Here is a 72,089-nt window from a genome sequence, read left to right as displayed (position 1 = left end):
TATAAAAAACACCTTTATCTAATCCAGGGATGTTTCTCCAACACCTTCCATAATTTATCTGGATAAAAGACAAAAAATCCAGAGTAATTGTTCAGTTTGGTTTGGGACCTTTTTTGTTTGTTTGTTGTTTTGGTTTTGGTGGTTGTTGTTGTTCTTACCTCCAAACCTATACTACCCAAATTGCATTTGATTTCTCTTCACTTTTCTAATACTCAACATACTTCAGACTTATTCTCTTTCCCTGATACCATTTAGAATCATAGAATGGTTTGGATTGGAAAGGACTTTAAAGATAATTTAATCTTTATACTCCTTAGATCTGTACCATATAACCCTTGTGATTCAAACTCTTTCCACAAATTCACTTCCCTGAACTTTCCCATTTCACATATCAGGAAAGTGCTTCTACCTTATCTGTGGCTGAAACATTGTATGTTGTCTCTCCCAGTCTTTTCACAGTGTGTGCCTGCAAGAGCAGAGGCCAACAGGCAAAAATAATCTTGCAATTTTAAGATATTGTCCCACTGATCTCCCTCTTCCCCTGTTTGTATTTGGGCCTGTGTCAGCTTTGAGCCCACACCAGCTGGATGTGGAAGCTGAGCAGAAAGGAACCAGCTCCTGTCTCAACTTTAACTACAGCAGGATGCCAATATAACTCTTTAGGATGCTCTGGCTGTCATTAAACTGAATTAAACAAGTCCACGGTACATTTCTGACTCTCAGTCATAGGCACTGCTAAACTGCTAACACATTCCCTGCTGTGATTTTGACTTCTGCTAATTCAGACGAATGAAATTGTTTCCTACTCTTCAAATCTGCAGGCACATGCAACCAACAGTAACCACCTAATTTGACTTTCCCAAATATGTAGCCTGTGGGATTTCTCCCAGAGGAATGCATCTTGTCAGAAGATGTTTCATTTGAATCTTTGCACTGCCTGAATGGCACTGTAGTTCAAAATAATGGATAAAATAAAAGTTAATGTGAAGGCATGAGAGGTTTGGGATTTTTCCATGTTATATATATCAGCAAGTTTTGTTCTGGACAAAATATATGACTCTGTGTCTTAGATTCCACTTTCCTTGAAAAAAGATACAAAATTCATCTGGTTTAAAATACTCATATCCTTCCCATATTCCTGCTATTTATGTACAGAGTAGGAAACACATGTGAGCAAAGTCCTGTAAGAAATAAACAACAAAACAGAGAAAGAGTTTCAGTGTGGAGAATGGGGAAAAGGGGGAAAGTTTGACTCCCTGATGTTCACTTTGGTCAGTGGTAAAATGGCTGCACATTTCAATTAGATAGCTGCTGCACCAGCTCCTGTGCACAAAAGCTGTAGAGCCAAAGAAGTTTGTGCTGACCTAAATTCCCCCTGTGCTGTCACCAGCTCCCTGAGTTATTGACACAAGATGGTTCTTTGTGCTTTCCCTAATTTCTGCCTTCCCATCACTCCACTACTGGTAGTATGGCATTTGCTGCACAGATGTTTCTCCCAAGCCATTGCAAGGTTATTTTTCAAGTGACTTCTTCCAGCAGATGTTCCCCAGTCCCCAGGTGTGTGTGTTGTCCTCTCCACTGAGCCGAAACTCAGCGGTGCCCTCGACATATTGGAGCTGCAGGGTCCATGGCAAGGCACAGCACTGACAGCTCTGCTCCTGCCAGGCTGCTTGGTGACACTTCCCCTCAGCAACAGGCCTCCCTGCTCCCCTCCTGGCTGGTTACAAACCCACTACCTGGGCTGCACAAGGCAGCTTTCTGTGCTGCCTGAAATGAACTTGTATAATTGCTGCCGAGTGTGTGCCCAAAAAGAAGAATTAATTTCACCTATTATTCAGGCAGCCAGGTTCTATTTCCCTGTAGAACCAGAGAGGAAAGCCAGATGCAATAGCTAAAGGACATTTATAAACAATGTTTTGAATACAAGACCTTCTTCTTGCTGGTACCTGGGGAGACAGGGTGATGCAACCAGGTGCTGTAAGAAAGTTGGAAAAACCACTGAGCTCTTTCCCTCAGAGCCCATAATCCAAGTCCACCTTAGCAGATTACTAAATACAGGTATTTTTCCCTGTCTTCCTCAGCAATCCCTGTTTTCCTGTACAGTTCAGATGCTTTCCTAGTGTTCATGTCTTTCATCTCTTGGCATTAATTTAACTTTTTTTTTTTTTTTTAAACATTGCAGGGGTGCAGACTGGCTTGCAATGACAGCCCTGTTTGGTTCAGCTAATATCTGGGCTAGCTTTAGCCTCAGGCTATAGAACAACTCCTTGTGAGCCTTCTGTGAGATAAAATGATAAGTATAATCTTTAATTATTATTATTTTTAAATGGATACTATAACTTGAATTTGAAGAAACAGAACTCTGTATTTAATTAGAGAGAGAAGAAAACCTGAAAGGAAATTTCTTCCCTCCACCCCTCTCCATCATTTCTCCCATCTGAAATCAGTCTCTCATTCAGGTGGCCATGGCAGAAAAAAGATGCAGTCAAATCCTCAAGAAAACCCCTCTGTAGATAGAGAATCTTGGACCATATTAGGAACAGGACTATAGTCAGTGGATGCTAATGAGTTTTTTCTCAAGCTCTCTGCCTCAGATTGGCCATTTAATTTCTTCCCATCATGATGAAGGCACAGACCTCTCCTCATCCTTGGATCAACAAAATTCAGTGTTTTTGTTCCTCACTACTGAGCCACAGCAGAGGAGAAAGGAACTTGTGTGCTTACTGCCAGGCAAGCCTGCAGAAGTGCGACCAAGACAAATCTCCTGCCAGACATTTTGGCTGCATCTCTGCTCGTCAGCTAAGGAAGTGTCAGGATCAGCTCTCCATCCCTGAGGCCAGCTGGCACAATCCAGACATTTCCTTAGTATTAAACAACCTCCCCTCCAAAATAAAATAGCCAATTCCAACCTGCCTACCAGGGACAGTGCCTGGTGCATGCTGGCTCCTGAGCCATGCCTGGGAATTCTCTGGGACAGCACAGGCTACTGTGGACTGGCAACGTGCAACAGACATCTGACTAGTCCCAAAGTCTGTCACATTCCAGTGTTTACCTCTGTGCCACGGTGCTGGTTTGTTTATTGGCACTAAGCCCAGGCAGATATGCACAAATCCATGGCTGGACCTGATGACCTTAAAGCTTTTTTCCAACCTTAAGGATGTTGTGATGCTAAATACAGGCACACACAACACACACACATGTGTACATTCATCAGGGAGAAGCATGTGACATTTCCTAAGCAATTCCAGCCACAGCCTCTCCCCCTTCCCACCAGCTTGTGGAAGGCACACTACTTGAACATGGGGGAGCAGTTGCTTTTTACAGGCAAGATTTACATGTTGTTGACTACTTGATTTATTTTTTGATTCTTTTTTTTTCTCATTGTAATTCACAATATTGGTGCCCATCCTTTTTAAAATCTGTTCTACATCTTTATGAATCCTTGTATTAGCAGCTTTCCAGTACCTGAAGGTAACATACAGGAAGGATGGAGAGACAATATTTACAAGGCCCTGGTGTGACAGGAGGAGAAGAATGGCTTCAAAAAGACAGAGTAGGCTTAAATTGATTATTAGGAAGAAATTCTTCTCTGTGATGGTGGTGAGGACCTGGCATGGGCTGCCCAGAGAAGCTGTGGCTGCCCCATCCCTGCAAGTGTCCAAGGCCATGTTGGAGGAGGCTTGGAGCAACCTGGGATAGTGGAAGATGACCCTGCCCATGGCAGGGGGCTGGAACTGGGTGATTTTTAAGGTCCCTTCCAACCCAAACCATTCTATGCTTCCATGATTATGATATCTAGAGCTGAATGTTTGGAAGTTAAACCAGCAGGAACCAGGAGAGCCTGAACACCAGTGCTCCACCATGAACTATGACTTGACCTCCCTCAGGCACATGCAGGCAGGGAAAGGTATAACACCTGTATGGAAAAGTGCAGACAGCTGCAAACTCGCATTTTAGACTCTCCTTACATGAGCCAGCTGCTGCCTGCAATCTGATGGACACCAGCATGAGCTGAGCCTGCATTTCCATGGCAGCCTAAGCCAGCCTGGTTATATCTGTACCAAGGAAATCCACCATCAGCTGAGTACAGGCATCACTCTCTGCCCCTTTTCACCTCTACGAGACCTTAAAATTCATCTATGTCCAACTCTTCTGCCATGGGCAGGGATACCTTCCACTTGGCCAGGTTCCTCCAAGCCCTATCCAGCCTGGCCTTGAAGATTTCCAGGATGGTATAATTCTGGACTTGGATTAATTTAACCTTTCCTGTATGTGGGGTGGGGCCTGACTAGAAGAACTGAGCAGCCACAAAGATGCTGTGCAAAGTTGTGTTCACTGCATCAGCCAGTGACTTTTTAAAGAATAATACTTCCTTTGGACACCCTCTATCAGCCTAAAAAAATCACATATATTTTTATAGCTAGATAAGCACAGTTCTAGGTTTTGGCTAAACTGCCTTGCCCTTTAACAGGCTTTGTAATCACAGGCTTGACATTGCTTCAAGTGCTCAAGACCTTGAAGTGACTCTGTATATACAAACAGAGAGACAAAAAGAAAAAGTAGTTTAAAGAAATTCTTGCTCTGCTCTCACATACAAATGCATCCAAATATACATTAAAAAAAATGTTTGAAGTGTATTTATAAATGTAAATATATATCACAAGTGTTTAAGCACCAGGACTGAAATATTTCCTTAAGCAAACTGACTCCCACTAAAGAGATGCTTAACAAAATTATGGGAAAATGGACAACATTTGAAATGGAGAGTTTGGGTCTCTTGGTTTGTCATATTTGACTGTAAACAACATTAAAACACAGCCAAATAAAAAGATTCAGGTGTTCCAAGAAACTCTTGTGCTCACAGGAGAAGCAGCAGAAGAGAAGGGATAGAACAGATAGCTATTAGAAGCAAAATATGTTATCATTACTATTTTACCATTACTATTAGTAATAAATGCTACTACTTCCCACCGCTAATTTATACCAATCATATACAAGTAGAGAATTAAATCAGCGCAGCTCTATTTTTTAACCATTACAAAATAATGTCTTTGGTGTCTTCATGTTTCCCGTCCCCCAGCTGTTCTGGAAATAAATAAATAAATATTTTCATATATTCTTAGATTTTTAAGGCCAGAAGGGACCATTGCAATCATCTTTCCTAAAGACATTATAATTTTATTCTTATTCCTGGCCCATAAATTTTCTGAGTTAGACTGTACCTTTCAATCTGCAAATTGTTCTGATTTAAGCACTTCAAGCAATACACAGTCCCCTCTATTCCTGGCTGAGTTGATTTGATGGCTAGTTGTGATCATTGATATGCATTTTGTTGTTGTTTACAGTCTGAAATCACCTAGACTCCACTCCAGGGATTTTGGGAAGCATTTTTTTGCTAAATCACAGAGTCCTCAGCCCTCTATAAATAAGTCATGTCCATCTGCAAAATTTTTGGCCTTTTTTTTCTAGTGACGAAAATCACATTAATTTTGTCACTGTGTTTAATCAGGCTTTTAATTTTACAACTCTCTTTACAGCACTCTTTGGGCACTAAAGGAGTCAGTTTTATCCAGAGAGATTGTGGAGTCCCATCCCTGGAAATGTTCAAGGCCAGGTTAGACAGGGCTTGGAGCAACCTGGGACAGTGGAAGGGGTCTCTCCCCAAATCATTCTGTGATTCTATGTTCCAAAATACCTATAAATCCATGAAAACTCACCAGGCTGCCCATGGAAGTAGTGGAATAACCATTCCTGGAATTGTTCAGAAAAACCACATGTATGCGGCATTTTTTGTCAATCTTTGCTCATCATACACAGACCACAGAAAGAAAATTCCTGGATTGTTTAAAAAATTATTTTTGAAGGCTTATATAATGTGAGAAATAATCATTAATCATTAATCCCTTAATCTTCAGTTCTTTCTCATCCTTCCCCTAAAAGAGAGGGAAAGGAAAGAGTATATAGTAAACTTGAACTCAAGATTTGAAGATTTAATGAGGAAAATGTCTAGTTCTGTGGTTTTTTGAGACCCACTGAGAAGAATTTCACTTCGGAACGATGATTAACGCCAAATGACTGAAAAACCACATATAAGGTTTTGCAGAATGACAACTGTTGATACAAATTTCTACATATGCATAAAATCCAGATACGAGTATGAGTAGTGTGTGAAAACAGAAGGCATTAATTGCCACAGAAGGCATTAATCCTTTCTAACTTTACCAGTTAAAATTTTAGGAATTTCACTTGAGTCAGTCTTTTGGAGATGAGCTGAACTCTCTCACAGGGTTGTTTGCCCATCCTAAAATAAATTTTTTGAAGGGATAAGGTAAAAAAGTCTCTGGAGAAATATTACTTTTACCTTTTCAATAGCGGGATCCTAATTAGAGAGTCTAATTTAGCCTGAATGGATGAACTAACAGAAATTAACAGAAATCAATCTCATATCTAGCTCTGTACATTCAGTGGTGACTTAAATTTTTGTATTTAACCTCAGATCTGCAGACCTGTTCTGCTGCAGAACAGGCTGAAGTTGTCCACTCAATAGTATCAGTAGTATTAATAATAATTAGCATTATTATGTGTTATGTAACAATGATAATAATATTAACAGTTAAATATTAGGGATACCATCTCTTGAAAAGAACCAGCTTAATACCAGAAAAACTACAAGAACTATTCTACAGAAGGGAAACACAGTTGAAAAACAACTCAGTGCAGCTGAACAAAGAACACTTACAAGATTGAGGCTGGCCCCAGTGCAAATTATATGATAGCATCTTCTGATTACTGTGTGTCTGACACAGTTTTAGCCTAGGATACAATCTGTCATGCTGGATTGCCACTGTGTGTTCTACACCAGGGAAAAATGTATATCAGTAAAATTTGCCATCTGTGTCATTATGTGACTACATTAATTTCAATCTCAACATATTTGTTAGTTTTAATTCCCAGATATATATATATTTTTGTCACTAAAGCTGTTATTAATATTAGCTTTCATTGTATAAATCATACAAATTCTTTAGTGGCCTTCTTCAGATGTCAGAAAAATAATCTGAAATCTGTATTATTTGTAAACCTGGGGTCAGGGAGTGCAGTACTTTAACCTTTATGATTTCTTTTTTTTTTAAAGTCCATCCTTACAATTAAAACTGACACCAAAAGGTCAAAGATCACGGCACTTATGGTGGGTTAAAGCTTAGCTAATCACTCCCTCCTACTCTCCCTCTCATTATGTCATGCTTTCTGATGGGTTTCCACGCCAGAAACACCATTTGATTAACCTTCCCCATGCTCTAACACCTACCTGAGAAGAGACAGGGGTTGCTGCACCACCAGGAATGTGGAAAAGTCAGTGGAGGTTTAATCGGATTAATCTCTGTGCTCTGCACATGTACGGGTACCTCTGGTGACAGCTCAGTGAATGCTAATGTGCAACAAAGGGATCTGGCATTCAGCAGGGTCCCACACCTTAGCTGGGGGGGATGCACCTGGGGAAGCCTTGGTGTGCAAGAGTTACAGGCAGCTGATAACAGCCCTGCTCTGACATTGTCACAAATTGCTGGGCCTGGAGAGCACTTTTTGTTGAAACTCGTGCTCATTTGGTGGTTCAAAGGGATGGCTTTCAGCTACGAGCTCCTGCCAGGCATGAGCTCTGCACAGCACCTCCATTCCTGGGGAAAGAAGAGTCCTGCTGGGAGCTGGTCTGGAGGTGTTAACACAGTTTCTGTGGGAGGAAGAGTTGGTGCAGATCAGGAGGGATGCCCAATATGACAGAATCATTCAGGGAAAAGCCCATGCCCTACTGGTTCCCAAGGAGTAACACAGATGTGGCCACACTGGATGGAGAAGGCAATGCCACCCTGGATTCCAGTTGGCCCTTTGTCCCACACCCTCAGGCAGCAGGAAGAGCCCAGAACATATAAATAGGGTAGACCAATCTTCCTATAGACATGAGCCAGGGGGTAGGAAACTCTTGTAAGAGCAGCTGCCATGTCCCATGGGGTGACAAGGAATGCATTTTACCCTGCTATGGACCTCCTAATTCCAGATCTTTTTCTGCTTAAAGCTGACCCTTAATAAAGATGCATCTGTGCTGCTCTTCTTGACCTTTGTGAAATCCAGTGACTGCAATCCTCCACAGCATAGGTTTTCTGAAGTCCTCTTCTTTCCTGAGGGCATAGGACTCAACTCCAGATTAAGTCTGCCACTTCCCTGACTTGGCTGGTCTGCCTCTGACCCATCTAAATGGATTGACTGGTTTTACTTCAAAAAGTGCTGGCTTTATCTAAACACAGGGTCCAGTTTTATTCCAGCCACTGCAGACCTACTGAATAGCTTGATAAAAACAAAGCAGACTAATTCAAATGATCTGATTTCATTGTCCCAGATGTTTTATAGGTTTCAGCTTTCCAGATTCTGCTGAAGTCCATATTCCTGAGAGCTGAAAAGATTCCCTACATGGTTGTCTTCTACTGGCACCTCTAAAGAGTTAAAGTGAAGCGCACTCTTCAAATGCAGAGAGTGTGAGATTCATTCATCTCACTGTTGGAAATGGAAATAATACATATATTGAGCAATTATGGTCTTTATATGTGGTCAACACCTGAATGGCATTGGAGACCTGCTGACAGCCATAGGATGGGACAATGGAGACTTCATACTTCCGGACCAGGAACTGAAGGCCAGAAAAGGTTTCACTTCTGGAGCTGCCCATCTTCTTCCATGGTTATAGTCTAAAATTAATTACTTGGGGCAGTTGTCTAATTTTCCTTCTATTCCTTTACATTTTACACCTAAATAAAGAATTTTCCCTTTATATCAGTTCCAACAACTCAGAAATATTTTCACTGGTCACTACAGCGAAGGCAAAGTGCTCTATTTGAGCTTCCCAAACCATCCATTCTGAGGATCAATGACCCAGGCAGCAGCTGTAAAAAAAGTAAAAATATTATTTATTGTGGCACAGCTGTGTCTTTATGCTGTTGCATAAGTACTTTCTAGAAGATGAAAGATGAAAAAAGCAGGTACTGAAATCAGATTCCTTCTCCCTTTCTGGATCTCAGTCCATGTTCCTCTCTGAGACTCAATTAAACTTATTGGGTGCTTTAATAACAAGTTAAATGCAAGTTAACCAGTGCCAGGACAGATTTGCTGCCTTTTACCCACATAATTTATTAGCTTATTTTAACCTCCAAAAGAAGATGATCATATACATGTACCCACTGAAAAAAAGGCCCTTCACTGTGTTAATTCCCAAATTGAATGGTTTAGCAGAAGGTCAGTTGCATGTGCTAAAAACAGAACAGGCATAAACCTCCCATTTTAACAGGAACATCCAAGCTAATTTCCCCATGTTCACAGATTAGCACTTTTTTACTTCCCAGGGTAGATGTAGCTGTATATTCATTATCATATTATGATCCATTCATGTCTCCACAGCATCACTGCAAGTAATTCCCAGCTCATGCAGGTCCCAACCCCATCTAAGCATCCTTTCCTATTGTTATGGTGCTACTTCAGAGCAGGCTGTCATGTTCTGTAAGACATTCCAAATCCTCCAGCCTAGAAAAGACATCAAGCTCCTTTCAGCTCTGTGCCCCTGCTGCTTTCGTAGCTTTAGTGAACCTCTCATGGTTTCTGGTCTCATGTCCTTTGGGACTTTCTTAATCTTTTCTCTAGCAGTTCTCCATTTCCTGCCTCAGAGGTTTTTGTAATAACTTCCTACCTGAGAAGAAGTTTTGCTGTTGCTGTTGAACAAAAAATCCCCCCAACATGCTAAAATGTAAATGTGTGCTATCAGCTTAATGTAAGACATAGAATATCAACCATAAATTCATATGAAAATTTAGACTGGAAGTAGCTTCTGAATACTGCATGATACAATCAACCATCAACACATGCAGTCCAACTATTAGGCTGTTTTGGGTCATGCTCAGTTCTTGGGCCTCAGTGAGTTCTTTATCCACACTGCCTCTGATAGGTGTCCACTCTGGATTAGAAATGAAGGCATGTGAGGGATTTGCTCCATGACTGGAATTTATTGAAGAAGTTATGGAATTAGTAACACAGATCAACATTGAGACGGAAGGCAGCTCTTGCTGAGCAAAGAATTGCAACCATTCATGTTAGTCTTAGACATGAATTTGATTATATGTAAACTTCAAGCCTGTCTTACTGCACAGTGAATTGAGACTGGGCGCTCAATGGAAAAAAAAGTGGCAGTGGTGGGTAGAAGGTGCTGGCAGTAAAGTTCAGTACATGGGAGACAACACATTTCAGCACCTGCACTCCCAGGCTCGTATCTCCAATATCTCAAGGGTTTTGATCTTCAGACCATGACAGGAGGTGTCCATTTTCACTCCTCTCCCAAAAAAAAAAAGTGAACTTGAAAGCACCGGTTTTATAGGGTTAAACAGGGCTTGTATTTTGCTGGCTTATTTTTTTAATTAACCTTTTAACCTGTACATTAATTGCAAAAGGTGAAAGGGAGGGAGATTTCTCAAAACACAGGTTTGGATAGAAGCCCTGAACCAAAGCAGAGCAGTAGTAACAACTTGTGAGTTTACAGACATCCAGAAATTATGAGCACATTGCACTTTCGGAAAATATATCAGGTGAGGGATAGCTTTATCCCTCAGGTGAGTGTTCAGCTTCTTTAGTGACCCATAACTCAGGAGTGTGGCAGGCATTAGCTCTTTACAAAACATCTTCATCCTTCATGGCCGAGACAGAAGCCGTAGCATGCTGAGTATTTTACTTATTCAGCAGTGATTTGAGTAATTTTATTTTAAACACTGACTTGATGTGGTCAGTATAATGGATGAAGGAAAAACAAAAAAAAAGAAAAGTGAGGCAGTAGAAGTGTATCTAATTTTTTATTAAATATATCACTGTTGCAATCTGGCTTGTAGTGTAAGGGAAAATTACACACCATAAAGCAGTACAGAGAATGGATCTGATGCATAATACAGGAGTCTGCCTGCAGAAGAAGCCGTGTCACATAAAACTGTAAATATATCCATACAAATTCAGACACATTGGGAAAACAGAGGGATTTTTGCACTGTGTCTTGAATCAAGAGAAGGGAAATGCATTGGTGTGTCTTTTTTACCTGCCCTAATCTCTGTTTGCCAATATCAGAGGCCATCCCCTCATCTTTAGTATCATAGTCACTGAAACATTAGAACAGAAAAGAAGTGGTTTCTGTTGATGCACAGGAACACCTGAAACTGCTCCTATTCCCAGAAAACAAGTTGGTTGGTTTTTAGCATCTTAGGCTCCTTTCCTGACCTTTTTTGTTTTAGGTGCCAGAAAACCAACAGTGCTTCAAAGAAACCCCAGTAATAGTTTAAGTTCTGAGGGAAGGTAAGTAATTTTTTGGTTAACACATCAAACAGTCTTAGGAAGAAAATCTCTCTCTATGAAATATATAATAATGGATTATACTTGTTATAATATATTTATGATATAATAATTCTCAGGGTTTTCTGAATTGGATCTTTGAAGGGAAGTTTTGAATCAAAGCTTCTTAAAAAAACCTTAATAATATCAGTGAATAATGAAATTTGTCATACTTTTATTTTTTGGGATGATGCACATATGTAAAGAAAATCTATAAACTGAAAATATATTACCATAATTATTTTCTACTTAGAAGGCTCTTCAATTTAAATTTTTACATAAATAATGTTACAAGTTTAGAATTAACATAATTTTTCAGAAGTGAAATTGTAGTTTCTTTATTTATGTAAAACAGTTCAGTTTGTTCAACTCAATGTAAAAAGCACATTTCCATTTTATTTTCTTGATATATTATTTTCCTCAGACATTTTCCTTTATACATATATCATCAAACTCTAAAAAGCCACTGCTTGGCCAGCCCTAGTTTTGTGGCCAGCCCACATTTTTCTGACTTTAAACTTTACATTGTTCCCTCACTTTTCAATATTTTTCACTTATTGAATTATTTTAATTATTGAATTTAATCCTGAATGCTTAAAGATCCTGTGACTTCCATTACAGGACTGGGAAACATATATTTGGTATTTTAGGTACTTAAGTGGTCCTCATGCATAGATGCATTGTAGTTTATCTATCAAATTAAGGCCTGAAAGCTTGGTATCAGTAATTTACATGAGGGTTTCAGCAATTAACAAAAAAAATGCCTTTTTTTCCTGTGAAACTTTTTAAAAGCATTTTTACCTCTAAATGTACTCTCAAGAGTCATCTGTTTTGAGACAGAAAACAAACCAAAGCAAAGCAAAAACAACAAAACAAGCTTGTTTTGACAGTGGAAAACAACATTTTTTTTATTATTATTCAATGAGATGAATATTTTCCATAAACATTCTCTCTCTGAACAAAGAGACAACTTCCATTCAAAGCTGTTTAAAGGGAAATGTTCAGAGCAGTCTAAGCAGCCTTAGGTGACTGCCTTTCACTGATGGGTGAAGAGAATGCTTAAGAGATGTCACTTTCAGAAAGCTTTATAGGATCCTTGGGAATGGCAGTCGCTTGCTAAATATTAGGGTCTGGTGTTTAATATTATTTTATCTTTGCTTTCTTCCTTTCCTTTTCATGAGTCAGAGCCATACAGAAGGAATGTGCACATACATGTGAAATCTGCTCGATTCAGATCATGCTGGGACTGCACAGAAATTGAATATCTCAATTTATCTTTTAAGAGATAAACACGAGCTGGATAGATCAGTTATGACACTGTCATATCAACAATATTCGAGGGGCAGCAGAAGATAGGAGATCTTTAATTTTAAGTGATTAATTTTAATGGCATGCAGACTCACATTAATCTTCCTTGCGCTGCCTGTCTTCCCTGGCCTTAATCCCACAAGCACCAAAGTTCAGCTCTAGTTTACTCACAGAGGCAGGAGAGCTGGGACTGGGTGCAGAGAGCACAGACCTCTGCTCAGGAAAGTTTAGCACCTGAAGAAAAGTCCATCAGTCTTACCACTTTCAAGAAAATCAATCTTTTTTTTTTTTTTTTAGTTTTTTTTTTTTTTTTTTTTTTTTTCCCTGACACAATAAGGATCAAGGATTCCTGATTTATGTGATCTGCCCAACAGTGATTTTCTATCCTGGCAGAACAAAATTTTCAGGGATACAGATTTTTTCAGAATAATTCCCTGGTCATAATGTCAGTGTGTCATGGGTTCTTCAATGGTATCACTAATCATGGAGTTAATTTTCTTGCAGTGAAATTAACTGTATAACACTGTAAAAGAACAAGCCACAACAAGCCATATATAAACTGCAAATACAGAAAGAAGTATGATAGCAGACATTTTCTCACCAGTATCTAGGTGGATGCATTCTGTTAAACCCTATTAAAAGTCTAGTTTTCAAAACCTGAACTGAGAGCGTAAATGCACATTTTTTGCTCCTGTACTCTACTTTAGCACCAGTTTCTGCAACTGGCTTGTTTTACCAATGAACTATTTTGTCTGTCAGCTTATATTAGGTCAAATTAGTTCTCATTTCAATAACTGACAAAAATCATCTTTGACAACATCAGTGACCTCACATGTCCTGACAAGGGCACATAGTCAAAGTCTATAGAAAAAGAAGGAAAGTTTTATAAATTGTGTGCCAGAGGAATGTTAGTATTAGGAGAACACTTAGGTTCCTTGGATATGTGAAATCCTGAATGAGAGCTTTGTGTTTTTAGCTGTATTTCATATGTGGTTTGAAGATTTATAGATAGATAGCTGGGTAGACACACAGGCAGAAGTAGCAGGAAAGCAGACAAAGATGAGATAAACAGGAAAATAATTAATAAATTCATTAACTGGTGTTGCAAATGTCCTGCATGTCAACAATTGTAACTAGTTTAAATTTTTTTTCACCATTACTAATGCAGAATTCAGGTGCATTATTTTAATAAGAAAATCTGTATGTCAGTTTAGGCAGTTCCAAAGTCGATCCCATCATATGGTGGGATGAAACAGTCTAGAAGTTGTAAATGTATAGAGGTACTTTTCTCACTTGGGGAATTTATTATTGATATAATAGAAACCCTTTAAGTTGAGCACCTCAGTTGCTTTACTGAAGAAAAATTATGGGACAATTTTGGCAAGATGAAACCCACTCTGGTGCACATGCCCTTCTGGAGACTTCCAAAGAAGTTTGTGCCACATCTGTGGTGCAAAAGCCTTTGTACAGGACCCATGCAGGAGGGGTAGATGTCATTTCCAATAGAGTAAGTTGCTCAAGGAGGCAGAGGAATGCCTGTCATTTCTGTTCCTCCTGACTAGACCTGACATTCATCTGGTGGTGTCAGGGATGGTTTAAGGATTGTGAAATGCATCTTCTGTCCTCCCATCATTCAAACAAACTGAATGCCTGATAATCCCTTAACCAAGAAGCTGCTTCATAGCAAATGTGATAAAGTCCTCAAAATAGGAGGATTTTAAGACAAAGGCTTTTCTTATCTCTCACTATAAATCCACATATATGTCTTCTCTTTGGAAATAACACATATCTCAAAAATTTTTAACTGTCAACACTCAATTATTTACATTTTTTTTGCCTCCCATATCCCATCTCATTATTTCAGGGTATACGAAGAGTTTGCTCCTTCCATCACTAAGACATGGTAATCTCAGCCTGAAAGAATTGTTGTGTTCCATACAATACCTAACACATTAACATTAACAGATTTGCCTAAACCAAGATGGTATTATATCTAACAGAAGTTTCAGGATCTGGTATGTATCCATAAATGTTAGAAGTTATCTTCTATAACTGTTCTTTGAAATCTAGAAACTGAAAAATTTCAGATTCCAAATATAACCCAAAAAACACTGTCACATTCATTAAGAGTTACTTATTTTCAAATGGGAATGAATGGATCTACTTGCACAAATGTATGTAAATTTTATAGAAGTGTTTTATTATGCAGTGTATAATACAGAATGGAATGAAAATCCAGCATGGTTTCATTATGGAGAAGAGAGATTCACCTACTTTGTGCTTAAGATCAGGTTTGCATGGGTTGAGGTAGTAGTGCCTTTCTTATTTAATCATGTCACTGATTCCTGACACCTCAGACTTCTAATCTTGTGTGTCTGATTTCTAGTTCACATATAATTGTCATATATCCAAGAATGCAGCTTGACATTTCCCTGCTCATGGAGCCTGGATCTTTAATATTATGAGCTTGGATCTTAATACTAAGATAATATAAATATTCCAGAACTAATTGCAGAAATATTGTGTATTCTGCTCAATATTTAGCATAAATCCTATAAATCAGATCTCCTTTGATGGAGATCTGATTGCTCACCACCTTTGAACAAGCACCCAAGACAACCTTGCAAACTTCCATATCTCTGGAAGTGTTCAGGGGCAGGTTGCACAGGGCTCGGAGCAACCTGGGACAGTGGGAGGTATCCCTGCCCATGGCAGAGGTTTGGATTTCAAGGTCCTTTCCAGCCCAAACCACTTTGTTATTCCATAGTTTACCACCTTACACACTTATCATTGAATATGACTAGAAAAAACCTTGAATATGACTGTAAAAACCTTAGGAAAGAGTTTGCAATACACAAAGTTTCACATTCTTTTCAAGTGGTGCCTTAAATTTGCTGTGAGTTTACCTAGTTTTTTGGTTTTTATTATTTATTATTTGTATTCCTAAAATGCATGTGGCACCCAGAAAAATGTTGACATGTAAATTATTAATTAGGCTGAATCACTTATCAGATTTTGATACATTTGGAGATTCATTTCCTTTCCCCAATTAACCCATTAACCCCTCAACTACCATTTCATTAAGTAAACAGGAGGGCTGTGTAAATCAGTGAATATTTATTAACAGAGTTGTGCCAATTAGTAAGGAATATATTTTTCCAAGGCAAGGGCCAAACAGCCCTCCAGTCTTCTTTTGTATACCCATGTCTCCATTTCATTTGGATAGTGGAAGTAGCAGGTGTTGAAGGCTAAGTGCTGTATCCAATTTGAGGCCGTTCAAGTCTGCTGATTAGGTGATCAGATGAATTTTCTCCATGGAAGGCAGGATACCTTCATTTTGGTCAGTCTATAAACAGTACTTTTGGTAGTAATATCCTTGCTGAATTGCACATCAACAACTTCTATTTATCCCAAATGGGCACATTTTGAAATGATGATCTTCACAATAAAGGCATGTACACAAAATATTGCATAAAAGGGCTCAGTGCCTCTGACAAAGATCAAATAAAACTTGGTTGGTTGATCTGTCCATGCCTATAGGGTATTAGTGATTATAATATTGCGCTTTAATGGACTATGGACCCAATTTACATAACATTTACATGTCATCTACATACTCTTTATGGAATAAAAACCCAGTGATTCAGACAGAAAAAATATCTAAGACGTACAGATGCACTTTTCAAGCTGATTTTTTTTTCCTCTTCAGCTTGAAACTGAGAGTTTTGACTTTACCTACTCCCTCTGGAAGCCAAAGCAGAGCAGAAGGATCACTGCAGCCACACTCCCAGTACTCTCAGTGGGACAATGCCCATTAAGAGCCCATCAAACCCAACCAGCATTTCATTTGCACAGAAATGACTCTGAATAAAAGTGTGAATGCATTAAAATGTCCCCCTTTTTGAGAAATTTCTACTTTTCTGTGTTTCCTACCTGGAGAATCTTTAGCATGGTTGACTACAGAGATTTTTAAGTGTCTTCACAATAATCCTGTACTTCTGCTTTGCAGTTTGGGATAAAGGAATGGGGAGGACAGAATTGTGGCTCAACCACAATGCAGAATTTCTGTGTGGCACTGCCAATCACAGAGACCATTTAGGCCTTTCTGTTCAAGAAAGAAATGTTAAGAAACCCTTTATTAAATTCCTGGCAAGTCTTGTTCATTTACAGCTTTGGGAAGGAGTGACCAGATGTCCTAAAATGCTGAGATGTTCAGAAATATTCTAGTGATGCTGCCTTGGCCCTGGAGGCCTGAAATATGGGAGGAATCCACGGAAGTCACACAGAAGCTCTCCAAGGCCACTGAGTCTCCTCTGAGGTAAAAATAAAATGGGCATTTCAGGGCAGTATTTTATGTTTTAATCAACCTTTGTATCTATAACAGCTCTGATAATAATTAGAAAGGGGAAATGTCAGGGCCAAAGTAATACCACATGAACCAAGACACATCCTGTGCCCAGGATGAAGGTCCATTTGTTTATAAGCACAAAACCAAAATAATTTTAGAAGTCAGACAGGAACTGAGAATTTTGGGTCCTAGGTCTTCCTGATCTGTGTTTGGGACCAGTGCATTTTATGAAATATATGAAGAATTGCAGTTCTTCTACTGGAAAAGGAACAAGAAAAAACAAGAAAGAAGAAAGAAGAAAGAAGAAAGAAGAAAGAAGAAAGAAGAAAGAAGAAAGAAGAAGGAAGTAAAAAAAAAAAATTAAAATCATTTAGGACCAGTGGTGAGGACCTTCTGCTAGCCATGAACAGGAAGTTAAGGAAAAAAGTCAAAAGCAGACTTTTGTTTTGATATTCTCATGACAAATTAAACAAAGAAAGTTAAGCCAACACCTTGGATTTGAAGTCAGAGCCAACACTGCTTGAGATCCTTGGCCAGACATACTCTTCATAGCATTAGTTGGCACTGTTCCCAAAAGTTTGATTTGTGTTTTTGGCTTTGCCATTTCTCACAGAGAAACCTGGCAGAATCTATTGACTCAAGGTCACTAAAAGAGACGGTTTCAATTCATCTAGAACATCCAACCAAGGCCAGGTTAGGTGGGATACAGAGAAACCTGTCCTGGTGAAAGGAGTCCCTGCACATGGCAGGGGGGTGGAACTAGATGAAGTTTAAGGTTCCTTCCAACCCAAACCATTCTGTGATTCCATAATAGGGCTGGCTTTGTATAGCAGGACCTACAGACCTGTGCATGAACAAGCCATGAAAATCTTTGCATGAACACAAATCCTTCCAAGTGGAGCCTGCTGCAAGGGGCTGCATTTTCTGCATTGTGTTGTACGTGGTGATAGTTTATCTGCAGGCATAATGACCAAAACAAAAAAAGATATGGTCGAATAAGTAATAAGTCTGAAAGTAAGTGCATTAGAATTGTGACACTGAGCATTAAACTGTCAGTGGAAGGGTCAAATGAGCTGGGAGGTGCCATTTGGTAGAAGCTGTTTCAGCACAGATGAAAGACAGTTCTAACAGGGCAGAAGGATACTCCTGGATACAAAGATGACCTGAGACAGGGCATGATCTAAGAGATCAAATATCTTTAATTCAGGATGTTTTGATAACCACTGAAAAAGAAGAGCATAAGAAACTGAGCAGATGACTGTAAAAGTATGAAAACAAGGCAGAATAAGAGTTTCTTTGTTGGAAGACTGAGTTGGAAAACAAGTTTTCTGAAGGAAAGAACCATGGAAATAATAGGTAGAAAAACAGGTGGAAAAGAAAAAAAAAAAAAAGCAGAACAATTCTGTTGCACAAGAAGAGATTAAGAGACAGTGGCAAAAATCTTAAGAATAAATGGTGTGCAGCTGGTTGTGAGAGAACAGAAAAAAGGGAAGTCCTTTGGACAGAAGGAGGAACAGAAGAGACAGATTGTGGTTCACAGAGTTCATGGTAGCTCCACAAAGCCGTGTGTGGCTGTGGAATTTTGTTGGGGAAAATTACAAGACCTATTGTGTGGGTAGAGAGAACAAAAGGCTGGCTCTTCTGCCAGGAAATAGCACACAAGGGGTAAAAAATAAACAGTGCTAGTAGTTATCCATTCCCCTGTATTTCCTGGGTCCTGGATAGGGAAATGAGACCCGTGGATTAATCAGTGTGTGCTTTCTAGACTAGAGACATGTATGAGGTTGTGGGGAGGGATGGTTTGACCTCTTCTCCCAGGCAATTCATGATAGCACAAGGGGATATGGTCTAAAGATGGGCAAGCAGAGGTCCAGGTTGGATATCAGAAAAAAATTTCCTCGCTGGAAGAATGGTGAAGCATTGGAGCAGGCTGCCCAGGGAGGCATCACTATCCCTGGGAATGTACAAAAAATGAATAGAGAGATATGGTTTAGTGGGCACGGGGATAAATGGTCTTAAGGTTGGAATTGATGATCTTGAAGGCTGTTTCCCACCTTAGTGATTCTGTGTTTTCTGAGGAAAAAACTGCTGTCTAACTTTGGGCTCATAACTGTGCTCAGTAAACATAGCTCTGGTCATGCTTCCTCTAGTGACAAATATTCAAGTTCTGTCCCATTTTTAACAGTGGTGCCAATACTCTACTATTACTATTACTGTCCACTGGGGGTATTTTGACAACCCAACACAAGCTGCTGACTTTGAAAATCCGATTAGCATATTAATTTCAATCATTTGCACGCGAATAAACCTTTGTACTTTTTTAGAGGGAGAACATAAATTGTCCCCTGTATTGCATGCAGCATATCTACAACAATGTTCAACCACCACCACCACCATACTTGTTCTGCTTTACAAACCAGACCCTTGATATAGATTTCAAAGAGCTTTCATGTAAAATCCTTCTTGACCTTGTTGCATTGTCAACAGAAAACAGCCTTTATGTACAGTCTCTGGTGGCTTTCTTTCTGTTTCATATTTTTTTAAACATCAATATATAATGATATAAAAGGATTTTTGATAATATAATTTTTTGACTAGCAGCAAAATAGCTGCCACTTCACTCCACTGCATATTATTATTATGTGTTTATTATCTTGTCATATTTTTCTATCTTTTTTCCCTCTTTATGGAAAAGGTTGTTTCTAATGTCCTTTTAACTGGAAAACATTCTCAAGCCCTTTTTGCATTTGCTTAGCCTCCACTTATTAATTTTTCTGTTAGCAGGCAAGGAAGAGAGGAATAAAAAGGCTTCTGGTTGTTCCTAGAAAGAAAGTATGTGTGTTTTTAAGTCAGAGCAGGAGTGGAAAAAAGTGGGCTCTTGGGCTCCAATCCATTCTACTGTGAGTTAAGAACTTAATTTCACTCACTTTAGTTTGGATTAAGGCTGTGTGTTTGTATTTCTGTGATGACTGCAACAGCACCAACCCATTCAGGTTGGGATCTTTCAAGTGGAATGAAATGCATGATTCAAATCCCTTGCTCCATCAGAGCTTTGTGTGTGGGTCTGTCGTGCACAGCAGCGACGTGAGGATTCTTTGAGCAGAGCTGAGCTGAGTGGAATTGTGATAGTGTGGGTCTCTGCCCAGGTGATTTACCCCACCGTGTGTGATGCACATTTTCCCTATCTTGCTCTACGGTTGCAGTTACTTTCTGTCTTCTCTTTCCCCCTTCAAATCAGGACAGATTCTTGCCATTCATTTGAGCACTTACCTTCCCCCAGCATTTCAGTGGTGCAAGTTTGGTAATAACCCCACCTGCATTTGAGGATATCTGCTCCCTCTGAAAAAAAAGATACAAAGAAATCAGAAAAGTATGTTTACGTGCATCAAATTCCTCATATAAGAATTGTTCTTTATAACAGAATGTCTGTGTTAGGTGAGATTGAAGGTCCAGCCAGCCCCATCATTTCATAGAATCACTAAGGTTGGAAAAGACTTCCAATATCATCAAATGCAACCTTTGCCCAAACTCCACCATGTTCACTAAACCATACAACAAAGTGCCAATTTTGAACACATCCAAGGATGGTGAGCCTGCCACTTCCCTGGAGAGCCTGTTCCAAAGTTCAGATAAGCCCTTTGTTCCCAAAAGGAGAAATTCCGGTGCAGTTCATGTCCCAAGGGAAGAACTCTTCTGGGAAATTTGTACCATTGCTTTGAGCTGCTGCCCTTCTCCAGAAGATGTTGCACCCAGGAATAAAAAAAATAGAGGTAGAATCAATAATTTCAGCATATTTCTCTCATAATTTTGGTGATTTCCCTTTGCTTTTTAACTGTCATCTTTCCAACTAAGTGGCTTAACTCAGTGTGACTTTTTAGCTTTTTGTTGGTGGGGACAATTTGTTTCCCATAGTGTAGTGCAGGACTAAACTCAGTTTTCAAGCTTGTCTATACCAGTGGCTTCTATGTTCCCTTGAAAAAGTGGGGGAACATGGTTCAGATTCTTTCAGGCTACAAACAGAGCAGGAACTGAACCTATACCTTGGTGTATAAATTCCAAGGATTAAATTCTTCTGGTCACCCATTGAATAGAAGAACTCGATCCACAAATTCATCCCTTGCAAGGACGTGGACAGTGAACAGTGATTTTGACTAAAAATGCATAATTTTGATCAAAAAGCTATGATTTGTCTTAGTCCAGAATGTCAGTGTAACTGCTTTTATCCCTTTCCTTTTTTTTCTTTACCCTCAAAGGGATCAAACAATGCCCAGACCAAGATCCACCATTATAAGCATCTGCTGGAGGTCTGCAGCCTTTTCTTTTGTGCTGTAAATGCTATTAAACATTTCCTTTTATGTGTTCCACATCTTCTAAAGCAACTCTCTTTTAAAACAATAAAATTTGGAGGGGAGGGGACAACCGACCCCAAACAACGAACCATTCTGTGTAGAAAGGGCCACAGTCCTGTTAATTCAAATGACATTTTGACAGTAGCATGCTGTCAGCCCAATGGTTTGACCTATACAACAACCTCTAATTATTACTAATTAAAGAATTAATTATTCATGGCAGCACGCGCTATTAGCATAGCAGAGATGTGTTGGAATATGAGTTATGCGCGGTTTATGAATCTTCAGAAAATAGATTCTTTAATAAATTAATAAAGGGGCTCTGGGGTTTCATTAAAAGGTGGCTGGAGGGGTTGCAAGCCAGTTTCCAAGGAGACCACAGGTGGTTTGCTTGGATTTTTTTTTTAGTTAAACTTGTTTGGACCAGATGATTTCCCTTCCCCCCTCCCCCTCTCACTCTGTCCTCACTGCTCTTTCCTCAGGCAGCGAGGAGAACATTTTAATGAAACCCCTGTTGTCCTCATATCGCTTTGATCCCCGTGTGGTCTCCAACCTCCATGTTGGCCAGTTGGAGGATAGTGCAGTTCTTTAGGGTTTTTTTTGTTTTTTTCTTATATTCTGATATTTTTTCTTTTTTTTTTTGATTGAAAGCTCCAACCACCTCCACCATGAATAAACAACAGAAATTATAAAAGCACACGGGTAAAGGAGAATAGAACAAACAAAGGAGAAAATAAAGGAAATTGCATAAATTCAAAAGAAACCATCAGGATGGGAGCAGAGTTAATTACCTTGTTTTCTGTCTGAAGAGCAGATTTGGTGATTGTTCTTGTTACTATTTTTATATCCATGTTTTTTTCTAACATGATTTTTTTATTCTTTGGGCTGCTTTATAGATGTTATTGTTACTATAAAAACAGGAGACAGAACATTTTTCCCTTGTTTTTATTTTTTTGTTTTCATTCTGTCATGACCAATGTTTCCCAACATTTATTTCACTCTAATAATGCAGAAGATGATATTAATACCTCCCACTACTGCTAAGTAAACAGTGATATAAATAGCAATAACAATGCTTCCAAGCTTTTTCTCCAAATTTCAGATCACATTAAAATTCCATCCTTGATTAAGAAAAGCCTCAACAAAATAGCAGCTACATTAAAAGGATAAAATTAAATGGTTCTGCCTCATTTTATGAAAGCTTGTCTTCCATCCAGTGAAGGGCATAACCACCAAATGGAGTAATCCTTGCTGCTACACAAATCCCACCACAATTACCAGTACTGCTGTCAGGGGCCAAACAGGTTCATCATCTTGATGGTTCACAGCTCCATGAAGAAAACCATGAGGGAGGATTCATTTCCTCTTCTGCTGCTCACCAAAATGTTAGGAAAAGGGCATTCAACTGGAAGTGATCCCATCTAGCTGAGACACTGCTGTTAGGAAAAAAGTTACCTCCACAGGCTGTTGGGAAAATGTGGTGTTGCATGCACAACTTTTCAACAAGGTGCAAGATGAGTCTCACTCCTCGTACCTGCAAGTTCTTGCATGAAGCCCATCACTTATTCAGCAGAAACACAGCTGTCAGAGAGACACTGCTATTTCTTAGTTTCAGATTGCACTTGAAGATGAATTTATTTGTATTCCTGGTAAATTCTTCCACAAAGTATCTACTGTAGAGGTTATGTGTTCTTGTATTAATTCCTGTTGTGCTTAGGAAGGAATTTCACTCTGTGAGGGTGGTGAGGCCTTGGTACAGGGTGGCTGCCCCTGGATCCCCTGAAGTGTCCACAGCCAGGTTGGATAGGGCTTGGACCAACCTGGTCTGGTGGAATGTGTCATGGTTTAGGAAAGATATTCTCCTATTTAGTGTTCCCACTTAAAACACTCCAAGCCATGTGCTACTCACTCACATCTCTCTCCTTCTGCTGCAGAGGGCTGGAGAGAATTGGAGGCGCAGAAGGTGAAGAGAGTGGGTTGAGGTAAGAACAATTTACTGGGAACAGCAGTGAGGTAAGCAAATGAACATTAACAACCACAAAACTGTGATGACAGAGGGTACAAGAAAGGAAATGTTACTGCTCAAGCCTGAGGAACCCCCCCTAAAGTAGAAAATACCTAACCTCTCCCACACTACCCCAGCCTGGAAGGAAACTTGCGTCCCATTCCCAGAAAATGGTGCGAGGAAATATAGAATCACCTCTAAGTCCTGGTTGTCACCTTCTCTTTCCTGGCTGCTGAAAAAATTAACCTTCTCCTGGCCAGAACCAGGATAAAGGTGTCCCTGCTCAAGGCAGAGGACTGGAACTAGGTGGTCTTTAAGGTGCCTTCTTACCCAAACCATTCCATGATTCTGTGATTTTTATGGGCAGTGACCACTTATTACTGCATCTACATACATTGTCTAAAGCAATAAAGTTTCAATCACAGGAGAAGCTGTGGCTGCTCTGATAATCCAGCTCTAAATTTCTCTTGCCTTTTTGATGGTTTTAACTTTATTGCAGCACTCAGAGACTCTAATAAGGAACTGAGGTTCCACTTTGCTATGTGTGGTATGCACACATAAATGGGATCACATTACAACCTTGCAGCAGTTGGATAAACTTGATCTCCCTGTGTCTGTTTGGCAAACTGACAGGCAAAACCCATTCCTGTTGAAAACAGATCTTTCAAACAGTGTGGATGATCCCAAGTAATTAACCTAATAGGTCATAAAATACCAATTCCAAGACCCCAGCAATCCGAACAAAACATTGTGTTTGGAACAGACCAGCTATTTAAGACCAAGTTCCCACAGAAACATATCATGTGTCATGCTACATATTTTGGAATAACTCCTCAAGTCTAGCAAAGAGTTCTGTGGTCAAATTTACCAATTAAAATGTATTCAGTTTATGATATCAATATCCCAGTAATAATACCAATACCAATTATACCAATAGCTCAGTAATAATATCAGTAACCAAAGCCAGCTGGGATACCCCAGTTTACTCAAATAAAAGCAAAATTGAGCATCTGGTGCCCACTTCCCAGATAAGCATATGAAGCTTTAGAGAAAGGAAGTGCATCTTATTTTGCCCTGAGAAAAAAAGTGAAAAACTTTTGGTTTCAAATGAAAACACATGCTGAAATTTCCATGTTAAAATATGCAGGATAATTCTTTTTTTCCTATATGGATTAAGTCCCTGTCCTGAACAAGATATCTGTCTGGGATTCTCTATAATAATTTTGCTCTTGGCAAGTTTAGAAATAAGATCAGGACATAATTCAGAATTGAGTTCCTAATCCAAATTGGGATTTAAAATATAAAAAGGAAAAGTCTCAGTTTAACCCAGACATGGATGATGCTGCTACACCGATCACCTAAAGTTTTAATGAAGTCTAAAGCAAATTGACTGAGAAGATTCTTAGAAAACCTGGCCAATTTTATTTAAATACCTTAAAAATAATTTATATGTTTAACTTCAGGCACAAAGGTTTGAAAACCTAATTGTCTCAGCCAATATTACACAGAAAATTAGCATTACACTTTTCTGTCTATCGCAGTTAACAGGATCCAGCACAGACTGAGATACTTTCCCAAGGTCTGATATATATTGTAACTGTTGGCTTGTTCTCTGTCAAGATTTTGGACAAATCTGCCTGGCAGTCATCCAAAAAATGACCAGGAAGAGGCTGAGAGTTCACACACAAAAATCCAGGATGCTGCATGCTCAAAAGAGATCCTTGCAACACCTTTACTATGAGTAAAAAGAAAGACATAATTGAGAAAAAAATATTTGACCAGACAGGATGGTTTGAAAATATCCCCTGCTCATTTTTCTTAGAACTGTTAGAACAGTTCTAGTTTTTTACATTAGTGAGATATTTAAATTTTTCATAATTTTGCAAATATTTTTTCATAGTAAGTCATCTATAGGAAATATTTCCTTTAAGAAAGGACTGAGAAAAAAAGAGTTTAATTAAATAAAACAACACACAGAGTTCTGCATTTCTCATTAAATATGCACACTACAAATCTGTAGACAGGGGACATAGACATAAGAATATGCATTGGTATGCTAATATTTGATAATACAGGAAAAAATATTAACATTTAAATATTTTTTTTATATTTTGTATTGGTCCTTCACATGACCAGTAAAGTATTTTCAGTTTCCTCTGCACCACTTGGTAATATTTATTTCCTCCATTCTGTTCCTCACCTGTCTTTGAGATACATTTACCACCTGTCAGTGAAACACTTTCAACACTGGTGACTGCAAAATCTCTCTGGGTTTTTCAGAACAATATTTGGAAATTTCACAGTGATCCTTACTCCTTCAATATATTTTCCTCTTTCCTCCAGATTTATGTGCTGGGATTATTTATTTATGCTTTCATCAGATATTTTCAATCAGGCTTCTTTAATGGAGGAAGGAATTTCACTTGCTTCCTCATGCCTCTTGTGCTTTGCTTATCAGTTTGTGCTTACAGATTTATATACTAGAAGCCTTTTTTGTGCATTATGAACATTTTTTCCCTGAAATGGTTATTTTTATTCATCCTTTCCCCCCCATTTTTTTGTTCTTCTTTATATATTTTTTAATAGTTATTGCAGCCTAACGAAAACTCTATTTTTATTTCCTGGAGAAATTCAACATTCTTAATTTTGGGTTCACTAGCCTCAAAATATATGAATGTTTTATAGAATTTTTCTCTGTCCAGCTCATCTGCCCAAAAGCAAACGTCTGGTGTGATCTGCAAGCCCAGCTGTGGTGCAAATAGAGATCAGCTATGGCTCAGCTTTAACTGAAAAACAATTGTCCAAACAGTTCTATCAGGGCTATTATGGTGCTGCTCATTTAACAATGATCTGGACTGGAACATGAAATCAGGAGAAATAAATGGATACCAAAACACTGAAGTTAATTACTAACACAAATGGATGTTTACTAATATATATTGTAGAAGCAGTTTTCACTCTAGGAAAATATTATCAGACCCTATGGGCATCCATTCCCTACTTTTTTTTTTTTTTTCTTTAATGAGCTCAGGAAAGATTAAAGCCCTAATTAAACACATATTTTATTTCTGTATTTAGGGTTTTGTTTTGTTTTTTAAACTACATCCTTTTAATGTAAAACCGACATTCTGGCATTGCTCATATGCCCAGAAGAATTAGATAATCAACAGCAGTTTATAATAAGAGTGAACCAGAACAGAGCATGAAGTTCAATAAAAAGGGGATATTTTTCTTCACAAGGTTTGGAGAGATCAGATTTTTTTCTGGGTTTGGAGTTTTATTCTGCAAGTCAGGTTGAGAATTGCAAATGGATTACACTTAGAAACCATTTATTTTAACTGCAGTGAAAGTTGGGAGCCAATTGGTGACAGACATAATTTTAAAAGTATATGTTAAATAAATCAAAATGTAATTAAAATGAAATTAAATCTGAGCAGGATAGTGACTCCACATATAGAAAACTACATCCAGTGTAATCATTGAGCTGTGACTCAGCTCTCCCAACTCCAGACACATATGATATTTATTCCCACATGAGTATTTTGGATCCCAGTTTCAGTCTAAGAGTGAGTTAATTCATCAATAGTATGGTAAGAATTTCACAGTGACTCCTGAAGGAGGACTCTACATTCACACAGCTGAACTGCCCTCCAAAATCTGCCTCAGTGTCACTGACAAAAGTGGGGCACTGTGAAAACACCTGTGAGTGATTAAAAATGTGATGCTTGAAACCACCATCCTCAGAACAGAGCTGATGCTTTAAAGAAGTTAAAAGGAGATGAGGCAAATGGCTGAGATATAAAAATGCATTTCTGTGGCTGGTGGAGTCAGCTGAAGTTGATCCCTATCTTCCTGTCCCAAATACCATCATATCCTATTGGCACGTGGGTGGAATAGGCAATGTTAGAAATTCATAACATACCGGTAAAATGATGGGTAAATGTATTTAAACTATGGATAAGGAACAGAAAAGCTGCCTGTAAGTAAGCAACAGGAAAGTCTAAGAACTTAAATGAAATAATTATTCTGTTACCCAAATCAGGCTGTTCATTTGGTGATGGATGAGGAAAAAGAGGAGTTCGGGGAGACCTAACAGCACCTCCCAGTATATCAAGAGAACCTTTAATATGTCTGTAAAAGGAGTATTTGCAAGGGCAAACTCTGCCAGGACAAGGGGGAATGGCCTAAAGCTGAAGGAGGGTAGATTTAGATGGGATATTAGGAAGAAATTCTTCCCAGGGTGGTGAGGCCCTGGCACAGGGTGCCCAGAGAAACTGTGACTGCCCCATCCCTGGAAGTGTCCAGGGCCAGGCTGGATAGGGCTTGGAGCAACCTGGGATAGTGGAAGGTGTCCCTGCCCATAGCAGGGAGCTGAAAGGAGATTACCTTCAAGGTCCCTTCCAACTCAAACCATTCTGTGATTCTCAGATTTGGTGTGGGGAGATTCTGGAGCATCCTGACCTTACCAAAAACCTGTGGACCACGCTCATGGTAGTACTGCCCAAGAGCAGCAGTGGATGAAAAGTGAAGAACAGCATGGAATCTTCTGATTGTGTGAGCCTACGTGAGAGCTGGTACTAATAATGTGCCTGGGGGTGAATTACTACTGTTTATTATGTACATTATTCCTGGTGTTGTATAAAGAAGTGCTCCTTTTTGTTCCTTGTTATGGGTAAGAGCCACAAAGTAACCACAATTTCTCCAATGATTTTACATCCTACAAAGTTTTAACTTTCATTGTCTTATTTCACCGTGGGTGAGCTTTTTTTCCTTAAAAAAAAAAAAAACAAAACCAACAAACTGTTTCTATCAATGACTGCAAAACACAGTAAATATTTGAAAGAATAGCAATGCATGGATATTATCTGCCTTGCAATTCACGTATAGTAGCTGGAAGGAAATTCTCAGAATTTCTGTAAGGAATTTTCAGATAGGTGGTAAGGCCATACCTTTTCACGACCACAACTTTTTATTGAAAGAATTCATAATTTATACATGTACACAAATATGCAGGAGAGATCCATTATGTTATCAAATAATTCTTCAGTGCATTCCCACTTACTAGTGTATTACCCAGGCAATATCATAGGCAAGACATGAAAAGTACTTTTATTAAAGTCAAACGCTTTATTGGAGGATCCAAATATTAAAAAGAATCAGCAATATTTTTTCTGGCTCTGCAAATAGCTTAAACTAATGTGAGTGGAAACACCTCTGTCACTGAACTACCAGACCAGATGTATCACACAGCAAATGTCCAGGTGCTAAACTTTTATGTAAAGCACTAAAACCACAGGGGATTCACATCAAGAGGTATAAATTATGAATAATGTTGTCTCCCTGTATAGATAATTAAATACAAATACCTCTGTTGTCTCCAGTGCTGTACATAGTTGGCTCACACCAGATGAGCATCCAGAGTCTTCTTACACCTGAAAAAAACAATCTGAGTCAGCTCTTGCTGACTTGACTGTGAGACCTCAGGTCTAATTCAGCAGGTTGAAATCTAGATCAGCTCTGTGTAAAATGGGATCCAAATTGGCTGTGGCTGAGGGATTTACCTCATGTTCCAGTTGAGTTTGATTTGCCCACAATGCCTCTGATTCCTAAAATATTAATGGAAATGGAAAGAAAAAAATTCTTGCTGCAACCACTAATGAAAACCACTGTGGAGAGAAGTGCCAAGGCTGAGTGATAAAACTTCTGGGATGTAACATGACAATGCTTATTAATCTACTTAATATTTGTGATTTATTCCTATTGTTACAGGTTCTGTGATGCTTCAGTTTTGCTTTGTGCTGCATTTCCTTAGCGAGAACATCCTTCTTCACAATACAAATTATTTAACTCACATGGGTTCCACTTAGTGTCCTCCATAGGTGCAACACTGAATGGAAACTCACCTGGAAGTTGACATTTTAGCTATCTTTACTCTGAGGATAGTATTCATACCTGAGGATTATCTGCCCATACATTTGTTTTTCTATCCATAGGCTGTTTTTTCCTAACCAGGGAAATTTTCCTCAACAACAGCATGTGCTGCTCAGTGATGGTCAAAAAGCCAAAATACCTTGACTTCCTGTAGTAAGATTAAAAGGTATTGGTCTCTCTCAGATGAAGAAATTTTAAGTCAAATTCTTAAATATTTTTCCCTTTAAATAGAACATGCAGTCTATTAGCCATCAGCTTTCTGTAAGATCCTACAGGGGAGGTGCAGAGAACTTAAGCAGAACATTTAAACTACTGAAAAGAGAGAGTGGAACAGAGGTGGGGGTTGGTCTCTTCTCCCAGGGTGTCAGAATGATACACAGCACCAAATAGTTAGATTTATCTTGGAATTGTAGTTACAAACACTGGTTATACATAGTAATCATTGTAAGGATGCTATTTTATCTATCTCTGTGTTCTTTATAGAACTAAGTTTTGTGTCATTTCTTTTACTTTCTGAGAAGCTTTTTTATGATCAACATTCATGCAACCAAGTGATCTTCTAATAAAGGGAAGGGGTGGATAAGTGATGAGGTATTTTATAATTAGAGTTGCTTGAATTCTCTAATTACTTCATGCAAAACTTCCCATTTCCATGGAGGGAGTTGTATTAGATCCTCAACCTTGACCTTTCTCTGCATTACATTTTGCCTTCCTTCTGTTACCCTCACACTAATCTTGGTGGCTGATCCCCCCTTTTGTCACACTGTCATAGATTTATGGAATCATCAGACATGCCCAAAACTCTCCTCTCTCCCACCTCCCAGTAATCTTAAACATTGATAGGATTTCACACAAGCTTTTCCAATAGATGTCTTCAAATGGTGCTGAATTTCAGACATGCTGTGAAGGCTTTTTCCTCCCTTTCAGGGTGAAACACACTCAATCCATCCTATTTTTTATGATGTGCTGTTGTCCCTTTCAGACCCTGCTGGAGGATCTCAATGCATGGCACAGCTCCTCTGAATGAGCCTGTTGTCTGAGGGGGAGAGACAATGGGCCTTATTTAATGAGATTAGTTACAATCGGAAAAACAGCTAAAAGGAAAAAAAAAAAAGGAAAATGAAAGAAAAAAGAAGCAGCAGTTATAGCAATTGAAGTGACTGTTAAACCATTCTTTTATGCAAGCTTGGCACCAGCCATACCTTTTCCTGGACATTTGCCAACATCCTTCACAGTTTAGACTCAGTCGTTGATTTTTTTTTGTTACAATTTCCGCTCGACTTTACAGTTGCATGGCCCATGGTGTAATTCATTTCCGCTGTGAAAATGCTCCAGTATATTAACACTTCTGCCTGCTTGTAACTTGATCAAAGCCCACGTATCTGCTTTAATTTACTCTTAACGGTGGCTTTTTTCTTTTTTTTTTTTTTAAGTAACGTAGATTTATTTCAAGCTGTGTCACCACTCAGAATGGGAACCTTGTTTTCAGCAGAGAACCAACAGCAAATCCACTTAAGGAATATGTTCAGATATGGAGGAACAACTGCAAATGCAGCTGTCCCATGAAAATATTGTGGTGCTCTTGTCAAGGACATGGGCAACTTTCAGAAGGTGATTTCTGTATTGCTACCTCTAAACAGCTGTCTGTGTCACTGGGTAGGAAAAGCAATATTTATATATAACTGATAATTGGCATTGGGAGTGGCTACAACTAATTTATTTTCCTTTTCTTCAGTTTTCTGAGGAAAGAAGCTGCAGTTTTTGGGGCATGTGAGAAGCCTAGTAGCCAAGTGCCTCCTCTTTGAAACAGAACATGGATAGACTCAGAACTACAGAGAAAAATTAGTGGGTTCACTTGGATGGAAACAGACACAAATTTCAGCTAATAAAAATTTTAAGCAAATAAAGAATCTTCCCAGAATGCTAAATATGAAAATTCTGAAATTTAGCAGTTCCAGGATGAAGGTTGCCAACATACAACTACTCCTTAAAATATTTTTAAAAGATCTGACAGCACAGAATCATAGATTCAGAGAAAGATTTGGGCTGGAAGGTATATAATCAGTATATTCTCTCATTCCACCCCCTCTGCCATGGGCAGGGACATCTTCCACTAGACCATTTTGCTCCAAGATCTATTCAACCTGGCCTTGAGCACTTCCAGGGGCAGCCACAGCTTCTCTGGGAACCCTGTGCCAGGGCTTCACCACCCTCACAGGGAAGAATTCTTTCCCAATATCCCATCTGTCCCTGCTCTCTGGCAGAGGGAAGACATTCCCTTGTCCTGTCCCTCCATCTCTTGTTCCAAGTCCCTCTCCAGCTCTCCTGGAGCCCCTTTAGGCACTGGAAGGGTCACTAAAGTGTCCCCTTGGCCTTCTTCTTTCCAGGCTGGACACCCCCAGCTCTCAGCCTGTCTCCAGGGCAGAGGGGCTCCAGCACTCAGAGCATGTTTGTGTTCTCCCCTGCACTGGCTCCAACAGCATGTTGTGGTTTGGTTTCCATAAAAAAAAACAACCTGAATTATTTCTCAGTCCAGGTGATCACCTAAGGTTTAAAACCTAGAAACAACAACAAAATCAGACTTGTATTTCTACATCACATAATTTTTAATGGACTCTGCAGTTTCTTTTTTCTTCCTCTGATCTGCACTCAGGCAGCACAAAGCTACCCACAGGAATCAACCCCAGCTCCCACTGACAGAGGCATCCAGCAGCAAGAGTTGGCTGCAGCTCTCTATCACCACATCAAAAGCCCCCTGCTAAACTGCTCATGAGGTTTTCCCTTGTCTCCATGTACTTTACAGTCTTCCAGTCCCAGGCTGCCCAGCCCTGAGACCAAGGAGCTGAGAAAAGCAGACAAGGATCTACAGTCTTCCAGGAGACGTGAGGGGCTGAATCACGCTGAGTTCAGACTAAACCACTGGATAATTGCACTGTCTTATTACTGAGCAGTTTCCAAAAGCTTACAGTTCGGCCAAATCTGGGAAGGTTTCACATGAACAACATCCCTGATCTTGTTTTAAGTGATTCTTCAAGCAGGACTAATAATATCTTCATGATTCTTTCTTCTTGTTCTTTTCAATAGTAAGGTCTTTTAGTATAAACATTTCAAAGGATTTAAAAAAAATCAGATTTACTACCCTTCAAGAGGAAAAAGGTTAAACAAAAATAAAAAGCAAGCAGCTGGATGTAAACTCTGGACAAATAAATTTCTAGCCAAATATCTCAACTTTGGCAAATTACAAACAAAGAATTGTAGATTTTTATATATTAGGGTACAATCTAATATGATTCCCATCTATACCTATCCTAAAAAATGATAAATAAGTCTCTGGTTCTTATTCACCCACATTAAACACTACATCCCTTTCAAGTATTGGTAGTATTTGGTTGGAGAAGACAGTGAGAATTTGGTCTTAATTCTCACAGGTGGTGAATCTGTCCCTGAACAAATAAATTATCTTAAGGTACAGCCTTGGGCTGATTAAACTGGGTTATTGACTGTGGTTTATTAGAATCACAGAATCATAAAGTGATTTAGGTTGGAAGGGATCTTAAAGTTCATCTTGTTTCACCGCCGCTGCCACGGGCAGAGACACCTTCCATTACCCCACGTTGCTCAAAGCCCCATCCAACCTGGCCTTGAACACTTCCCAGGATGGGACAGGCCCAGCTTCCCTGGGCAACCTCTGCCAGGTCCTCACCACCCTCTGAATAAAGAATTTCCTCCTAATATCCTGTCTAAACCTACCCTCAGTCTGAAGCCATTCCACTCTGCCTTATCACTGCATGCCCCTGAAAACAGACTGTCTTCACCTCTCCTGTCAGCTCCTTCAGGTACTGGAAGGGTACATTCAGGTCACCCTGAAGCCTTCTCTTCTCCCAGCCAAAGAATCCCAATTCTCTCAGCTTTTCCTCACAGTGGAGACAATCCATCCTTCTGATAATCTTAGTAGCCATGTCAGGTCCATGTCCTTCTGTGCTGGGACCCCCGGGCTGGAGGCAGCTCTGCAGGTGGGGTCTCACCTGATCAGAGCAGAGGGGCAGAATTCCCCCCTCCCCTGCTGCCCACACTGGGGGATCAGCCCAGAACATGGAGGTTTCTGGGTCCCAGAGCACACAGATGGGACATGGCCAGCTCTCACCTACCAGCACCTCCAAACATCCCAAGCACCCCAAGTCCTCCTTGGCAGTTCAGCTCTTGATCTGTTCATTCCCCAGCCTGCAGAGGACTTAGCCTGATATTGCCTGGTGCATTTATAAAGTTGCATCTTGGGTAATTAGTAGGTGACACCCAAAATCTGCTCATATGAACAACAACTGAATGTCTGCAAAGAAGGAGGGACACTGGGAGAAAATAAGAATCTGTATTTCTGTGCAGTCACCATGTAAATATGAACTGAGGCGTTAATATGATGGTACCATAAGGACATTAATTCAGCATAGTAAACTTGTTCCATTGCATTGTTATTTTTATTTTATATCTCCCTTTACTGTTTTATTGCATTTTTTTGTTGGCAGCATTAGAAAGTACCCACAGAGGAGGAGATTGCGTTACAGGCAGTGCCACTCTGGCCCTTGATGCAAATAAAGGACATGAACACACAAAGAGAAAAGTTTAATCAGCACATCATGAGAAATGTGCATTTCTCAGCTTGCCCCTGAAATCTCACTCAGCTCCAGGGGTAGCAATTTTGGTTTGCTCCAGGGAAACGGGGAGACAGTTATTTTTCCCACTGCTGTTCAGCATCTGCCCGCGGTCAGGCAAAAGGGAAAAGCGTGAATTTACGCTTCCGGTTCGTTTGAACAGAAATAATGAAACTGTCAACGAGTTATGAAAAAGGGGAAAATCTGTGCAGGGCTGTTCATGCTCATCAAACCTCTTTATTCAATCAGTGAAAGAACTGATGGAAAAAGAAGGTGGTTATAAAAACCTGGAGAGAATATGAAGGTATAGGAAGTATTTGAGGATGGTGAGGCAATGGCACAGGGTGCCCAGAGAATCTGTGGCTGCCCCTGGATCCCTGCAAGTGTCCAAGGCCAGGCTGGTTGGAGCTTGCAGCAACCTGGGATAGAGGAAGATGTCCCTGCCCATGACAGGGTATGAAATGAGATCACCTTTAAGGTACCTTCCAATCCAAACCATTGTATGATCCTGGTCTCAGATATTTCTGGGGATGGGGCAGCCACAACTTTTCTGGGCCTCACCACCCTCAGAGGAAAGAATTTATTCCTCATCTATAATCCAACCCTGCAATCTGTAGGTTTGAAGCCATTCTCCCATGTCTTGTCACTCCATGTCCTTGTTCAAAGTCCCTTTCCAGTTCACTTGGAGTCCCTTTAGGCACTGGAAGGGGCTCTAAAATTTCCCTGCAATTTTCTCTTCTCCAGGCTGAACAACCCCGACTCTCTTTTTTTCAATCAATCTGACTACAACCCTCAGTGTTTGTTTTGGGTTTTTTTCCCAGAACTACACCCTCACATTTTAATTCCAAAGTCCTACTCCTCAGATTTATCTATACAATTTACTGCTTAAATTAGTTCCTTAGGAAAGTATCATGTTTTCTGCGTTTCTTGAAAAAGAACACATTTTCAAATTTATGTTTTTTAGAGATCGCAAAATGAAATAAGAGAAGACATTGAAAAAAAACAAAAACAAACAAAAAAAACACCAAAAAACAAACAAACAAACAAAAAAAACCCCAAAAAACAAAACAAACAAAAAAAAAAAAACAAGAAAAACCAACCCTCAACCCAAATGAAACTAGAATCTTCATGCTGTGGAATTAGACAGTGTGAGTCAGTGCACTTTTGTCCAGTACATCACTCTCAATTTTAAAGAGCTAAAATACTGAGTTTTCATTTTCATGAAGAATGAAAACCATTTTGCAGCTAAGGCAGGACAGTGACTGTCATGTCAGCTGCCAGTGCTGTGAGCCTGTGCCTGAAAACCCATTATGGAAATCAGTCCCAATAAATTATTTGCTTTGACTTTTCCCATCTCATACAAAGTAACTGTTCATTGTCCAACTAATAAAAGAGAGAAAGATTTAGAAAGCCCCTAATAACCAGTAATTAGCTTTCTATTTCCTGTTATAAAAATTGAACGCAGGAAAGAACTGAGTCATTCCTACCATTTTCAAGGAAGGAATTGTCATTTCTCTTATAGATCCTCCCACAAAGTTGTAATTAATTTTAGCATCCAGATTCTAAATGATGGCCAGCATTGTCGTCATCATGGAAGCCAAGAGGATGTAGGAAATGGGAGGAGGAAATAGAAATGCTTCTTAGTTTTGTTTGAGATTATGAATTATAAGAACCAAAAAGCCAGTGAACCAAACAACTTAAAAAACCCCCAAAAAGCAAAATTAAAAAAAAAATTAAGGAAAAGGAGACAAATCTAAACAAATGTGGAAGAAAGATAGTTCCTCCAAGAGGCTGCTATCCACCCTCAACTTTGGAAGGCAAGGAAATCATTAATAGCAACAAGGGAGCATTCATTGTTGTACGGCCATGTAGCTTCGTGGCTCTGTGCTGCATGGAGAGAAAGAGACTGATGTTGAAAAAAAAACCCCACAAAACACTTCTAATATTTCCTTCCTCCATAGTAGAAACCATCTGAAATTAATGAGTCTTATTAATGTAAATTGCACCACGCTGTCAGACATAAATATCCCAATACCAAAGGGGCCCATTACCATTAACATCAGAAATGATCAACAAATAAAACTGTTAATGCCACAATATTTACTGGACAAATTGACTACACTCCAAGATAGGCTTATGATCGTGTCTTGCTGTTCGATTTCATTTCCCTGCAAGATGCACTAATGCATGTTGTTATGTGCAGCTGTGGCCGCTTTCCATAAAAAATATCTGTTTTCTATTGAGAGGTGTAGAGCTCGACTTAATCACTGCTATTTTCTCCCCCTCGTCAAAATGGAACGTTTGGGTTTCTTCAAAACTGATAGAGGAAAATCTGAGATTTTTATTAGAAAGGATAGAAACAAGATTGAAGTTCGGTTCTCAAGAGAGAAAAAAAAGAAAAAAGAAAAAAAGAAGCAAAACAAAAACACCAGACTAATGACTTAAGTCAATCACAAACAGATGTTCTCCTAAAGAGCTAATAAATTTTTTTTCATGATTTTTTTTTTCATCAGAAATGCAAAACACAACAGCCTTTGAGTAAAATATCAGGTTTTTCTGCTGACATTTTCTTAAACTAGAATTTTTAAAAGACACCAGATTTTTAACAAGAAAGGTCTGGTTTATCACCGGTAAAAACAAACAGAATTAACTTTTAAAATATAACATTAATATGAAAAAACTAATGTAAGTATATTTAAAATCTATGAAAAAAATAAAGACATAAGTTTTTAACTTTTTTTAGGGTTTGCATAACTATTCCTCTGGTTTCGAAACAACTGAATTTCAACTTTTAAGATATCTTTCAAAAGTTCAAGATGTAGTTCTACCTAATCAGAATGTCATATGGAATGAGTCTGATTGGAAAAAAAAAAAAATATATATATATATTTCTCTAGGAGAACCAGCCCTGTTCTACCCAAATTTTGTCTTTAAACACCTAATTCCCATTAATTTTTTGGGGGTTTTGGAAGATCTAGTCTCCTTTTACAAACCTCAGGCCTGTGAATGTGATTAATTCCTTAATTTTATCATTAAAACACCAGGCATACATTCCAAGCAACTCATCTGGGCTCCCTTAATGGTTGATAGAGGAGGATGTGCACATCCAGAAGGAAATTTGTCCCATCTGGAGAGACACATCTAAGAGATATGGGGCAAATTTTCTTCCGAAGAAGTCTGTCTCTCCCTCCACTGTAGCAGCTGTTGAGTTAATGCCACATGCCTAAATTTTAGACTCAATGAAATCAATCTTTAATAAAATGTAAATAATGAAGCATCACTATGGTCCCAAAATTTTTGGCATTCTATTTATTTAAAAAACAATAAATCCAGTCAAAACAATCCAAAGATCCATACCTGTAGAGCAGCCAAGCAGAATGCCTGCATTTTGCTGATCTTTAGGTTAAAAGTAATTTTTGTCCACCATAAATTCAGGAACCTCTGTTTTCAATAGGAGACATCTGAGTATAGAGTAAACAGATACCACAGATCTACACTGGATTTTCTTCAGCTTCATATGTTGGATATTTAAACAGAGCCAGGGATCATTCTGAGAGTCAGAGCACCTGGCACAGCAGTGTTTACATCCACACACACAGTCACCATCACCCTCAAATCCAAATTGCTGATGGGGAGTGCTCCAGCGCAGTTGTCCAAACCATTTGTGTGAATTTTTCTGTAAAAATACAGCTAAACGTAATCCAGCGGCTGTGCTAAGGATTTAATGGGAGGAGATACACTGTGCCACTGACCTGCTGCTGCAGGTTTGCTAATTCAAACACAGCCTCAGAGTCTAAAAAGCTGCATCAAACGACTCATCTGTAGCAGCACAATCAAGGAAGCCTTGACACAGTTATTAACACAGTGATCCACAGCCAGGGGTGAAAGGATTGCTTGACAGAGCCTTGCTGGTGGAACAGAGTGTTCCCAGGCATCATCCTATCCATGTTTGATTGCACACTACAAATATTGCCTTTCCCAGCCTATGGGCCTTACTGCAATTCATACTAATAACAATCATTGTATTTTTTTCTTCTCTTTTATCCACCTCATTTTAAACAACTTAGTCTCTCCACTTGTGTGCCTGCTGTATGTGTAATTACTGAAGGTCACAGCAAAAGCCTGGAGCAGAAGGAAGAGATAACTCAACTGGTGGGGCCCCCAATTGACATCAGTTGACCTAATTTTCCTGAAGTCAATGAAGCTGGCAACAGTTGAGGGTTTAGCTCATTTTTCCTAATTGTTTCTGCTTTAATCACAACTGCCTCCTTCCTTAAGGACCATCACAGCTAGAAGCCCAGAAAAAAAATAACAATAACCTCATCAAACAATGATAGTTATAAAGCAGTTTGTACCTGTTCTGCTGGTTTATAGGAAAAGTTTATGCATACACTGAGTTGACTTGATCTGGTGGGGCTGGGCAGTGGCCAGGTGTGAAATGCTACGTGCTGTCCTGGATTTAGTCAGTGTAGGAATACTCCAGATCATACTGCCAGACAATCTTGATAGCCTGAAAGAAATCAGTACATGGAGCAGATAATTTAGAATGGAAGTTCATGAAAATATGGTTACTGAGGGAAAAAATATAAGCCTTTTCATAAAGCAGCTAGCAAAATATCATGAATGACAAGTTAATTCAGACTTTAGAAATCATAGAAGATAGCACAGTTTGGGTGGATGGAATCTTAAAATTAATTTCATTCCATCCTCTGCTGTGGGCAGGGACAACTTCCACTAGACCGGTTTGGTCCAAGCCCTGTCCAACCTGGCCTTGGACACTTCCAAGGATGGGAATAAATAAAAACACAAGTCATACCTCTGGTTTATAAATTATTTTAAAACTTACGTTCCTGGAAGATGGGAATATATATGTAAAGAAGAATTAAAAGGTTAAATAGAATTAAACATTTTTAATGTTTTGCTGTCTTCACCTGAGGATCCATTGCAGATCACTCCAATGAGAGTGCTGTCAATGAACATTCAGCTCCAACAGAACTCAATATAATCACTCTCAGTAAACCCCCTTAACACTCAGATCACTGTCTGTGCTTTCTGGCTGACTTCCATATCTTCTGTTGAACAAGATCTTTCTTGGTTTCGTGGGGTTATTTTTTGCTTTATATTATTTTCTCTTTTTCCTCCAGAAATACGCATATTCCCCTCATCTTTATTTTTGTTAGACCCTCTTTCCTAGTAAGATCCTAGATATGGAATGTGATGTATATGAACATAAATTTAAATGAATATATGCATAGTTATATACATATATATGCTGTGCTTAATCCTTTGCAATTAAGCTTGGTGATAATTGTTTTTGTGCATTAGTCATAATCACTTTTTAAGCAGCAAAGCCTATTATTGCTGTAGTGTGTGTTTCAGATGCCCTGCAGATTTGAGTCATTTTGGGTAATGCAGCTGTGTGTGGTAAAAAGATTTTACAATGCCTATAAAATTTTGCCTCATGACATGTTCAGCAAGTGAATCTGTGGCACCGTGAAAGAGTTTCAGTGCTTTTATTAAATACTGGGTACCATCACATTATGAATTGTTTAAACAAGACCCATCCTTAGAGTTTAGAAAGTGTGGAGTTTGGGGTGAGAGTTCATGAGAAGAAAAAGGTTTTTGTTGGGTGAGTTCACTTTGCCTTTTTCCTGGGTTTTGGATGCATCAAGTTGGTTCATCTTTCCTTAAATGTTGCTGAGTACAAAACCCCCTTCCTTAGAGGCAAATATTCTTGTTTCTGTTGCTGAAATACCTGCTGGTTAAAACAGCAAATGAAAATCATGATCCACCCACACAATGTTTCAAAGGAAAAGAAGTTCAGTTACCTGAGTGCCTTGCTTGGGATGATTTCCTCTGTGCCTCTGAAATGCTCTGATGCAAAGCACCACGTTGTGAGTGTGCAGCACTTCATGGAACCCTGGAATGGTCTGGGTTGGAAGGGACCTCAAAGACCAACAAGTTCCAACCTTCCTTCCAGGGCCAGGGACTCCTTCCACTGGATCAGATTCCTCCAAGCCCTGTCTAACCTGGCCTTGAACACTTCCAGAGATGGGGCAGCCACAACTTCTCTGGACAATTTGTGCCAGGGCCTCACCACCCTCACAAGGAAAATTTTCTTTCTAATATCTCATCTAAATATTTCTTCTTACCTTTTGAAGTCAATTTATCCTTGCCCTATCAAAGTAACTTTTCTTCTGTTCTTTCCTTATTTGCAACTCACAGTCAAGACAGGAGTATGGGAAAAGGCAAAATGTTAATAGCCAGAGTTTCAAGTAATTTAGAAGTTACTGAAATGAGATGATTGTGTGGTTCTTATTAAACCCCCCAACCCTTGGTAGAGACAAGAGGTGGCTGACACAAACACACTGCAATCATATCAGGTGTCACAAGGACTGTGCCTTTAGAGACCATTCAACATCACGTCCCAAATAAACCCACAGGCGCAATTATTGAAAATAAATGGGTTGCAATCACACTTAATTAGTTTCAGTTGAGCTAGGATAAAGACACTTTGTACAGTGAACTTTAACCTTCACCAGCCATTTCCACTTTCTTCTTGAGATTGCATTCCCTTTGAATATCTTTCTCCAGCCCTCATCCCTGACCAGAAGGATTCTCTTTTCTGAAAAAAACACTCTCTTCCATTGTATCCCTGCAAGCATTTGGGAGGCCATAGATCACAGTATAAGAAAACTCTTAATTTTGGTCTTTCCTTAGTTCATCATGCCTTGCTGGCTGCTGCAAAAGAGTGAAAACTGATCCAACACCTCCTTCTCCTCCCAAATTAGGACCAAATTTACCTAAAAGAAGTAACTAATTTTCAAAAGAGACACATCTTGAAATAAGTTTTCATTAAATATTTTATCAAAAGTAGACAAGTTTCCTTTGGAAAAATCCACTTTTATTTTTCCATTTGACTTGGCTATTCTTGGTCTTTTTCTCCTCCATGGTGTACTTGACAGGTGTAGAGAAATCTCCCTGAACAATCTGCCTCCAGCAGCATATGGCAATTTAATCTTCCCAAGAAGAAGAAATCTTGCAAAAAATCCATCTTTTTTAAAATAAAAATCTAGTTTTTCATTTCCCTGCCTGATTTCATAACTATTTGCACAACTTGAGGTCCTTTCATCTTGTCCTGTCCCCGTTCCCTGGGAGCACAGCCTGACTCCCCCTGGCTGTCCCCTCCTGTCAGGGAGTTGTGCAGATCCAGAAGGTCCCTTCTGAGCCTCATTTTCTCCAAGCTGAGCCTCTTTCCCAGCTCCTCAGCCCCTCCTGGTGCTCCAGCCCCTTCCTCAGCTCTGTTCCCATCCCTGGAGCCTCTCCAGCCCCTCCAGGTCTTTCCTGAGTAGAGGGGCCCTGAACTGGACACAGGAATCAAGGTGTGGCCTCACCAGTGCCCAGCAGAGAATGACAAACCTGCTGGCCACTCTGTTTTTCCACATGCAGACAATGCAGTTCACAAGTTGATTAAAATCAAGGCACTAGACTTTTTCGTCCTTGCCAATGACAAGACTAGACTCTTGAATAATTTCAAATCATTTTTCATAACTTTCACAGGTGAAAAGAGGGTTAATTTTTTTTTCCTTCTGATAGTTCAAGCTTTGATTAATCTACACTCTTCAGCGAAACAGATCACATTAAAAAGTTTCCATTCACCAACCATTTTTACTTTACCCTATTTTAGATCCCCTGGAGTTTTATGACATATGACATCCATTGACTGCAAGCTCTGTTTCTTCCTGCTCTCAACATATCCTTTCCCTTTTCTGGCTCTGTGCTGGTACAGATGCTGCAATCTCTGAAATCCAAACAGGACTAATTGCAGAAGTAATATCCAGGTCTCATGGACCCATTCATTCTTCATTCCATGCCTCCTTGCTGCTGCCCTTGAAGGTGGTGATACAAACTGAGGGCAATTCCCATTCCTGACCTCAGTCCTGGGACACCAGGACAAGTTTTAAGGCTCCTCCGGCCAGCAGTGCTGCTCAGCAAAGTTTGCAGACCACTGCTTTGCCAGGGAATTAAAAGAAAAAAAACACCATGTGCACTGCTGTCAACACCTTGGCAATATCAGCCTTCCCTCAATTACTTTTGCTTACAAATTACTCCTAATTTTGTTCTTTAAAGCTAGTTAAGAACAAGTGCTGGTAGGATTGATGGGGAACTAACTGCATGATTAAGTAATTACATTTTTAAAGCTTGCCTTACACTACGACTAATGATTTGTCACACGGTTGCAGAAACTCGAGATAATGAATGGGAAATGTTTACAGGTAGTTTGTTCTTCCAAGTCTTTTATCATATTGTGGCTGGTGCCATATCTGCGTATGATTCCCAAAGAAAGAAAATCTATCACGTAATCTCAACATTTCTGAGCAACTTGTTAGACCTTTGATCACATGTACCATTTATTATGTGATTTGTTCTATGATCAGAATTAATTGGTGTTAGAAAAGACTAAATTGGTTTTGGATAAAATCGTTTTCTGTCAGAAAATGGGGGGTTTCACTAAATTCTAACATACTGTTGATGCATAGTAATTCAACAAAATCTAGCACATGAAGAATAATTTGACACTGTTTCAATAGCTTCAAATTTAATAATTTTGTCTGTTTTGCTTCAATATGTCATTTGCCTGAAAAAAGTCATTTTAGAATGTGTATATATAGAATTTTAATAAGGTTGTGTTAATTTTCTAATAGAAAATGCTTCAGCAATTCCACCTTCTAAGACATTTCTGAATTTTTGGCTTTTTTTCCCCCACAACTGGAACAAATGAAAATAAAGACAGTGCTTATAAACAAATGTTTCAGGCTTTGATTAGCTGTAACCATGATCTGATTTGATAGCCAGCTGAATTAATTTGATGAAATGTTGACTATTATTTACAATGTAGGAGCATTTGGAGGCTTCAAATGCAATTTTTCCACATGTGAACAAGGCATGGCACAATTCCTGATGGGCTGGTCCAGAGCCCTGAGATGTCAATGGAAATACTCCTACAGACTTCTGTAGACTTGGAATTTGACTCAGAAAGAAAATGGATCTCTCCATGGATCAAGCAGTTGAGATCCAGGACGTAAAGGTGAAGGAAAAGAAAGGGACTAACCGAAGGTCAGACAAAAATATTTTGGTTACCCCTATCCATAGAATCCCAGAATCCCAGAATGGTTTGGATTGAAAAGGACCTTAAAGCTCATCTCGTTACACCCCCTGCCATGGGCAGGGTCACCTTCCACTATCCCAGGTTGCTCCAAGCCTCATCCAGCCTGCCCCTGAAAGTTTGAATTTTGGGGATTTTTGCCTGGTTGGTTGGTTGTTTGCTTTTTAAACCACATCAAATCACTAAGGCAACAGAATAAGAAATTTACCATTTGGGGCTCTCTCCAGTCTATATTTCACTTATCATCTATAATTTGTCCTGGGCAATGTCTTCTTGCTCAGAGAAAAATAAGAATATGGGTTTGAATCTACTTTGGGGCACTTGGGTCACAGAGGAAGGAAGGCTTTTAGAATCCACTTTGCTTTCAGGTTGGAGAAATGTTTTTGGCGTGTTCTAGTTGGAACCATGGGAGAAGTGGGAGCCTTTTTCCTTTCAAGGGCTGCCCTCACACCTCACTGCCTTTATACCAATCCTGCCATCAAACCTGGCACAGGCAGAGGCAGCAGGAAGGTTGTGACTCATCTCCTATCTCTTGTCCAACATCAGCACTCCCAGTCAGGCTGAATAATCCATGGAAAGATGAGAAGTTTTATGTGTTTATTGTAATCTTAACATGTTTAAACCATTTCTACTCTACAGTGAGTCTATTTCCATGAGACACAAACTAGAGATGTCTGCTCTGGATGAGATTTTAGATTTTATTGCACATAGAACAGTGCAAGGAAGAGATTGTTCCTGGCCCAGAGAGTTAAGAGCTACCCAAAAGCATGGCAGGAGGAGGAACAAAATGGTTTTCAATGCAGTTAAGTCTGAAAAACAATATGACACAAAGTTTAGATATCTTAGGAAACTGTTTTAATTTTTAGACTCAGAAAATACTGAAAATGTTCACTTCTTGCTGTGAAAAGGTAACTGATTTCATCCCTGTAGAAGAAGCAGTAATTAGCTGATAGCAGTGGTTGCAGCAGGTCTTCATTGTTGTTGTCACTAGACTAAATAAAATATCAGTCTTAAAATAGTTTATATAAACCTACCATTCCATCCAGAAGAAGGAATGTAAAAAAAAAATCCTACCAAAAAAATTACGCTAATAATATTGTGAGAAGACATAAAAACTGCTTTGGATGTTAAGCTGAAATGGATGTGCACATAAATTTTTTACCACTTTTTTTTCCTCCCTTGTATGTTTGAAATTTTTTTTCCCTTCCTAGCAGTTACTCTTCCAAACACAAAGGACAACTAAACTGACATCAAGTAAAGTTAGTATTCTCCTGTCATTTCTCTGGACATCATCTGTGACAGTTGTGCTCGCGGTGATTCGGTCCCTCACACGTCACTGTTTTCATGTCAGCTCTCCGTTTCATGTCGCAGAAATCCCTTCTGTCAGCTCCCATTCAGTTTGATAGGTCATGCTTACACCTGCGAGCTGGGGCAGTGCCTCCCTGACAGGATCTGTCACAGCACAGCAGTCACCACGCTCAGCCAAACAGCAACTTCACTCTGTGGCAACTTTGTTATGATGACTTTTAGGATTTGAGGTTTTCTTTTTTTTCTTTTTCATTCTTATTTTTTCCCCATTTTCCTTCTCCCTCCTCTCTGCCAGTGACACACACTGGGAACCACAGGAGAAATGACAACTTTCATCAGTGGGAGAAAGCGACTTTTCTGGCAAATTCAGGCCAAGAGGATGGTTTGCTGTTCCTGCCTTCTCTGCACCAAGCCCATTACAGGATGTCACAACAGCTAAAATATTCCTTGGATGTGCAAACCTCATGAATCATTTAAATACATCTCCCTGTATTCCTAAGCTATGCAGCGCAAGGAACCATTAAAATTAGAGATGGCAAAAGCCTCTGAGGTGAGTGCTCTGTCCACTGCTGACAATTCAGGATTCCTCTCTCCATGCACCGATGGGAATGTCCTCCAGTCCTCTGTCCACTCACATTTAACGGCATGTGGGATGCCACTGGATTTTCAATCACTCCTACAGATATCACTCTTGGAGAATCTCCATCATTATTCAATCCCCATTTTCTATTTTATCCTGCAACAGGTCTTGGTAGGTCAGTGGAAGCTGCACAAATTAGAGGAGGAGGAGGAGGTATGAGACCCAGGATTTTGGCCTTTTCACTTTTTCCTACACAGAGTAATCTTACTAAAACAAAATATTTGTCTCTTGGTACATCACACACAGTGATTAGCACATAGTTACTAATTACTGCCTCTTATGGGGTTATATCCTGTTTATTTTGCCAGAAATAAATATACATTTCAGATTTTAGCTGTCAAAACACAAGCCTCAGTGTGTTCATAGAGGTTTTAATAAACTTTGGTGGTTGGACATTTCCTGTACTAATTATGGTCTTAATTTGTGGGGTGGAAGAGTTCCTGCCTTTTGTGCCCAATGTCCTGACAAGTATCTCCAGAAAACTGAATCCCTAGAAACAATGGTGGAACTTTATTCCCACCATACTAGAAAAATTGGCTCTGTATAAAGGGATCACATGATATCATGAGGACAATATGACTGTAATATCATAAATTTAATGTATAGCATGAAGGCAACCATATAATATGTGAGTATTCAAGATTTCAGAGGGATTCAATATAATTCTACCCCTTATGTCTTCAGAATTTTATAGATAATTTGGCTTTACAGGCAAAGTACCTTATTACATTTGAAAGGGGATATTGCTTCTTATCTACCACAAACATCCAAGCTGAATACATGGTATGAAACCACACTTACCATTATTTTGCACTGAATTTTGGAACAGGCTGTCCAGGGAAATAGTGGAGTCACTTTTCCTGGAAGTTCTCAAACAATGTGTAGATGTGGAGCCGAGGGATGTGGTTTTGTGGTGGACCTGGAAATGCTGGGTTAATGGGTTGGACTTGATGGCCTTAGAGGTCTTTTCCAACCTTAATGATTTTGTGATTCTATGATTTTAGTTACATTATTTGCTCTCAGGTGAGATAAGGGACACAAAAAAAGAAACACATCCAGGACTGCTTTCTTTGTACAGCCAGCATTAATATTTAACAATTGCTCAACTTAAAAGAAATAACAGTATTCAAATATCACAAATAAATTTGAGCTGTGAGATTGGTTTTCCTGCATAAAAGCAGATTTTTTTTTCTTTTGTTTTCTTCCAGGACAAATTCTGGTGGTCTAAAATTTGGCAAAAGAGGTGTTGAGATTTAAAAGGAGATGGAAACAGGTTGAAGATTTAGAACTGCAAACAGATTTAGAACTCACTAAACAGTGAGAAAGAGAGGGATTGTCTCCAGAAGATGTTTAAAGACTGTGGTATTCTGAGGTAGAGGTTGTGCTTTAAGGCCCAGTAGCCTATTAAAAATGGGACATACTTGATTTGATTAAAAAAAGAGACTATCAAGATGATAGGCTATATGAGGCAGAAAAAACTGGTTTTGTACTGAGGACAGGTTCTGGATAATTTGAAGAGAACTTTCATTTCCAGTGCTATAAATACCTTTTTCATTAGGTTTGAGCAAATCACCAGAAATATGGTCACATCACACAGAGTAGAACATCCAGAGCAATATCAAGAAGATACTAGAGTAGTCTGTTTCTAGTATCAGTGACTGTGTGGATTTGGTACTTAAAATAAGAGGATTCAGGTGTTGTATGCATTGGAACTCATTTACATTTTTTCTATCTGTCATGGAGCCACAGGCTGCTGTGTGACTGCTGCATTTATGGTGCCAAGGTTAAGAAACCTCCACAACCATCACTGCTTCAAAGCAATGTGAATCTCTCCCCATTTCATACATACCTGCATCACAGCACCCTGATTCAGCCAAGCACACCTTAAAATAAAAGGATTTAGATGCTGTATGCATCAGACTTTTTTTTTTTTTTCATGGGCAGGTGACAGTTCCTGCCCCTGCACAGGTCACCTGTGGGTCACAGTCCCCACAGAGCTGCAGCTCCTCTTTCACAGAGCACCTTCCTCCAGATGTTTTTCCAGTAATGTCATCTTCCACGTGTCTCCTTAATTTCTCTCCATATTTCTCAAAAAAACTTTCCTCATCTATCTCTATCCATCTCCCCCACATCTCTGAATCTTTGAGCATCCAGATCTAGTTGAAGATATCCCTGCTTATTCCAGGGGGATTGGGCTAGATGACCTTTAATGGCCCTTTCCACAAAAAAAGCATTCTATGATTCCATGATCTTACGATTATATGCATTAATTTTGTTCCTCCTTTCTGTTCATTTTTGGATTGTTAATATTTTGGGGCAAAGATTTTCCCTTATATCTCCATTGTAGAGATAACTGACAGAGGTGATGTGAAGTCTGAAAAGTCCTTGGCCCTGCCTGCCTATTAACAGTCAAACCTTCTCATTGCATCCTCCTGCCCCAATTGCAAAGGCTTCAGGCTCAAATCCCTGTTTTCTACGAATGTGTGTGTTTGGAATTTTTCTTCCAGTGACTTCTTGTGAATTGGTCTCTTGTGAACACTCTTCAGCCTCCCACAGCACCCTCAGCACAAAGATTAGCAACGCCAACCTGAACGAAAATATCTTTCCAATTTTATTAGGCAATCTAAAAGACAAACTTAGGCTAAAAAAAAAAAGTCAGAGGAAATCAAATGTGGGAGATAAGGTAATATTAAAAACCTGAGCTGAGTTTAACGTCTGTTAACTCTTCATAATGAAGATGTAGCTTCTGTATACATCTCAACATTTTTGGCAGACTGTGAAGCCACATTTCATAGGGAAATCCCAGTACTGAAGTGCTATAAAAATACAGACACGCAGAGCAGAGAAACACCTCAAGAAGTGATACACAATGAGGGGGAAATAGCATTTTCCTTTCACTGGGAATGTCAGCTTCCAGAAAAGAAATAATTCTTTGGGCTTTTACCAAGTAATTTTTCAATTTCAGAGCATAATTTCTTTATTTACCATTACACTGATTATCCATACTTAGACTAATGATCAAATAGCTCTCAAGTCCAAGATATTTGGCTAAGGCAGCCCGCAGGATTTTTCTTTTCCTTTTCAGTTCTTTCTTTCCCCTTTTTATTCCAAATTTTTAGGGTGATTATAGGGTGTGTAAGATCGTTAAAGGATTGGCAGCAAGCACAAAACTCAAATCTTTTATCCAGAGGCTAGCAGAAATGTGAGTTGCCAACATGCAATTCCTTCATTGTCCCACCAGTGTCCCGAATTAATGGAGGAACCATGCTCTCACTCCACTGAGGGAAGAATTCAGGCTTTTCTGCTTCCCAGAGACTTAGTTTAGGATAAGAACAATTAGTCATATATTTAACTCAAAATATTTGATTAATATTTATCAACCTTAATGTTAGAAAAGCAAAAAACCTGCAGTAAGAGGCAGCTCTGGTATTTTTTTATTATTATTATTCCTTATAGCCAGGATTAACTTGAAAAAAAGTTGCTACATAATCATCTGAGAAGCTGCTGAACTTTAAATCTAGAGACAAATTGGGATCCTACTTTCTGATAGAGGGTATACTGAGACAGAATCACCCAGAAATTTAGGTTTTCTTATTCCTTTCCCCTTGAGACCATGTTCAAATTCACAGTTCATGAGCAAAAGGAGCCAGAATGATATACATTAAATTTACTAACAGAGTTTAAATAATAAGAGCTTGAGCAGCTGAAAAGCAAGTTTTCTGGAGCAACCATGGGAGTGGATCCCACCACCCCTGTCTGGAGACCAGGGAGTTATTTAGTCTCTGTATCTGTTGGCCATTAGCTGATAAATCTAGATTATTAATAGGTTTTATTTTTAACATGGTTACCACCTTTACAGGTTACAGGTCATTTTTGTTTGCACTTTTTTTTTACTTTATTTAAATAAAATAAATAAGGAAAAAGCCAAAATTTAACTGAATGAGGAGCACACATACAGTTTTAGTGTAACAGCAGAATTATTGCTCTCTCCTCACAACATTTTGAGGTCTTCCTCCTCTCATTAATACAACCAGAAATTACTCTGAAAGTCTGAGAAAAACCCCACCTTAAAGTGAGTAAATCCTGGATTTGAGTTTTCATTCTTCTATGGATTTTGCCTGCTGTGTACAATCTTGGTATCATTTTCCCCAGTTTAGCACTCCAGCCACCTGTACTTTTCCTTAACTGCTCTCCAGGATAACTTTAGGTCATATTCCCAAAAAAGAGAAGCCTGAATGTGTCTGTAAGCAGACCAATTGCTTCTTAAAATACGTAGAGTTTTGTATTTGTGATTGAAATATCTGAAATTTAAAACTCAAAAAAATGGGGACATAAAGGTAATCAGTATCTTTAATGTTGGGGGAAAATCTTTGTTCTGTTGCCCAAAGGATGAGCCAGGCTGTCTCATCTGAAATAATCTGTATGTGAGAGCTGACTGTGGCCCAGTTCTGCACTTTTCCCTGGCAAAGATCCATGCAGGTGTCACAGGAAATCCCACCTGCAGAGAGAGCACAGGACATACCTGTTATCCAGCCAGAGAAACCAGGCACAAGTTACCAAAGGCACTTTTGTCCACTTATCTTTTTTTAAAAAAGTGGAATTTCCTTCTCTTTCATCTTTGAGTTTTTCTCATTTGACCAGTTAAGACTGTTTCAGCTCACTTTTTTCTTTTTTTCTTTTTCTTCCTCCTCACTGTACACTTGTTTTCCAGGGTTGTGAAGGAAGGGTCACACTGAGGGTAGTTCTGATTTATCCATTTTCTTTTTGTAACACCTTCTATGTCTTCCCAATTTTCAGGTTGAGTGAATGCTGAAAGAGAAGTTTGGACAAAAAAAAAGTGAAAAAATATGTAAAAATCTTTGGGTTTCTTTGTCTAACACATAAAGACAGACATTGAACTTCTCTAAAGAAATATAAGACCACATTAAAATCAGTGTTAAGAATTACCACCAACAGCCAATTCTATAATCTGTCCCCATAAAGAAATTTAAACTGATCAACTAAATTTTAAGTCTCTATTTTTTGAGGATTTCAGGCCACACATGAAGTTCATCTGAACTTTCTTTCACTAACTGCAGTACAAGGCACCAAATGGAGAAACATTTGAATTGGAGAATTCATGTTGGAAAAGATCTCTGAGAGCACCAACTCTGACCATCAACCCAGCACCACCATGTTCACACCAAACAATTTTCCCAAATGCTACATCCTTATGTTTTTTGAACACTTACACAGATGGTGACTCCACAACTTCCCTGGCCAACATTGTTTCTGCTGAAGCTCCCTCTGGAGAGGAAAGTCATTTTGCAAGGAAACAGAGAAAAAAGAAAAAAGGTGGGGTTTTTGGTTGTTGTTTTTAATGAAAACAAAATATTCCAGAGCCATCCCTATACTCCAGGCCCTCCTGCATCACCTGTGTCAGCAGAGCCGCTGGTCTCTTTTGCCTAAATGTCTAAGGATGGCTCATGTGCTCCTTACTGTGTGTCACCTGCAAACAGACCTTCCTCTAACTCAACCCTGAGCAATTTGTCTCAGATGTCTTTTCAAACACATTAAAATCAGCTCCTCAGATCTCAGCTGTTGCCTTAAACTGTCTAGGAATTGGTGTCTCCTGCTCTGGCTCACACCAGTGTTCTTTTCCTTCTCAGTTATTGAATACATGTGGAGTTTTTAAAGCATCCCATGTTCTTTCTGGGACACTGTTCCAACACCAGTGGTTTTCCTGGCAGCCCCCAAGCCCTGTGCCTTCCTCTCCTGACCCACTTGGCCCTGCTGGCTTTTGGTGCCATGGTGTCAACTGGTGCATGGATGTGGAGGGAAGCAGGTGGTGCCAGTGCTGACACAGGGGAGCACCTTCCTGGAGGGTTCCTGCTGCTCCAAATCCCAGCACTGCCTGAAACCCACCCCCTCCAGCAAGGGTCTGATTCCACTTGTGAGCAGGAACCATGCCATTCTAACAGATGGGCTCCGGTGCAAACAGCCAAGAAAACATGTATATTCATAAAAAAAACCCTGAAAAAAAATAATAAAAAAAAAAGGGTACTGAGGGCATGAATGCCAGCCAAAAACATCAACATCTCTCCATGTCTTCTCTTGAGCGTACAAATCCATGGTTAAGGGGATGTGTGGGCGCTGAGCTGAATTCATTAAAAAAAATTAAAACAAAATGCCTGGCCACGTAGAAAGAGATTTCAGAGCATTAGGAAATGGGCACAGTGCCCTGAGAGAGAGGAAAACGGAAAGAGAAAAGCAATATTCGGGAATAAACTGAGCCAGAAAAACACATGGGGTCTGTCTGGTAGTTCCCAGAGCCTGAGACTTGTCTGGGTGCTCAGTTCATGAATTTGGTTTGGGGACAGGGAGGAGGGGGAAGCACAGCCCTGTCTCTTGGGCTTTATTTTTTTTCCCAGTCAATCTATTTCTCCTTTAGTAGGCCAGAATTAAAAGAAGGAATCAAATAAAACACTCAAACTCAAGATTTTTAGGTTGATCTAAAATTTAGGGCTCACACAGTTCTGTCCTTCAGGTCCTGGTGGATTTTGGTCAGGAAACTGTGAGATCATGGGTGAGAAGATCAAGGAGAACAGATGAGATTGAACTGAAAACACTTAAAAAGGGATTGTGGACACAGGTGAAGAACCCACCTTATCTGGAAGAGCAGCTGGGAAGCTTTTCCTAACACCAAATAACCACAACAGGCCAGCATAAGCCAGGTTTAAGCATGAGAAAGCTGGGAAGGTGCTGAGCCTACCATCATGGAAAATATTTTACTTAACATACACAGATTGAAAACCAGGTTCATTGAGGCTGCTGAGATGGAGAGAGGGTCTGGTCAAGTGGAAACATGAATTTCTCTTGCACATCCCATCCTTGCTGGCAGCAGAAGAAGCAAACCAACCTAGTCCTCTCCTCTTCTTACCAGCAACACACAGAATCTCAAAGCTTGGAAACTAACACCACAAAGAGAAGACTTTAAACTCAGTTTTACTCAGCCCTTTTTTCCCACAACAGGGTAAAACTTCTCAGAAGAATGGTACACCCCTCATAACCAGCAGAGAGAGATTTAATGTCTGTTCTGGAGCTTGGAACTGCACTCAGATTTTCTACTTCCTTGAAGATTTTGCTGTTCCTGAAACAAGAGGATGGTGTAGGATAGGCCTGTGCTTTTGAAACTGTTCCAGCTCACACAAAAAGTTAAAGAAAGGCCTGCAAGCCAGCTCTCTCACTGGACTGTGCCAGTGTAACAGCTATCGCTTTATATTTCTTAAGCTAATTCATATTTCATTGCCTTATGAAAAGCTGAATTAATTCAGCTTTACCATGAAATGTGAGGGAAGTCTTCATTTAAAGGCACCATGGGCCTATTCAGAAAGTAGTAGGACCTGAACCTTTTCCTATATCACTGTATGGTTTTCAAAGGAAACAAGGAGTCAACAAGGAAGTTAGAGGAACATGAGGTAATGTTCTGGGCTCAGGAGACTACTAAAAACAGAAATATTTGCTAAGATCTCAAAGTCCTATAAACTGAGCCTTAGAACCAATGTTCTCCTGAAAATGCTCCATAAACGCACCAAGATCTCTAAAAATCCAGTCTGAACAACTTGCATGGTCCAGGGAAGAGTTGGAATGAGATGTTATTTAAGATCCTTACAACCCAAACTATTCCCTGACTCTGTGATGTTGTTCTAAAGCAATCCAGGAATTTTGGCACATGCCCTGCAGTTGGGTAAACCACACCTCCAAAACCTGGTGTCAGAGAGTTTGTGCACCCACAGCTGATCAGCCAGGAGAGTCTTTGATGCAGAGAACAGTAGCAGATGAGGCAGATGGTGGAAAAAAAGGAGAAAAGGGACTAGAAAATGTAGGGGGGAAATGTAGAAAACTCAGGGAGACTTTACAGAAACTATCCATGACCTAGAGGGAGATTTGGAGAGAGATGGAGCAGAAATTTCCACAAGGGTATGGAGTGATAGGACAAGGGGGAATGACCTTAACCTGAACAAGGCTACATTTAGATTAAATCTTAAGAAATTGTTCCCTGTGAGGGTGGTGAGGCCCTGGCACAGGTTGCCCAGAGAAGCTGTGGCTGCCCCTGGATCCCTGGAAGTGTCCAAAGCCAGGCTGGACAGGGCTTGGCACAACATGGGATAGTGGAAGGTGTCCCTGCCTGTGGCAGGGGGTTGGAAGAAGATTATTTTTAAGTTTCCTTAGAACACAAAATATTCTGTGATTCTGTGACTCTTGGTAATGGGGTTTTCTCAGTGCTCTGTATAGGTTCTGAGCTTCCAAAGCTCCTCTCTGTTCAGCAAAAATCCATTGACTTCTCCAAGTCTTTGATCTTTAACCTGTGCACAGATACATCAGTGCAAATCTTTGTTCTTTTCTTTCAATGAGCTTAAAATCCACTATTGTTCATGGTGCCAGAAGTTAATGCTCCCTCCCTGCTGTGCAGCAGTTATTATTATTATTATTATTATCATCATCATTATTCCCACTGTTACCTCGCTTCTCCTAACAAATAACAATAATAACAAAAAATAATGATAATAAGGAAAAAAAATCAAAATTCGGATTCTGCCCTTTCTAATTACAAATCACCACCTGTGGTAAAATTATTGAAAAACAGATGAGCATTTCATTGCAGCAATAGCCTTAAAACAAGCAGCAGTTCCAACTGCCAGTGTGATGTATAGACACGGCGCAGGGCAGATGAGGGATTAATTAGGTCTGTCCCTGCACATTGCCAGGGGAGCACTTCTGTAGAGGTGATTGAAAACTAGAAAGAGTGGCATTAGTCTTCATTGTTGGTTAAAGGCAACAAAAATAAAGATGCAATTGAGTTGACAAAGCTTCCAGGTATGTGGCTGAGTCATTTGGAGGTGTCAAAATGATCAAACCATAATTAATTAGCTAAAGTGCTATATTTAATTCCTCAAATTTAATGAAGATTTCTGCAGCCAAAAACAACCAGCAGCACCATTTGTTTGTGAAAGGAAGGAGGGGAGTGCACGAAGTGGATGACGCCAAAATTTAATGGTGCCTTTATAATCAAGCCAATGTTCTTAATCTTATTGTCATTTTCTGTACAGACATAGAAACACAGTGCTGTTGTATGCATTCATATTAGAACTGCAATTAGGACACCAGAAGTGACAGGGAAACCAAATATTTATTATTTCTAAGCAATAAAACAGAAAACAGACAAAAAATATCAGTTGTTTATTTTTTTTTAATATTGGCCTCCAGGGTTGACACTGTAAAGGCACACAAGACCTCAGTGGCAGGTAGTCTAAGTCTGTACCTCAGGAATTTAATGCAGCTTGTTCCAAAGGAAAGAAACTTGAGGTTTATGAGTAAAGAGAACTGCGAGAGCAAAATGTGTGTTTTACTCCCAGTTCTGCCACAGCTGTGGAGAGCCAAAACTTTGGATTTAGGCTGAGGGAAGGTCTGCCTGAAACACTGAGTATACTCTTTGAGTATGCACCTGTTCTGGGCTGGGAAAGGTTTCCTTCTCTTTAGCTTTGTCACTTACCACAACCTCTAATGCACCCTGGTCCTATCAGGTACTTAGACCTGCAGAGACACCCCAAAATGTTCTATGTCATACTTCCCATGCCACCACACGAAAGCAGACACCAAGAGCTCTGGAAGAGAAGTTCTACTATCCCATGCTCGTTCAAACACACACACACAGAGGCTGACACATCTATGTGCTGCTCAAACTGAATGTCCCTTCTCCAGGGTGCTCATTGCAGGATTTATGCAGGAATGGCTGTTCTCTGGTGGCAAGAGGGTCAGAACACCTAGTCATATCAAGACAGATTGAGAAGGCTGAAAGTCTTCAGTCTGAAGTAGAGATGCTCCAGAGAGACCTTAGAGCCTCTTCCAGCACCTAAAGGGATTCCAAGAGAGTTGGAGAGGGGCTTGGGACAAGGGCCTGGAGTGACAGGACTCCTCTGTGGCTGGGATAAACTGTGTGGCACAATCTGTGGTGTTCAACAACACATTCCTGCTGCTGGCATCCCCAACCTGATAGAAACCAAAAGGGTGGGAAGATTCCTTCTCCCACAAAGGAATTGCAGGATTAGCTGACAGTCAAGGCCTTAGCAGGAAGGCCGGTTAATGTATTGTTTCATCTACAACATAAAATGTAAGCAATGTTTCCCTCTTACCCAGCAGCTGTTACCTCTACCATAAGCTGTTAAAAATCCCTCATTATTCCCTACAGCCAGGCCAGGCCCATTTCCTGTGCAGTTGTCATCTCCTTAATATATTATGACATTACAGACTTTATTAGTATATTTGCAGTGCCTTTTTATTTTTTATTAGCTAATGGGCTGTTTGCTTACACCATATTTGCTTAGTCTTTCAGAGCTCAGCCAATAAAATGGCCAAACGTGATCCCATCTGGAAGCCATTAAAGATCAATAGAGATGGAATCTGAAGAAGAAAGAATGGTGGAGGAAGAAAAAATAAAAAGAAAAAAGAAAAATCTACTATCAAAACAATTGTGAATAAAAACCTGTCAGCTTCTGTTCTCAAATCCGGATGTGCTAAAGTTCATCACAATTCCAACGTGACAAAAAGCACCATGGTCTTGTTAACATCAGGAACAACTAATCTAGTTTAAAGGAATCACAAATATGATTAAAGTTCATGGTTTCCTTGATTCTTTGGGAAAATGGAAACCTTTCTACCACACGTTGCATTCTTCTGAAGCGCTGGGCTCTTTGTAGGGAAACAGCTCAGAGGACAAACTGCTTCTGTGACAGAAGTATGGGTTATGGTGACACATCTCTCTGCCACTTTCATGGTGATATCAAAACACCTGCAGGTGTCAGCATGAAAAGATTGTGCCCAAAATGAGGAAATTTCATTGTTAAATGCTCATTATGGCAGCCAGATATGTCAAGTGGTGTCTGACTCCAAAGAATATTAACTCTGAATCTTCAGTACTTAAATATTTGGCAAATACATGGGTCTAGGAAGGTTTTGAAGAGCTCCTGCAGTAGATGAGGTGCTTGGCTCCAATGAGGCAGTCATCCCATAGGAAGAAAGAGAGGATTTGAGGTTTTGCAGGAGCAAAGGGGATCATGAACACCATTCTTCCATGGGCTCATCACTGACCCACAGCAAAAATCAGCCCTGAATGTGGCACCCAGTGAGGGAGACATGCTCAGGGTTGGCATTTGCCTGTGTCATGGGCACTGAGTGTTTCAGCCATTCAAGAGGGATGTGTTTGCTCTGGCCATGTCTCAATCTCTGGTGCCTGGGGACTTGGAATGAAATTGGAGGCACCCACCCTCACCTGGGCTGCCCTGATGCCTACAGCAGATCCGTGTCTGCTTTAATCACTTTTCAGCCACAGAGAGGAGCAGACATTTCCAGGGCTTGACCCACCTGACCTGCTTTAGAAACGTGCCTGGGGATGAGACAAACTGCATCCCAGAAGAACCTTTTCCCCTCCTGCCTCTCTGGAGGCATTTGGGATGATTCAGTCAGATGCAAATCCCTGCTCTGGTGACAGGTGCCACCCAGCCAGCGCCCGTGTGGGCAATGCTGGATCCTGAACTAATGGTCACCACCTTCCTCTGATCACATGCTTTACTTCTCTTAACCTCTAAGCAAGAGTGGCTGCTTCCATATCTGCTAAGGTGTTCTTCAGCCAGAGAGCAGATATCTAAATCTGTCCCTAGCTTGGAGAGTCTGTGTGGGAGAAGCAAAATTTGCTTGGAGTTTAGGACTCACCCTGCTGCAGAAATGTTTGTTCCAGGGAGTTTTCTCTCAGTGAGGACTGCAGAGATGTTGGAGTGACTCATTTCAGCCTTGAGAAGAGGAAGGTTTGGGAGAACCTTGTCTGTGTGTACAGCTGCACAATATGGGAGAATAAATTATAAAAATAATGGAATTGCTGAATTGTTGGGGTTGGAAGGGATCCCAAGGGAGAATCCTTAAATTTTATACTTAAAATGTGGTATTTAAAGGAAAAGATTTTTTTGTTGGCTATTGCTTGTTAAAAAAAAAAAAAAGGAAACAGAGGTCTAAATAACCACTCTGGATGACTCTTCAAGTTTTCAGCTAGTTAAAGAAAACCCTTCTTTGCACTGGGTACAGAAGCTTTCTTAGGGTTAAAACACTTTGAAGTGAATTGGAGACAGAGAGTGTAGTGTGCATTTATAATCATTATACTAATAAAATTCAAAGGTTGGAGTTGATGATCTTCATCTTTGTCTTCTCCCACCTTAATAGTTCTATGATTCTCTTCTATGGTCTGCCCAGGAAGACACAGGATTCAAAGGGTCATGACAAGGCAGGATTGCATTTAGAAATGGGAAAAAAGTGCAGGAGATTAATGTGTTGGTGCTTAGGTACCAAAGCAATGGCCACTTTAAGCAGGAAAAGCAGAAAACCACTAGATTTCACAGGAAATTCTTTGGTGGCTGAGACCACCAAACTGTCCAGATAAAAGGAAGCATCTGGGAACATCTGGGATTTGGCAGCACCAGGAGAAGCAACATGCAGTTTAAAAATACTGCCCCTCAATGGGAGAAAACGTATTTCTATTAAGGGACCAGAATTGCTCTACGCCTGTTGGAATTTTTGCTTGTGCACAGGAATTTAGCTCCAGGTTCATGTCTGTCACTAAAATTGACAACTGCCTATGGCTCTCTACAATTGAAACGTAGATCTTAAATTTCACATCATTATCCAAATAAAATATATCTGCCAAGGGGGACTGGTATTACACAGTTAGAGAACTGTGATACCAGTTGTCTGATTAACATATTGAGAGGAATATAAGAATTTCTCACCTATTTTCCAGAGGGAGACTAACTGGGGAGCTTGTGGTAAAGAGACTAATTGAACATCCTCCCTCTGCTCACTACGGAGATGCCCAGAAATATGTGTGCTCTGTATAAGCAGGTTTTCCCTCTGCATATTACATTTGCTTTTTAGGACAGTAAGGAACAAAATTATTAATTTTTTTTTTTTAAATACTTCTTTTACTAATAAAGAGCCAAATTTTCATGTTGAAAAGTGTATGACTTTCCACAGAAAGGTTTCTCATGGCTGCATAAAAGAGCAAAGAGATTAAACAGAGAAGTTGCTTTCAGAATGAAGAAGTTCTTTTTCAGGAGATATCAATGAAGCAGAGATCAGAGAAAAACCTGTCCAAGCTTCATTCGGACAATGATTTATTAATAGCTGACGCAGATGTGAATTTACACATTACAGGCAGTGTCCAGTTCAGACCGGGTTCCACATTTTGTGTGTGACTGAGGTCAGGATTTTGGATCAGTTCATCAAAGCAGCTGACCAGGGAGGATGCCTCAGAACCAAACCTGCCTCTGAAGTTCTTCCAGGGCTTGTGTCTGATACGTTCGTGACATATCAGAGAGAGCCGCTTTCATCTCTTCTGTTTTGCCAGGACTTAAGAAATAGAAAACTGAGTCTGAGGACTCAGACTCTTAGGAGAGTGTTGCTGTGAGTCAGCTGAGGCACAGTAGGAGATTCTGTGCACATTCTTAGCCCATGACATATTTGAACTAATGAGAATCATGTTACCTTCTAGAGAAATAAGTTAAAGCTGGCACAAATTATCTGCAGAATTGCCACGGATGAAAAATATGCCCACAGACCACTGACAGCCATAGGCTGATGTATCATCCCTTGTATCTCACACTGGAATCAAATGGATCCATTCCAGGTTTATTCTACCTTGGGCAGTAAATAGAGTTTGACCTATACCGGGCCTGTGCAGGTACAGCTCTTCTACTTTCAGCCTTCTGAAAAGTACAGGCAGCCACAGAAAGACTGTAGCCAGTAGGTCAAAAGAAGGGATTATTTCCCACTCTTTGGCTCTCATGAATAGTCTGAATATTCTGTGTCCAGTCATCTGAATAGTCTGCCCAATTCTGTGCTTCTTTGTGGAAGAGAGAGATTGAAAACTGGAGAAAGTCCAAGAACTACTGCTAACACAGTTACAGAGCTGGAACATGCAGAGATGTATCAAGAGATGTGGAGGGAAATGTGTTTATCTTGAGAACAGAAAGCTAAATGGGATTCTGGTTGTTGTTTTCAACTACCCACGGTGGAATTTTTTAGAAATTATTGGGGGGTTTTTTGGGTTTTTTTTTCCCCCTTGAAAGTGTTAGGATTCTCCTCCTTGCTGTTTTTGAAAATAGGAGTGACATTTGCTTTCTAATGGTCCTCAGGAACCTTTCAGAGCTGCTGCCACCCTTCAAAGAAAACTCAAATTGTCCTTGCAATGACCTTTTCCAGATACCTCAGCACTCATAGGTGCATCCCATCAGCTCCTATGGACATGTGTATGTTCAGGCTGTTAAAATATTCCCAAACCTGATCATCCCCCACTGAAGGTGAGTCTTCCTTGCTTTGGAATTTCCCCTGCTCTTGGGGCCCTAAAATTAATGGAAGGCAGTCTGATTAGTAAATACAGATGGAGAAGACATAGAGTACTTCATCTTTTTTAGTGTTCTTTGTCACCAGGCCCCCAGCCCCATTCAAAAGAAAGCCAAAATTCCTTCTGGGCTTTCTTTTGCTGCATATGTACTTGCAGAAGTTTTTCCTGTAGCATTTCACCTGTGAAATTCAGCTCTGTGTGGATTTTTCCTTTACTACCCTTGTCCCTGCACTTGGACATTGTCACTTGTCCTAAATCACTCCACCCTGCTTCCAGCTCCTGCATGCTTCCTTCTGAGGTTTTCTGAGCCTTCATTTTGAGGTTTTTTGGGAGCTCTGTGTTCATCCCTGTAGGCATTCTGCCACCTTAGAGGTGGAATATTTTCAGTTGGAAGGGACCTGTAATGATCATCTAGTCCACCTGGGGATCAGGGATGATCAAAAGCTCAAACATGTTGTTAAGGGCATTGTCCAAATACCACTTAAACCCTGACAGACTGAAATATTAGCAACTCCTGGAAGTCTTTGCTATGTTTGATCACCCTCTTGGTAAAGAAATGCTTCCAAATGCCCGGTCTAGAGCTACCCTGGTGGCATTTTGAACCATTCCCAGGTGTATCTCTGGATAGCTGGGAGAAAAACTCACACAAAAGAAAAAGTAGCTGCATGAGAATGTCTAAAATTGTGCTGAGTCAGGGACACTCAGTAATCCTTGGGCAAGAAACACAGGAATAAAGTGGACAATCAATGAACAAGTCTTGCTTTTGTGTACTGCATTCCTCAGACTGATCTCAGTCCACCATAGCTCATTTACAGTCTGTCTCTTAGAGGGACGCTCTAAATTGGATGTGGCTCAGAGAAAAGTCTAACAGGGGGATAATTAAGAGCCTCATTTTGTCCAACGGTCTGCAAAGAAGATTGCAGGAAGTTTTTAATTTAAAATCTGCGTCTTTTAAATAAAATGTAAGGTTTTAAGTAAACCTTTATTGTAACAGAAATATACTAGGGAAGTCTGGCGGGAAGATGCTGAAGTTAGACAAGGGAAAAATAAGAAGAGAGCTCAAATGCTTATATGCTTATCATGGCCAAGACACGACAGAAACTCTGAAGTTAGACAAGGGAAAAATAAGAAGAGAGCTCAAATGCTTATCATGGCCAAGACATGACAGAAACATCAAAAGGGTACCATGAATGCCTCCATTTTTGGTATTTTCATATAAAGACTGGCTCACCAAGGGATATGATTTAGCCAGAAATGGATAATTAGCTCAAAACAGATGTTAATAGGTAAAACTTTACCACCTGTTTTACACAGAAAATTAGATTCAACAATCAAATATGGGTGCTTTTTTTTTCTCTGGCTATAAAAATATGTGATTGCTTCCAGAGTCAGAACATTGCTCATATAAGGGGATTTCATGTAGTTTGCAGAGAAAAAACATTGGGAAATGAGTAGGCACATGAAAACATGGTATTAGAGAAGCACCAATAATGAGCTACTCATGTCCTGCAGGAAGCTGTAGTTTCCCTGAGTAAAGGAATATCTCAATATATATAAAACAGAACATATCACCATGTTTTCTGTGACCTTGCAAATGAACACTCCTTCTGATTTCTAGAGGTGCCATAAGCCCTAGAAAGGCCCTTGTGTTTTTCTGACTCGTTTGCCTTGCACAGAGAGGCTCATCACCCACACTCACAAGAGGATGTGAAAATTGTGCAGTTTTGTGAGAAAAAAAAAAAAGAGTTTAATAGTGTAATCCATTCTGCACAGTAATGCTAGAAAATGCTGCTTTGTGGTTTCTGTTGGTTGTTTGGGTCTCATTTTTTAAGTCTTTACTAGAATAAGAAAAGAAGTACAGGGAAATGAAAAAAAAAAAAAAGGCAAAGAGAGAAAATGTCCTGTTATGCTGAGCCCCTTTTCATGATAATTTAGTCTCAAAAAGAGTAATTTCCAGTCAGGGGCACAGCAAATCCTGAGTCACTACGAGAGCTTGATTCACTGCCATTTATCTTCTGCACCAGAAGGACACAACTGTGGTTGGACACTCACAGTGTCAAAATGCTTAACAAATTACTCTGATGGTTTTAATCTCTTCAACAGCTCCTTCGTCTTTCAATGCTTCATTCTGTAGGCAAGAATCAGGAATTTTTCCCATCTGTTGTGAAAGTGAAATGATTTCAACCTGCAAATTATTTCAGACTTGGTGAAAGAGCAGAGACTATGATCTGCTGTTAATGTGCCAGTATTTGACATTTCCTCCTTGTCTCAGGATACTTTATAGGGTATTACCATTATTATTATTGTTGTTGTTACTATTATTTGAATCTTTAATATGTTTGCAAATAGCAATAAAATTATATAGGTTTATGATTAAAAAATCCATAGTGTTTGGCATGTAAAACACTTTTTTAGCAGTTGGGGTTGGAACTAGATGGTCTTAACGGTCTCTTCTAATCCAAAACCCAAACCATTCTGTGATTCTATAATACAAGTGTCCATATCTTACAAAGAAAGAAGAAACTCCTCAAAAATGTGAATTCTGTGCCACAAAATGCCCAGGGCAATGGCAGGCCAAAATCAAAATGTAAAGTTTGAGCCAAATCTTATCTGTTTTAAGGTAACTCTAGTGAAGGTCTGAATCTTCCACATATGAGTGAAACACCAGAGATTCTCACTGTACATAAAGGATTAGTACAGACTGCAACTCTACCTCATGGGAAAATAAAAAACCTGCCCTAAAATTTATTTGTTTGGGTTTTATTTTTCACCATCTTGCAACTTTGTGTGATAGAATCTTCTTGAGCGTGTGCAGGAATGCAGTAGAATGCTAATAATAAATTAAATTATGTATCTAAAATATATATAATTTGACAAATGAAAGAACATTACAATAATCTGATCTGGGGCTAAAATGGAAACTCAAAATCACCTGAATCAGTCAGAATTTGTCAGTACAGAAAAAAAGAAGCCCCATGATGCTGCTATTATGGCTCATTCCAGGAAAATAAGCAGCACTTCACTGTCCTTTCTGAGGACCCATTATTACTTGCAAATTTGATGGCGTTGGGGCATGTACAGGTGGAAATTATCCATACTTTAAACTCCTACTGTTTCTAGCCTCAGTGATTATTTCTCTGAGAGGTTTTCAGCCTGGTCTTGGAAAGATCAGTCAGGGTGGACAAAAACTCTTCAGGAATTACGTGAGCAGTTGCACCACTCATCCTACAAATGATTCACAAAAAGAAATATATTTTGCAAGTATTTAATGTTTTCTCTCTATACTTTGGGGTTTTTTTCTGTTTTTTTTTTTGTTTTTTGGGTTTTTTTGGGTTTTTTTTGTTTTGTTTCAGTTTTGGGGTTTTTTTGTTTTTGTTTTTTTTTGTTTTTTTTTTTTTTTTTTTTTTTTTGAGAAATCAGGAGTAGTGTGTGAATGATACTTTGCCCTATTTCCCTTCTGCAAGCCAGTATTGTGGAAGCTGGCTCCCATTTAAATGCCGGGGAGAAGTATCCTACAACTCAGAACACTGCACTATATTGCCTCGTACTTTAAAAAAGAAAATTAATTGGTTATTAGGAGCCAAACTGCTTATACCAGCTAGAGGACACTTTCTCTTAGAACTTTTTCCTCTAAGCCAGGTCCTCAGCTGGTATAAATCTGAGAAGTCTGTTCAAATTAATATAGTTACACAGATTTACATGATCCAATTGCTTGATTTCAGCTAAACTGCTCCTGTCAGAAGGCAATTTTTGGTCTAAGGTTATAAATCCTTGACCCACACTGAGGCAAGTAGAGAAGAATCAAAAGTGATCATTCTTCTTTTTCTTTTTTTCACTTCATGTGCAAGGAAGGAAAAGGAAAAAGAATTAAATGAGATCTACAATTAAATGTATATAGTCCAAGAGGAGGTTTACAAAAAGAAATGAGTGAGATGGATAGAAAGAGAAACAGAGCACACATTGAAACCGTGTGCCCTATTTGCTGAATGTAGCCTTTGTGAAGCCTGATGGATCAGAAAAGAACTGGAAGCTGCAGTGCTCTGTTTATCCAAAAATAAAATATTGCATAGGTCAAGCAAGCACAATGCAATTCCTCCTGCCTTTCACTGGATCTCAGCCTTGACCTGAAAAGCCAACTCTCTAATGTGCTGAAAGCCTTTCAGGTTTCCACTGCAGGAAGGGACTGACAGCTTTCCTGAGCTATGCCAGGAATAAGATGTACAAAAATTAATCAAGATCCAATTTAGCAAGAGCTTCAGCACACGTATAACTCCCTTTACCCTCCAAACTAGGCACTCACTTTTACAAATTACTAAATTAGAGTGAATTTGAAAAAAAAATCCCAAACTGAGAGAAATCTTGTGGGAGAAGATTCCCAGTTACATTATGCAGAAATGTACCCAAAATTAATTTGAATCAGTTTTATCCTCTCCTGTTCTTTTTAAACATCTATAAAAATTGGTAAAAATACTCCTCCAGCCGTGGGGGGAAAAATTAAAATGAAGTTTAAAGCCTCTGATAATCATCAGCGTCCTCACTTTTATAAAAAATAATGTATGTGTATATGTATATTTAGTAAAAGATTGGCCAATGCTGGAGCCAAACTAGGCCATTTTTAACTTATAACAAATTTCAAAGTAATTTATAACCTTCTGATAGCAAGAAAAAAGTCAGAATTCTCAGGGAACCTTGCTGAGACCATCTCACTCACTTCTCTTAGATATGTTTACAGTTATCTTGCTGGAACACATGGTTATTCATTCTTTCTTGTCTGATCAAACTCAGTTTCAATCTGACCTTCAGAATGACAGGCTGATACATCCCTTTCGTTGGGGACTGTGAAATCCCTGATCTCTCAGAAAACTGGCAAGCAGAGAGGATGCTACCAACAGGTGAAACTCAAAAGTTTCAGAACTTCAGGTAAATCTCAAAAGAACTGGTTAAATAAATTAGATACAAGCACAACAATGAGTCCAGTAGTGCCATCATATCTATCACTGTGTGGACTAACTGTGGGAAGGGGACACAGCTAAACCCCATCCCAAATATCCAAGTGGCTCCCTTGGATTTGAAAACTGATCCATTGTGTTTCCAGTGAGCTGGAATCACCATCCTTGTAGGGATTTAAAGGTACTTGTGGCACTTGGTGACATGGTTTAGTGGTGGCCTTGGCAGAGCTGGCTAAACACTTGGACTAAATGTGAAACATTTTTTCTAACCTAAACAATTCTATGAGTCTATAATTCCATAAAAGGACCTGAGGTCCTTCCTAGTTTGTTGCACTTGTGTATCTGTTCTAATTTTGACAAGAAGTGAGCGGGAAATACATAAAGTACATAAAAATAACAAAGACTTATTTGTCACATTTGTCTTGAAATGTATTTTATTTAGGAATATAGGGGGGGAAAATGGTATTGTTGAAGTACTTTCTATAATTCCTTTGTTTTTCTTTAAAAAGACCATACTTTTTTTTTTCAGTTCTTTTTCCATTAAACAAATCTTGGATATCCTCGCACAGACTGAAAAAAAAACCCCGAAACCTGAAAACTAAACTTTTAACTTTGGAAAAAACTACTAAGAATGTCTTGATATTTTTAATTTATTACATTAAAATGCATTTGCATTTGCACCTTCTTAATCTGCTGGTGCTTTGCAACAGAACATTGCAGTGGAGAATCAGAGTCACAGAAGGTTTGGGTTGGAAGGGACCTTCTGCCATGTTCAGGGACATCTTACACTAGAGCAGTGCCTGAATTCCCTACATTATGCTCTGGGGAAGGATTTAGGAGAGTCAGCTTCCATCCATAGTGGTTCACCACCCTTTTCTCTTCTCCATTCCTCACCTGGCATTTCCTGTGACAGGATGTGGTGACAGCACTGGTGAGCAAAGACCTGCAGAAGCTGTGAGTCCTTTAGGAAACTGAGGAGCAACAGTGACAAAATCCAATGCTAGGGGTTTTTTATGGGAAAATGTTCACATTATTTTATTTTTCCTGTGATTCTACTAAAGTCAAGGTCATCTGTTTACAAAAGAGAAAAAAAGGCAACAAAAATAGAGAAATAGTGTTAAAGCAAATCCTTGTCAGGTATAAATCCTTGTGCAGTCACTGAACTCATACCTGTGTCCATCTTGTTAAATGCTTATTCCTAAATCCAGAGGCAATCACTAAGGCACAAAACTCCTCCACTGGAAAGCAAACAGGGACAGACAATTAATGCAGGATGATGGTATCAGAGGGGACACGTATTTCCCAAGCCTGCTACTGCTTTTTCTATAAAAAGTACCAGGTTTGGGGCTGCAGCTGGAAAACTTGCTCAGTGATTGGAAAGAGTGAAAGATTTTGAGGATGTTGGTGTTGGTCATGGGGAAAGCTGGGCTCAGGATGCACAGACAACATTTCCAAAGCCTCTGCTGAGCAGTGAAACCCCAAACACACACCAGGGATCAAACATCTTCCTGAGGTATGGCTGGACCTTATGATCTTTAGAGGTCTTTTCCAGTATTAGTGATTCTGTGATTTTGAAGGGCACTTTTCTGTAACAATTACAAAGACAAAAACAAAGACAAAATTAGGCAAACCATAAAACTAAAGAACATGAACTCCTCCCTTTATTTTCTCTCCAAAATATCCCAGCTACAAATTTTCGATTTAATTGGTCAGGATCTGCCTCATGCCCCTCGTGCTGTTGGCTTTTAAAAACCTTTAACAAATCCAGTGGCCGAACTACATATTTAAATGCTCAAATTAATTACATTAAAATATCAGATTAACATCTCTGTGGATGCCTGATCTTCAGCAGATAAGATTTTTCCTGAATATGAAACTTGCACCCTGCAGCCATGGAGAGCAGCCTAGAGACAGCTCTGCAATGAGGAAAATGCACAATCCTTTGTTCCACAAACACTTAAATGGGAGTAAATGCACTTTTGTTTTTTTTTTTTTCATTTTTGCAATGCACATAGACAGAAATTTTTAAGTGGAAAAGTAAAGCAAACAAAACTCTGTACAAGAATAAAAAGGATGTTTATGGGGGAAGAAAGGGTTAAAACTTCATAAGCACGAAATGATGAATTCTAAGATCTCTCTAACATCTTCAATCACCCCCGAAATCAAAACGCAGGGATGTGCATCCGTGCACAAAGGCTGGAAACTCTTTGGATCCGCTCCTTCTCCTGATCACAGGAGCTCCTCTCTGACCGCACAGGATGGGGCCCTTTCATTATCTTCCAACCAGCCGATAATTAGCAAGTTTCGTAACAATCCTGTCAGATGAGCAGCCTGGGGAAGGGGAAAGGAATCTATTATGCGGCCAGAGCCTTCTGTCTGCCCGATCTTTCTGAGCAGATTGGAGCAGGGTGAGGGCGGCGCGGGGCTCCCGGGGGTTACCGAACCTGCCGGGGCTCGGGGCACGGCAAAGCCTTCCGCCGGGAAAGGTCCTCCCGAGCGCCGCCACCGCGTCCCCAGGATTATCCCTCCCCTGCACTAACGCATCATCTGGCTTTAAACTTCAGCCCCGCAGGCTCGCCTCCTCCCCATCCCTTCCTTATCCTTTAGTCCCGGCTTTTCCCCGCTCCCGAGCAGCCACGGGCTGCGGCCGGCACCGCTGCCAAGCACCGGGCTGGATTAGCTGCGAGCCAATAGCTGGGGGTCAGGATTAAGAGGCCAGCATGCGATTTAATACAAGCTGGCTATAATTAATGGCATTATTAATAGCTTGACTGAAAAATTCATTAAAAAATCCATTAAAAATAAATACCCTTTTACAAAAGGCATCGCCTTGGGTAAGAAAAACAGAAAAAAAGATAAAGGAAAATTGATTGGTGGTTTTCAGTTTGCAGAAAGACAGACCATAGTTCAAGCTGATTAAAATTGAACATTTTAGATTAAGCACCCTTGCCAAAATATTCTCTGTAGTTACCCAATATGAAAATATTATGAGATGTCACATTTTACATTTTTTATATGTGAAGGTTTCAGCATGAGGCACATCTACCACATGCAGACGCACTCAGATGTGCCCATGCACATGCCCCCATGCTCATACTTAGAGGTAACTTCTTTCCTGAGATATTTTTTTCTCCCTCAGGAGCATCAGGACTTCTCCTGCAACAGAGGGTAACTGTAAGAGATAAACTCTGAGACTCTGCTGCAGAGTGAGTTATCAAATGCTGCAGAGGTCCCTGCCAGCACATATCTTCACCTCTCCCTTTCCAGACCTAATTGTTGCATCTAAGGAAAAGAAAAAAAAAGGAAAAAAAAATCAAACCTAAAATGTATGTCCTTTTGTTGCAGGTGTGCGTTTCTCTTCAGATTTCACTTCCCAGTGCTCATCATTTTAAGCATGCAGAACCAGGAGTTTAAAAAAGCAGCTAAAAGGGATTGTCTTATATGTTAAGGCCTCCTAATGTCTCTCTGCTAGTGCAAAAGGCCAATAAGAGTGAGCAAAAGGATATTTTCTGCAAATTTTACTCCTTTTCACATTGTCTGACTGCAGAGCAGACTCATGCTTTAGACTTTCAACATTTGTGTCCAAATCTTTGTTCTCTAGAATGAATATCATGAAGTTATGGGTGACAGTACAAAATAACAGCAATCCTGCACTGTTTTTCTTTACTCCAGCACTAAAACTGAAAAGCCTGTCAAGGCAGACACTGATTTATAACCCAAAGGTGAAGACCATGCTTGGACACCAACATGGCCCATTTCTAAAGCACCAGTTTCTATTTTATAACCTCCAGGTTATGTCACAGAACTACAGGATGGTTTGGGTTGGAAGGGAAAGGGACCTTACAGCTCATCCCTGTCATAGCCAGGGACACCTTCCACTATCCCAAGTTGTTCCAAGCCCCATCCAACCTGGCCTTGAACACTTCCAGGGATGGGGCATTTACTGTGTTTAAAGAAGAAGGAAAATGTTTGAAGGATTATACCAGATTTAGTGTCTAAACAGTGATTGACAGCCACTAAAAGCAGATGCAGGAGTGAAAAGGGAGCTCTGACAGAACAATCTCCTAATCCCCAAGAATCACAGCTTTGTTTAAAGCAGCAAAATCATCAAGATAGAGCAGGATCCCCTTTCCCTCCCCCTAAACAGGAGCTGGTTAAGGATGTAAAACCCAGTCATTGCTTCATCAGCCAACTTGATTGCTGCTTCCAGCATCCAAGCTCCGCAGCTGGCACAACCTCTGCCAGCCCATAACACAAAAAGTTCACTTTCCATCACTGTTACACCGCAGACACAGAGGGTGACTCATGTGAGAGTCTCGCTTGCTGTTACCATCCATTGGACATCCAGCGTGGAGTATCAGTGAACTCCCTCACATTCATCCCAGGAAAGCAGAAATCTCTCTCCTTGGCTCGGCATTCCCTCTTGGCTCCTCCCGTTGCCAGCTGTTACGTTTAATGGCCATCAAACTGTTTGTGCCTCCGAATTAAAAGTCTCCTGGAGGCTATGTCAGATCCTGCCTTTCCTCCTGAGGAACGCAGCTATTCCCTGCTCCGATGGCCCTTGTGCTGTCTAATGAATATGGTAAAGTTGTTTTTGAGGCTGCAGCAGTGGGGTTTTCCTGCCCTTAACTACATGTAAAAAGCAGTAAAAATTTCACTCCATCACTAGACTTTAACATCTATTCTAACAGATAAATTCTGTAAGATCTCATAACTGGGATGGTGTTTGTTGAGTCACTCTGGTTCTTTTATCAATGCTGATATTTTAAAATGTTACAGAAGAGTATGGAGTGGGGGCTGCTAAAAAATGTGCCTACCCTCAATTATATTTTTAACGTTAGGTGTTGAAACATTTGGTGAAACATCTCAGAATTGGGTGTTCAGGAACTAGGGACACTATGGACACTATGAACTCACCCCTAAGATAAAACAGACAAAAATTGGACTACATCCCATGTTTTTGTATCTGCATATGATACAGATTTGTAATCACAAGACTATTTCAAAAACTATTTATTAAAAAAAATCTACTGAAATCTAAAAGTTTCATAGCAAGAAATGTATTTGACATTTTTTTTTCAAGCTAAAAAAAATCCATCATTTTAAAAATCATCATCATTTCAGTTTTCATTTTCAATTTTCCCTTCACACCCACCAGTCAAGTAAAATAGATTATCTGTTAGTTTTTTTAATCTAAATATTGGAAAATTATCTATAATTTAGAATTTTCATCCTTGTTTTAAGCACAAAAATCTGTAAACACCTACTCATCATCATATTCTATCATATTTGTGTTCCTTTAACATGCTGGTCCCAGGTCATTTACAATGTGAATTTAACCTGAGGACAAAATTTTCCTCTGCAATAAATCAGCACAAATCCTGTTCATTCCTAGTAAAAGGTGACCAAGTTGATTTTGATTTGATATCACAATCCAAGCAAATTATTTCTGTTTTCAGTGAGGTGCAACCACCTCTAGTGGCAGAAATCAGTCACCTGCTAAAAGGCTGTGGCAAAGCCACACAGTTTTAGAGGGAAAAAAAAAAGAAATTATGGAAAAAGGGTATTAGGAAGGAAATCTTCCCTGTGAGGGTGGAGAGGATCTGCACAGGCTGTCCAGAGAAGCTGTGGCTGCCTCTGAATCGCTGGAAATCTCCAGGGCCAGGCTGTATGGAAGTTGGAGCAACCTGGGATAGTGGAAGGGGGTTGTGGTTGGAACAAGATGATCTTTAAGGTCCCTTTCAACACCAATGATTCTGTGATTTTAAAAGAGTGATAATTTAAAGCTATTTCTCTATACTGATATCAGTTAAAATTTGGTAGTATTTTTGTTCCGTCATAAAAAGAGGTACTGGATATTTTCTAAACTGAAGGGTTTCAAAGGTGAACATCTGCCTCAAAACTACCCTTCAAAAATCATGAGCTAATGGTCCATTACCAGCATATGGAGGAATGTTTCCACTGAGACTTGACCATGCTGATCTGAGCTCCTCTGTCATCCCAGCACCTCTGTGCTTCCAGGTTCCAGTCACAATTAGACTGGCATTTAGCTCAGGTATCTCTGCATGATATTTCTGATCTTGGTTTCCCCCCGCTAATTCTTTCATTCATCCTGGTTTCCTTAGTTTATCAAACATTAGGAGTGAGATTCAGTTGACTGAAGGTAGATCATTAGAATTTAAATTTCTGTCCCAAGATCAGTCACAGCAAATCCCAGTCAAAACTGGGAAAAAAATACTCCAGGATTGTGTGTTTTCTCATCCTGAAGTAAATATCTAAAATTTGAAGATAAATTACCTTTTGAAAATGGTTGTTGCTATCCATTAAATATAGTAAGATTTCCAATGAATTAGCTCTGATCAGCTATATTAAATGTCACATCTCAAAGTGAAATGAAATTAATTGAACTTCATCTAGAAGAAATGTTAAAATCTGTATTATAAAAAATAATATTCAGTGTGATTTATGGCAGATTGCATGGAGAAAAACATATTACATATATTACTTTGATGAAAATTTTTATAAACTCTAAAAAAATACCGAAAGAAATTAAATGTCATTGGAAGATATACCTTATGTTTGCTTTGAATTTAGGGCTGTGTGATTTGATATCAGGAGGGTAACAGAGGTGCCTAAATCCAGGCCAGTAATTGTGGTAGGGTCCAGTAGAGCATCTGCAACATCCACACAGGAACAGAAGATTTTATGAGAGAGACCTGAACCTAAAAACCAGGTGCAACACCTTGGTGCAAAGATGTTGATGCATCTAAATATCCTATTTCAGTTAGAAGTTGAATTAAAAAAACCTTACTTTACCTCTCAGAAAGAAGTGAGATTCAGATGATGAGAATGAGTGGGCAGAATTCCAGTGGTATCCAGCCTATCCCAGGCTGTGGGTGTCTTAAAAGTGATAATCTCACAGAAGGTACTGCTAAAATTAAACTTTTTGGCAATGAGAGACTTCACCTACACAACCTGAGGTGAAGCATTTGCTTGGTTGCTGTTAGAGCCCAAGGGCACAGTGAAATAAGGAGTGTGTACCCATGAAAAGCATTAGGTACCGGAAGAGATTAGCACTGATAATATGGAAAAGAAATAAAATGCAAGTTTTAAGAAGGGGTTTGAAAAGTTTTCAGGAGGCTTCACCTGTTATGGTTAATATCCACTGCAGCACTCTGATCATGAGGGCCAGGAAATTCTTCTTAGGTCTGTGTCCATAATCAGATCTTGAAAGAGTGGCTCAAAATAAAATGGAGAAATGTAATCGCCTTTGTTTATCACAAAGAAATGATTTGATAAGGATCTGTGAGATCATACCCAGGGAAATGGGCCACATTTCATCTGCACAAGGAAGAAAAGCAAAATAAAAATTATACCTGTGGAGCTTCTTACCTACAAAGACTGCACGAGGTGTGGTTTAGCCAAGTGAAGCCAATGGGTGGAGCACCTGCTGGGTTGAATTTTGGCTTGTTTCACACCTTTACATTTCTTTAGCAGCTTATTCCTGCTTAGCCCCTCTCCAAAATAGTTTCCTCCAAAATAAGTGGTGCTTATTTCTCTCTCTGATGCTCCAGAGGGGAAGAACAAGTAGTAGAAGAAATGGAGAAA

This window comes from Passer montanus, unplaced genomic scaffold (assembly GCF_014805655.1).
Source record: "Passer montanus isolate IOZ18808 unplaced genomic scaffold, ASM1480565v1 scaffold94, whole genome shotgun sequence".
NCBI classification, from domain to species: Eukaryota; Metazoa; Chordata; class Aves; order Passeriformes; family Passeridae; genus Passer; species Passer montanus.
This window is presented reverse-complemented; position numbering follows the sequence as displayed.